Raw genomic sequence first — 60,948 nt, 5'->3', positions numbered from 1 at the left:
GACTGGCTTATTAAACTTAGCATAATGTCCTCAGGGTTTATCCATGTAGCATGTGTCAGAATTTCCTTCCTTTTTAAGGCTGAATAATATTGTACTGTATGCAAATATCACATTTTGTTTATCCATTCATCCACCAGTGAACATTTGGGTTGCTTCCACCTTTTGGCAATTATGCACAATGCTGCTGTGAATTTACATGAAGTTTTATACCCTACCTTTTTACTTTCCATTGTAATATCTAGGTATAAACATATGTAATTTTTTCCAGGTTGATATATAGCCTCCATAATAATCTTTTTTTCTCTGTTTTAACAGCAACATGGTAGTCCTTCAAACCCATATTCTTAAATCTTTTCTACAGTTGGACATTTGAGATGTTTCCAGTTTTTCCCTCACCGCTGATAAAAATTTTGTACCTGTGATATTCCCCCCATATTTTACTTTATATTCTTAGAGTAGATTCCTATGAAGTGAAATTACTAGGTTTAAAAGATATGGACATTTTATAACTTGAAAGACAAGAGATTGGGGAGGGAGATAAATAAGGAGTTTGGGATTAACATATACGCACTACTATATATAAAACAGGTAAACAACAAGGACCTACTGTATAGCACAATGTTTTGTAATAACCTATAATGAAAAATAATCTGAAAAATTATATATATATATAAGTACATATATACGTAGCTGTATCACTTTGCTCTTGAAACTAACACAACATTGTAAATTAACTATATGTTAATTAAAAAAAAAAAGAACTTCTTCCAAAGGGAAGAAAAAAAGAAAGACGAGATAGAAAGCCAAATTGCTTTCTAAAAGAATTGTTTCTATTTGCACACTAATAGTGTATATGAATTTACATTTCCCCATATTCACACCAGCTTTTTAAAAAATTTTCCTGGCTGCGCCGCACAGCATGTAGGATCTTAGTTCCCCAAGCAGGGATCGAACCCCCACCCCCGCCTAAGTGGAAGCATGGAGTTTTAACCATTGGACAGCCAGGGAAGTCCTTATTTATTTATTTATTTTTTAACATTAGAAAATTAAACAGGAGGAAGATAAGGGCTCATTTCTTTTTTCTTTTTTTTTAAAAAATATTTATTTATTTATTTGGCTGCACTGGGTCTTAGTCGTGGCACACGGGATCTTCATGGTGGCATGCGGAATCTTTAGTTGCAGCATGAGAACTCTTAGTTGCGGCATGCGGGATCTAGTTCCCTGACCAGGGATTGAACCTGGGCCCCCTGCATTGGGAACGCAGAGTCTCAGCCACCGGATCACCAGGGAAGTCCCAAGACCTCATTTCTGTTTGATAGACAACACTGTGATTATTAACAGTGATGGGCATTTATGAGAACACTCCAAACTTGGCTAGCCTGTGAATACTAGCATGGTTACAGTTAACTGAAATATATATAATGTATAATATATGCATATAGTAGAAACATGTCTGCTATGTAGTGGGGGGCTCAATAAATGATAGCTATTATTATTGGTGCTATGATTTCTATTAATGCCCAAAGTATGATGATTCTTAGCCAGTACATGGTCTCTCAGGCCCTCAGCTCCTCTAAACCAGGGGTCCCCAACCCCTGGGCCACGGACCAGTACCGGTCTGTGGCCTGTTAGGAACTGGGCTGCACAGCAGGAGGTGAGCAGGGGCAAGTGAGTGAAGCTTCATCTGTATTTACAGCCGCGCCCCATAGCTCGCATTACCACCTGAACTCTGCCTTCTGTCAGCATTATGGTGAGTTGTATAATTATTTCATTGTATATTACAATGTAATAATAATAGAAATAAAGTGTACAATAAATGTAATGTGCTTGAATCATCCCAACACCATCTCCCCTCCCCCGCCCGGCCCCGTCCGTGGAAAAATTGTCTTCCATGAAACCGGTCCCTGGTGCCAAAAAGGTTGGGGACCGCTGCTCTAAACCATGGTTTTCCAGCTCTATGGGGCATTTGCAGTTTGGTGGTCTCTCAAAACAGTTTATTCTTCCCTGTGGAGGTGCTCTACACAAGCTCTTTTCTGCTAATGCTCTCTACACACAGCTTTGCTTTGCTGGTGGCTGCCTTGAGACCTCAGAGTACCAAAGCTGTACTTAGGCTGGAGGGCATCATGGTAGAAGTGTCATCTGGGCTCCGGCATGACACTGCCTTATGCCCAGAATCTTGTAAATGTCTTTATTATTAATACGCTCCTCTATCTTTTGGCCCTAATGCCCTCTTTTCAGAGAGGCTCAGGCAACAGGAGTGTAAGGGAGCCCGTATGCCATGCTCCCTGCAGTAGGCAGAATAATGACCCTCCCTCCCCCCGAGATGTCCACACCATATTCTTGGAACCTGTGAATATGTTACCTTACATGGTAATGGGCCTTTGCAGATGTGATTAAGTTCAGGATCTTGAGATGGGGAGATTATCTTGGATTATCTGAATGAGCCAATGTCATCACATGAGTTCTTTTAAGTGAAGGAGGGAGACAAGAGGCTAAGAGAGAGAGTGATAGAAAGTTAAATGGAAGAGAGAGAGAGAGAGACAATTAATGCTGTGCTGCTGACTTTGAAGGTGGAAGGGAACCCTGAGCCAAGAAATGAAGGTGACCTCTAGAGGCTGGAAAAGGCAAGGTAACAGATTCTCTCCTAGAGTCTCCAGAAGAATTGCACCTCTGCCAACTCCTTGAGTTTTAGCCCAATAAGATCTATTTTGGAATTCTGACCTCCAGAACTCTAAGATAATACATTTGTGTTGTTATAAGCCTTTAAGTTTGTGGTAATTTGTTATATCAGCAATAGCAAACTCATACACTCCCCTCCTCCTATTTCTATTGCTTCCTTCCTATTTCTCTTTCCAGGGTTCCTTTAAATCGCTTTCCTTTTTTTTTTTTTTTTTTTTTTTTAAGCCTGAACTTGAAAGTTCCCAAGTTAATTAAGAAAATTAGGAGGGGCTACAAATTCCACAGTTAGGACATCTCCACTGCTACTCTGCTCAATAGTTCCATTTGCTCTTTTGTAAATTTTTTATGTTCTTTGCCCCACTGATGACTCTTAATGTCATAAGAGTATAGATCTATAGGGCCACTCGAAGATTCCACAATGAGCCATACTCTCTCATGTAACCATCCATCCAGTCATTCATACAAGAAATATTTACTGGAGACTTCCACGTGCCAGGCTTTGAGCTAGTATTGGGATATAAAGATGGAAGTGCGCAATCTGTGCTTCCACAGAGACCCATAGGTGTTGGGTTTTTATACTTGAGAACAATATGCATAGTTTTTTTCATTTGTTTGTTTTTTGTTTTTCTTTTGTTTTTGGTCCTGCAGGTGTTGTAAGATTTGTTTCTTTCCCGAAAGCAGTTGGGTAGTGGAGCCTCTTTGACTAAGTAACAAGAGAGAGGAACCGTACCCTTGTTCCCTTGTGTCTTCCAGTTTGTATTCAGACCCAGACAAACGTTAATGTGTTTGATGATAGATAAGCATGAATGAAAAACGGTGTAGCCCAGTTCATCTTTATTTAGGATAATTTCTCCCCTCTCTTTATCCTCTTCAGTGCTGCTTTCCTGCCTGTGATGCAGGGAGCTAAGGTTCCAATTAAATCTTTGTGGACAAAAGGCACACATGACATCCCCAGATAACAGGTGGCAATAAATCCATCAGCACATCCACTTTCAGAGACCTGTCCTGGCTGAACTGCTAACAGCTGCCAATACCTCACTGAGTACCTTGTACAAGGTGAGCTCTAAGGTAAGATGTTTTTCTCTCTGGACAGATTTAATCCTTCCTAGTAATTTGTTTCTCTCAAAACAGAATTATGACTTTAAAGTTTACTACTGATTTGTTGACAGATTCCTGGTTTCGTTTGGTTTGTTGTTTTGGTTTGGTTTTGTTTGCTTGAATATTTTTGGTCTGTCCTCAGAGAACTTATTTTATTCCATTTTACATCTTTTAGTTTTCCATTGCTTTTCTTTTAATCTCTTCTTATATTCTTATGTATGCATTTCTTATATATCCTAACTCAGTTTGTATTTAGATATAGCTTTTCCTTATATAGAGAGACATGAAGGGTCTTAAATGATTTGCATGCATTTTCTGGTTCAAACTGATCTGGAAATTTGGTTCCATGGGCACCCCTTGGTCACTTGGAACTGTAGTGTGGATGGTGTTCTTCTTCCAGCCCTTGCCGTAAAACAGAGTAGCTCAGTGCTGGGATACTTCCAACATTTGAGGCTGATATTGAACCCCAATAATAATCATTTAAAATTATTTAGTTCCCGTATTATGAAAGTAGTTAGTTATAGAATAATTATAGAATAACTCAAAATTACAGAAAAGGAAAAAGAAGATAATTTGTCATTGATTATAATAGCTGACATTGTGGGTGTACCTTTCTAGTCTAGTCTTTTAAAATGGTGCACATATATTTATTTTTTATATAATTGAGGTCAAGCTGTAGATACAATCTAATATCTTTTTTTTCTTAACATATTAAGAGTATTTTCTAAGTCATCAAAATTATTTGAAAATATTGTTTTTAAGGGCTACTTATATTCCACCATTAAAATGTATCGTTTTTATGATACATTTAAAATATATCACTAACATAAATAATTCAACAGTTATTAATTTTACACATAAATCTTTGGCTGCATTTCTGATTATTTCCTTAATATAGGTTCCAAATCAAAGGGTATACATTTTTTAGAGCCTGATATGTTTCATGACAGTAATCTATTTTAAAATTTATGAGATTGGAATTGTTGATACTACAACAGAAACAACATAAAAGAAAATGAAATTCTTCCCAGCAACTGTTATTACCTGAAGTTTAACAAAGTACTCTGGCTTAATGCTGACTAATGACATGAAATCCTAAGTAGAAAACGAATCATCAAAGTTAGTATTTTACTTACACAGAGTAGCACACCTTTCTGAGCAGGGGTTTATAGCTTAACCAAAAGAATAGGTGTGTTTCTAGTACCATAGAGCAAGGGAAGATGGGGGGGAACATTCCTGCAAGTTAAAAAAAAACTTGGGATTTTGTTCTAGTTTGACACTGATTGTGAGACCTGAGACACATCTCTTAGCTTCTTGGAGCTCAGATTTCTCATCTGTGAGATGAAAAGCTTGGTCTAGGTCAGTGTTTCTCAGTGGGCAGCACAGGTAACACTTGTGGCACATGGGCTATTTTGGGGTGGTACATAGACATAGACAGTTATTTTTTTGGCATAGCACATAAAGTTATCTTTTTAAACGATAGTATTTCAGTTTTTAAAAAGAGTGGATTTAGAGGAAAAGATTAAGTAAATAACAATACAGGTAGTCCTCAGATATGACATAAACTACTGAGGTGATGGGCAAATGTCTGATGTTTGAGAAATATAGAGCTAGGTGATCTCTATAGAACTTGCTTAATGTGTGAGGTAGAATTTCAGATATAAAAAGCCGGTCAGCAATGCTTCCTTGGAAGGCATTCTGAGAACGAGGTAGAGTTATTCGGATGTATAAGAAGTAACAGAGACACAGGCACGGAAAAGGTTCAGATACCATCCTATCACTGGGAGTTTGGGATTAGCAGATGCAAACTAGTATATATAGGATGGATAAACAACAAGGTCCTACTGTATAGCACAGGGAACTATATGCAATATCCTGTGATAAACCATAATGGAAAAGAGTATGAAAAGGAATATATATATGTGTACCTGAATCACTTTGCTGTACAGCAGAAATCAACAGAGCATTGTAAATCAACTATACTTCAATAAAATATAAAAAAACCAAACACAAACAAAAATACATTCCTATCACGTGCAACTCTTTGTACTTCTCATTTTAATAGTGCGTTTCACTTGTCTGGGCAGAATTTCTCCCAGATCCTCCCTAGAAACCTGGCAGAGAAGCCACCCCGGCACAGCCCTCAGCATGCCCAGGGCAGCTTTGGACGCTCCTCAGTGGTTGCTGAAGAAGGGGAGAGAGTCCCGGAAGCTGGTGTTGCTGGTGGTGTTTGTTGCTCTGCTTCTGGACAACATGCTGCTCACTGTGGTGGGTACGTGTGGGGGGCTTGGTGCTGGGGGTTAATTTGCTCCGGTTCCCAGAGGACAGCACATACCCTGTTAGAATTCAGCAGTGAACGGACTGGAGAATTTTTCTTTTTGTGCTTGAAAACACAAAGATTGCTGGGGATTGGAAGAAATGGCAGGAAATGGGAGTCTGAAGCTTGCCAACCTTTGCTGAAAGACCCCAGAGGTTCAAAGAGAAGGAGGTTCAGAGAGCATCTGACCAGATCTAAGGGGCTGACCCGGAGCCAGAACTGGCAATACTTTTCTTCCTCGCCATACTCTCTTCCTAAGGTGCTAATGACTCCAAGTGCCCTCTGGGTTAGTGAGCATCTTCCCACCGTGTTGCCTTTGTCTGCTCTGTCATAATAACACACTTTATATGGATATCCAACTTCTTATCCAAACCTACCTTTCCTGTGGTGCATTCCCTCCCAGTCCTTCTTTTTTAGTTGGTAGTCTGTTCATTTTTACATTCAGTCGTGCTGGTATATAAATGGGCGCCAACATGTTTCCCCTTCTGGGCAAAATATATGGTTTTAAACAAGAATCTTCCTGAAACAAATTATAAATCCAATACAGTCAGTTCTTATTATTCATGGTGTTATGCTCTATAAAGTTTCTGTGAACACTGGATTTAGTCCATACTAAATAATTTCTCCTCGGGGAAATACACACACGCCCCCCCCCCACCCCCCCATACATATGTGTGTGTGTGTGCGCGAACACACACTGTATAGATTATAATCTTAAATCTTAAAAACAACACATCCTGGTAGATTGTATTTTCTTTACAAAAGAGAAAACGAACTTCAGAGGTGTTAAGTGACTTGCCTGAGGCCACCACACTAACAGGTGCTGAGTTGGGATTCAGGCTGTGCCCAACTGGCCCCAGAGCTGGGGTTTCTTGCACCTCGCTGCCCTTCCCCACCCCATGCTCTGCATCTCTGTGTAAGAGTGAAACAAGAAGGCAGAGCCCACCTTGTTCAACCTCAGCTGCAAAAGTGAGCATCTGGTGACTCTGTTTTCCACACTCTCTGCGTGTATGTCTGAGAAAACCCGTGATGGCTTTGTGAGCATTGATTTTTGTGATTACAAACGTTAGCCAGTAGACAAATTAGCCAATATGGAATCCATGAATAATGAGGACCAATTGTATGACGGTTGGAATTCAGGTACTTGAGCTAATAGGGTAACTCGGGCAGGCGCAGTCTTTGAGTAGGCTTCAGATCATGTCACTTAGATGCCTTCCTGAGCATGAGTCTGGACCTCATGGTAATGTCCCTGAACTGACTAGCAGTCAGAAGACAGTCTGTCCTTAGCCCTCATTACTTGTTCTTCTTAACTTTCAGTGCCCATTGTGCCCACCTACCTATATGCCACAGAGTTCAAAGTCAACACTTCTCTGTACCCTGGGCCAACCACAGCTTCCCAGCCTGCCCTCACTTCTGCCTCTTCCACCATCTTCCCCTTCTTTGAAAACAACACCTTGGCTATCGAAGAAAGTGTGCCCAGTGGCATAGCATGGACAAGTGACACTTCCGGCACCATCCCCCCTCCGGTCACCGAAGCCATCCCAGCCCATGAAAACAACTGCTTTCAAGGCACAGAATTCTTGAAGGAAGAGAACATATGGGTTGGGCTTCTGTTTGCTTCCAAGGCTCTGATGCAACTCCTGGTCAACCCATTCGTGGGGCCCCTCACCAACAGGTATCTCAATGGGTACAGTGCCCCACAGGGTACTCAGGGGCTCAGAAACAAGCGAATGGGCTGAGGTATCATAAAGGTGGTTAGAAGGGATAAAGAAGGAAAACTCACTTGTCTGCACCCCAGGGTGGTCAACTGTTTGGGAAGGATAACATGATATTGATAAAATGACTTGGGCTTCAGATTTTCTTAGTGATGTAATGACTATTGAGTACCAAGAAGAGAACCAGGGAACAGAAGTATACTACTGGTATTATTTCAGTGCCCTGGAACATGGCTTGAATGGGGTAAGGGTAGAAATAGGACAGGCCTCTTGCAGGCTAGAGCACTGGCTTCTTAGTGCTTGTGTTTGGGATTATCCTCATGTTTCAGAAAGATATGCCTTCTGACTAGGTTATTTATCTTTTCTGGAAAAGAGGATTTGGGCCCTGGCCGACAGGCAAATTTGCATGTTTGTTTATATGCATTCACATGTCATATTCCATCTCTATACCTGCATTCGGAGACATGTTTTGCCATGAACTCAAATAACTGCGTTTTTGTCCCCAATTACATGAAAAAATATAGTGCAAGTATACGGATGCCTATTGGAATTGTATCTTTTTTTAAATTCCCTTTTAGGATTGGATATCACATTCCCATGTTTGCTGGCTTTGTTATCATGTTTATCTCCACAGTTAGTAAGTAATTTGCTACCTCTTTTCTTCACTTCATTGATTAACTTTGATTTTATCACATGCATTACCAGGAAGAGAGCAGGGTCAAGTTAGCTAATTAGTCATCTGACTAAGTGACCTATGACACAGATTTAAATACTTTACAGTTTTCGTTATGGGGACTAGAGCAGTAGAGGCAACTCAGTCTAGTTGGCCTTTGTATATCATGCTATAAAAGAACAGATACTTCACTTCCTTCAGCTCGGGAAAATTGTGAAGGCTGTTTTAATTTGTATGCTATAATTTGTATGTGTATCTATCAGTAATGCCTTGAATGAGTTTAGTACAAACCTCCCATCTTTTTTTAAAAAATAAATTTATTTATTTATTTATTTTTGGCTGCGTCGGGTCTTTGTTGCTGCGCGCGGGCTTCCTCTAGTTGCGGAGGGCGGGGACTACTCCTTGTTGTGCACAGGCTTCTCATTGCGGTGGCTTCTCTTGTTGTGGAGCATTGTCTCTAGGCACGGGGGCTTCAGTAGTTGCGGCACACGGGCTCAGTAGTTGTGGCTCGCGGGCTCTAGAGCGCAGGCTCAGTAGTTGTGGCGCACGGGCTTAGTTGCTCCGTGGCGTGTGGGGTCTTCCTGGACCAGGGCTGGAACCCGTGTCCCCCGTATTGGCAGGCAGATTCTTAACCACTGCGCCACCAGGGAAGCCCCAAACCTCCCATCTTTGAAAAGAGGTCATAGTATTTTGATATGTATAGGTAAAGGGCAACTAACAAAGAATCTGAATTGGGCAGTAGCAACTGGAAAATTCCATAAAAGTTTACTCCCTTCAAGGAAGGCCATTAAAGATTATAGCTTTGGAAAATACATTTGCTAAGGAAACAAGAAAGAGAAAGACAAATAGTCTACCCAGTATCAGATAACTGTTCCCAATAAAATAGAGATGGAATAAGAACAGTAAGTGAAATAAAATACATCTGGAAATTGACCCTGAGAAAATAAGAAAAAAATGAATGTGGAGTGGGGGGGGGGGAGTTTAATAAAGGGGAAGGCATCCTGCTGCCTCTGCTGCCTCTCTGCTCCAAATAACATATCTTCTCCCTCTTGTTTTTCTTATTACCTTTCTGTTACTTTTCTACTTTTTCTATTGCTCTTTCTCAAATTTTCTTCCCTTCCAGCATAGGACTTGACTCCTGTCAACCAATACTGAACAGTAATTTGTTGCATTCAGGGCTGGAAGGTGCAAAGTGCAGGAGCTCAATGTGTGAAGTTCTGTCTGAGAACTTCAGCTTACTTGTGACATTCTAGTTGAATCAAAGAAAATGAAGAAATTAAAGTTAGAAATCTTTATTGAACTTCTAGGAGCTCAACCTATGCCAAACAGTAAATTAAAAACTAGTAAGATGCTCTATTTCATCAAATGAGACATAGTTCATTTCACAGAACTTTATGGTACACACACATGATGCCTTGATGGTGATGGTGAAAAGTCACTGAGTTGAAAAGTCACTGAGGGAACATAAAGAGTGAAAAGACATGGCTCTGTCTACCCAGGAGTTCTTAATGCTTGCCTGGGAGCCATGACAAACACCCTGCAAAGTAAGGTAATGCAGTGTCCTAGTGGATCCCAAACTTTTTAGCATAAGGTCCTTTCCTGATTCTCTGTCAAGAACTGATTTTTTTTTAACATTATTTTTTTAAATTTATTTATTTATTTTTGGCTGCGTTGGGTCTTCATTGCTGTGCACAGGCTTTCTCTAGTTGCGGTGAGGGGGGCTACACTTTGTTGCGGTGCGTGGGCTTCTCATTGCGGTGGCTTCTCTTGTGGAGCACGGGCTCTAGGCACGCGGGCTTCAGTAGTTGTGGCACGTGGGCTCAGTAGTGTGGCTCGCGGGCTCTAGAGCACAGGCTCATTAGTTGTGGCACACGGGCTTAGTTGCTCTGTGGCATGTAGGATCTACCCGGACAAGGGATCGAACCCGTGTCCCTTGCATTAGCAGGCAGATTCTTAACCACTGTGCCACCAGGGAAGTCCAAGAACTCACGTTTTGAAAGCTTTTCTTATCTACCGAACTGTATGTATTAAATAATAATTATCGTTTCCATGCCATAACTAGTGTTGCTACACTGAGTTAGCCTAACTCTAGCAAACGTTTGATGTTTAGGGGATCCTATGTAGCATTCCTTCAGGGTTTTTAAATACTAAAATGAGGTTGCTGATGCCCATCACTCCCCCGAAGGGCCCCCAGCTGGGAAACATGCTTAATGTAATTAGGAGCTAAATGGTGGCCCATGTTGGGGCACAAAGTGAAAAAGAAATTACTCTGGTCTTCCTAAATAGGGGGATCAACCATCCTAGTTTGCCTGGGGTTGAGGGGCTTCCTGGGATGTGAGACTTTTGATTTTAAAACCACAAAGGTCCTGGGCCAACAGAGATGAGTTGGTCACACCATTCTCAAAGGACATAGGGGTAGCAGACCTTGAACAGAGTGGAAATCAGAAAGCCTAGGAGAAAGCATTGGAGGCCTGGCCAGGAGAGACCAATCATTTGCATGTTTGGGAGACGGTGTTCTCATGTCGGGAAGTAATGGGAGAAGATTATAAACACAACCAAAGACATCTAATGAATGGGCAAAAGGATTCAGATTATGCTGATTCAGACACTTTGGGAGGGAGCCTTCTCTCTTTCTGTGGTGTTGTCCTGGAATTGGAGGTGAGACATGTCTGGACCCACCAACCTTACTGCCAATGCCCTGTAATTTAGTTGTTGATAACATATTCCTGTTTGGTTCTCAGTTTCGTGTATGTTAGTCTCTAGTAGACTGAATCTCTTCAAGGGCTTGAACTGGATATTCTCTTTATTTCACATCTGCTACAGAGTCCAGCACAGCTGCATGGTCAGTATTACTTAATAAATACTCACTGATCTGATTTGGCTAAAAGATCCTCCAATATAAGGGGAAGGATCTGATTGGATTACAAGATATTATTTTCTACACAGTACCAATGGTCCTTCAAGTACACATAGCTTTGGTCCCACACTCCAGATGACCCAATGGGACCCAACAATGGCAAAGATCAAATCTGGGTGTTGCATATAGAGGATCCAGAAGTAGGGTCCAGGGACCAGTTCTCAGCCCAGGGCATTGGGTTTCATGCACAGCCCTGACTCCAGTGGACAGGATGTTGGGTTTTAAGCAGGAAATGTGGACACTCAGCCTTCCATCCACTGTGTGGTGAATCGGTTTATGCTTTGGTTTCTCTGTCTTCATGCCAATTAAAATGCAATCCTAATTAAGGGGGAAGGATTAGAAAGACAACTCCGAAAACAGGGAGCAGTGATCATGCTTTATTAAAACATACACATAATGGCTCATGTCTATGGTATCATAAGTCCATTTTCTGGTGGCCAGGGAATCAAAGGCATTTTTGCTAACTGGAACATTCTTGCTATTCTCTTTGCCCAGTGTTTGCTTTTTCTGGTACCTATACCCTGCTCTTTGTGGCCCGAACTCTTCAAGGCATTGGATCTTCATTTTCATCTGTTGCAGGTAATGCCGACATCTTGCACACACACACACACACACACACACATCTCTCACCATCTCTTACTACCATCAGACCCTATAAGATTTATATGAAGAAATTAAGGAAAATATCATCATAGTTGTGATTGTTGCATAAATTGTGATATGTATCTCTGCATAGTTGCGGAAATTGTGATTTAAAAACAAGATAATTGTAGAGTTGCTGGTAGTGCCTATAAATCCCTAAGCGTGACATAATTTTCTTTGATAATATTTAGATGCTGCTAGCTCAGGTCAGACCAAGCCCAAGGTAAAACTGTGAAGTATGCCAGGTTTTTATTTAATGGCACTCTATGGTCTTTTCTCTGTCCCCCTCTTACCATTTTATAGAAATAGTAAAGTTAATACTATTGGTAATACCATCACAGTTTGCAAAGTACTATCAAATACAATATTTAATGTAATCCTATGAAGCAGAGATTTTATGACATTTTACACATGAGTAAATGGGCATAAGAGCCCAGCCCACACTCTCTCCCAAGTGCTTTCGTACTCTTCCTTGGGCATCCCCATCGAATAGAGCAGTGCTCTGTGTCCATAGGTTTTCCCTTCCTTGACCTACTCCATATCCATGGATTCAGGGAAATGTACTAGGAAATGATAAAATAATATGAAATGCAGGATCACTGGACAATGGTATTCTGCATTACCCTTCCCAGAGACTTTTGCACTTCCAATGATATTCTGAACAGAAGGAGTGAGCAAGGTGGGCATTTGGGGGACTTGTGGGAGGCAGTATTTGCAAAATACTATGGGTTAGGTTCTATAAAACCCCAAAAACTGAAACTCTAGCTAAGACGACCCCTGAAGATATAATAGGGGCAAGACCAAGGACTCAGTGAGAGAGGCAGAGACTATGCTAACTCTACCTGCCTCTCTCCTTTCAGGTCTTGGGATGCTGGCAAGTGTCTACACTGATGACTGTGAGAGAGGGCAGGCCATGGGAATTGCCTTGGGGGGCCTGGCCTTGGGAGTGCTAGGTAAGTGGCACTGGCCCCAGGTCTGGGTTCAGGAGGGTGAGGTACAGCAGACTCTCTGGAGACAGCCCCAGGAGGCAGGTGTTTCTAAGGTCATGGAAGACAGCATTTTTCTTCCTTCTCTGTCCAACCATGTTTTGAGGCCTTCTGAACAGGAAAAGCAGAATCTCTTTCCCCTTGGGAAGCTGAACAGCCCATAAGGGCCTGGGAATGGTCCAGAAACCTACTCTATTCAAGGGAGTGAATATCTGCATGTTAGTAGCCACCGCCTTACCTCTGCTTCCGTACGTGGCCAGCGCTTTCAACATGAGAACGTGCTCTTTGTCAGGTTCTGTGCTAAATGTATACATAATCTCTTTTATTCCTCACTACCACACGGTAAAGGAGGAATGATCGTCCCCATTACACAGATGAGGATAAGAAACGTTCATAGCCATCCAAGGTCACATGGCCAGGAAATGCCAGAGCAAGGATACAGACTCAGATTTTCTGGGATTGAATCCCAAGCTCCAAACCATAAGCTTATACTTTCTTTGAGTTTCATCCAAAGTCTGGTTTAATTGACTAGTCCAACAAGCCACACACTTTTACTGAGTACGTATTGTGTGCCAAGCACAATGCTGGCACACAGGGGATACAGGTCAGAAGCCTCAGACATGGTTCCTGCCCTCTAGGAATTTTCTAGCTGACTGAGAAGAAAACACCAAAAATCTCTTCCCTGGCCCATACCCTGCTCTCTACCACCATGGTGAGGAGAGGGAACCAAAGCCCTCTCTTTGTTAGTATCCACCTCCCCAAACACCCAAGCTAAAACTTTGGTGCATCCTTGTCTCCTTTATCACCTCTCACTCCCAAATGAATAAGCCTATTATACCCTCCTAAGCCACTTACTCAAGGCCAGCTCCTCATCACGTCTCAGTTGGAACAAGGCACCAGCCTCCTGCCCGATCTGCACGTTGCCTCCTTCCTCCAAGGTGCCGCCAGAAGAAGCTTCCTATGCCCAGAGCTGGTGGTGTTTCTCCCCTGCCACAAAGCACTCATGTTTCTCCCTAGCCCACAAGGCCAAGTACATGCCTTATACTTGTACTTATCTGGATATACAGGGCCCTTGGCTATTTGGTCTCAACCTTCCCCACCTCTCCTCATCTCCCAAATACTCCTATTCTAGTAACAGGGACTTTCTTCTATTTCTGCTCTATCCACACTCTCTTTTCTGACACCTCTGTGTTCTTCACACATGCTTCTCCCCCACCAGTATTACCCAGTTGACAAAGCCCCTGTGGCCACCTGAACTCACTCTACTGTGATTACATAACATTTTGTGGATGGAACATTTACTTTTCACCATGTTATAATTATTTGGGTTCCCCCACGCCCACACACACATTTCTTCCACTAGAAAGTGAGCCCCTTGGAAGTAGGTCTTCTTCTTCTCTGAATCCTCAAAACCTCATGCCCTCATGTGGAGCTCAGCCCCTAGCAGGCCCTCAAGAAATGCTCACTGGGTATAGGAGGACAAGTCATGCTGGCTGGGAATCAGCCCCCCATCTCTGGAATCCATGCCTGTTTTGCTTTTCTAGTGGGAGCTCCCTTTGGAAGTGTGACATATGTATTTTTGGGGAAGATTGTACCCTTCCTCGTCTTGGCCTTCCTGGCACTACTGGATGGAGGTAAGTCACCATAAGAGGACACCAGGCAGGCGAGAGCCCAGGTCAGGTTGGGAATGCATCATGCTGTGGTGTCCGTGGTGACATATTTGGGTGGATCAAGGACTGCCCCATCATAAGAGAGAGGGAGGAAGCTCAGGGAATTAGATCTGCAAGGGGTAGGGTGCCTACAATGTGGCTGTTATTGGATCCTCCAACTAATAAGTGGACACACTGAACTATTTCTCACTCCCTCTTCCTTTCTTAGCACTCCAGCTTTGCATCCTACAGCCTTCCAAAGTCTCTCCTGAGGTAAGTGGATACCAAGCTCCATTGCCAAGAGAGTGATAGAATGGATAAGTGCAGTGACCCAGGCCTGCCTAGACCATCCCTGTCAAACCATAAGAAGAAAGGGGAGTGGAGTTGGAGAAAGCAAGAACTGTACTGGATTCCCAATAGGGTCATGTTTAGGATAGCATGAGGGATGGAGAAGGAGTCTGGCTTGATGTTGGACCAAGATGGAGGAAGGGCCTTATAAAGAATCAAAGAAACCTTACTGAGTTATACATAATAACTCAGAACCAGGATGACAATGACATTGGGACCTGAGTATTTATAGTTATAATATCTCAGAGCTAAAGAAGACCTTGGAGGCCATCCAAACAATCTCTCCCCCCAAAGCATCCTTACAGACTGTCATTCTGTAGCAGTTAAATATCAGAGTTGGTATTTGTCTGACTCTAAGACAGAGATGGCTCTGGGAAATCTATACCAAGTCATGAAGAAAGATAAGAGAGTACAGACAATAGGGGAAAGTTTGATCTAAGGACCTTGATTTTGTAGCCAAGTCAGATGGTAGTGTTGGTATCCTAGGGGCGCACTACTTGTGATTGGTGTCTGAAGTGGGGGGCAATCTTGTGGGGTCTGTGCTAGCTCCAGGTAATTAGTGTCAGAATTGAATTAAACTTTAGGGACACCCAGTTGGTTCACAGAGAATTGGAGAATTGCTTGGTGTGAAAAAAGCCCACCCATTTGGTATCAGAAGTGTTGTAAGTAGAGGAATGATTTTCCTTTAGTACCTTTTTGAATAATTTTGATTTTTAGATGGCAATGTTCTATGTATTCAAAAAAGTATTTTTTTTTTCTGGCTGGCATACCAGTACTATATTTTATTCATTCTTCTATATTTGGGCATTTAGGTAGTTTCCAGTATTTTGCAGCTACAAATAATGCTGTAATGAATAACCTTGTGTATAGGCATTGTTATAGAGTTGGAGGTAATCTTTAGAGTAAATTTCTAAAAGTGAAATTGTCAGGAATTCCCTGGCGGTCCAGTGGTTAGGACTCCACACTTTCACTGCCGAGGGCCCGGGTTCAATCCCTGGTCAGAGAACTAAGATTCCACAAGCCTCATGGTGCAGGCAAAAACAAAAACAAATAAAAGTGAAATTGTTGGGTCAAAGCGTTTATTGGACTTCTTTATGTACATTTTATGATTTAGATCTGTCTCTTTACTTGAATTATATATGGGAGAGGGCATAATCTTTTTAGTTTTAGTGTCTCTGAATATTGCAATCCACCCTGTGTGGATGCAGAGAGGGTTATCATATCAAAACTATTAAATCCATTACAAGATAGAATGTGGTAAACACCAGAGATTAGGACACAGTACTCAGGAAATTTGAAAGAGAGAGAAGTTCCAGCTACTGAGTCAGGGAACACTGGATAAGAAGGAGCCATTTAAGCTTGACCTTGACAAATAGGTGAGGTTTGGACCTATGCAAAGGAGAAGGAAGGGAGTTTAGGAAAAGATAACCATGACAACTGAGGGCCTGCTTGTATGCATGGAAGGAAGGTAGATGCTAAGTTTATCTGGAATGAAGTTTTTTGAGGGGTGCGGGATGTTATAATTGGACATTTAGGCTGGCATTTTAATCTAGATGTTCAGGCACCTTCGGCCACACCAGTCCAGTATGGCTCCACATGGTCAGAACAAAGCATTCAGAAAGCTTGAGCAGCTTTCTGAGTCGTTACCTCTAGGCTCACCTTTGGGGTTCAGCACTCTGCCTGTGGTCCTTCCTGGATGAATGTTGGTGCTGGCGAGATCTAGTGGAGAGGCCCGAGGCCAGGAGTCCAGACACCTGTTGTCCAACGTTGGCCTTGCTGACAATCCACTCTGATCTGGTTGATGGTCATTCAAAGGCAGGAATCATGTCTGGAATATGTTGTCCTACTCTTTGTGACTGCCTTGCACACGGGGGCTATGCGGCCACCAGCTCACTCTGTGACATTGGGCAAGTCACCTCCTCTTCTATGACGTGGGTGTCTGGTCTCTCCAGTAAGGGAGCTGACGTAGACGGTCTCTGAGGTCCTGCCTGTGCGCTCTCAGATTCTGTGAAAACAGGAGAGATGTATACACTGTACAGATGGAAGTTTTTTGTTGTCCATGTTCTCAGAGTGCCAAGGGGACTCCGCTCCTCACACTTCTCAGAGACCCTTTTATCCTGGTGGCTGCAGGTAAGCTGGCATTGCCTCCCTTTGGGCTGGGAGAGTCTGAGCTTCTGGGCAGCCTTGGGGGCTCACTGAACCATCTCCCCAGGCTCCCTCTGCTTTGCCAACATGGGGGTGGCCATGCTGGAGCCCACGCTGCCCATCTGGATGATGCAGACCATGTGTGCCCCTGAGTGGCAGCTAGGTAGGTGACCTTGGTCCCTAACTCGGGCTTGGGCAGAGCTGCGTGCCATGGGCCCTTTCTCGGGTAATCGGCAAGCATCATCAGGGCCAGGTCTTCAGGGTCACGGAAGGACAGTGTGCTTCCTTCATAGAATGACCTTCCCCGTCCATACCTGTGAATCAAGCCTGATTTGGTGGGCAGTCCCTTCAAGAAGCAGGCCAAGGAGCTGTTCCCTCAGGGTTACTTGAGATGCTGCCTCCTGGGCTTGAAGTCCTAAAAATTTCTGTCCAATAAAACATAACTCTCAACTTAAAAAAAAAAAAAGGAGAAGAAGAAGAAAAAAAGAAGCAGGCTGAGAAGGGCAGGGTTGGGGGGCGTTGACGGGTGTTGGAGGGGCAACATACCTAGCTGGGTGGATGAATAACTTCTGGTCGAAAGCCCTTGGGTTTTTATTTCTGCTCCCTTGATTTGCTGTGCACACTTGTGAAAATCACAGCTTTCTGAGCACCACTTTTCTCATCTCTAAAATGGACATCAGAATACTATCTAGTTCAGAGGGTAAATCTGAGGAATAAATGACATAATCTGTGGCAAAGCTTTGCACCCGTAGAATATTAACAAGGCACCACCATTACCATTGCTGATACGTTCTTCTTTCCCACTCTGTCCCCCAGATTACCTTTTGCTATCTTTTTACCTCTAAAAAGGTGCTAATGGAGTATATTGTTCTGTGAGGGAGGCCTCTAGCCTCCTCTGCTCCATGGAGAGATGTCCTCATGACTCATCTGAGCTTAGAGAGGAGGCTCTGGACCTTTCCAGGAAGTCTGAGGAAAGGGGACAGAGAAGGTTACGTGCAAATGGCTCAGTCACTGCAGGGAGGAGAGGCTTAAGTGGCCAGAGGGGAAACTGACAAGAACCTGATACAGCTTAATATACAATGAAAAGCACTAAATCTAATTTTTTAGGGGACCAGGCTAATTTTTTAGGGGACCAGCTGCACTCGTAGCCCCAAATTGAATTTTTCTGGGCTGCAGCTGCCTCTGACCATGACAGTTAATTGAGTTAGTTGGTGCTTGGTGCAAATAAACATCCCCTGCCTCCAGGCTCTAGCCGCTCAGGCTCTTGGGGCAGAGGGGCAACCAACCTTGGCTCAGAATGGCCTCTCTGCAGCCCTTCTTCACCCCACAGAAATATTAAAAGCAAACCAGCCGTCAGCCAGTAACTGGTGAATTGCTGACTTTGGGTTTAATTGTAAACATACTGACCGTTTCTGTTAGGCAGCACTGTTTCCTGTCAGGGTACAGAGAAGCAGAGAGAGGCTGGTGAGACGCAAGGAAACTCACAGGCCTGATGCCACCCCGTGCCTTGTGCAGGCCAGGCTGCAGTAGAAAGCCCTCAGGAGAGTAAGTGAGAGACCGAGAAGGCCTTGCCCTCCACCATCCCTTACAACTTTCCTCAGTGCCCTCTGCGTCTGTAAGTCTAATTTCAAATGTGCTCACCTGGAGAGTGTGTTAAAATTCAGATTGCGAGGCCCCATCCAGCAATTCAGCAGAAAGAAGTTTGCATTCCTGGTGAGTTTCCCAGTGATGCTGATATGGTGTTAGCGACCACACTGAAAAATATTGCTTTCAATGCAGAACCCTCTCCAAGTTGATGAGAGGAACAATTTATGGTCTGTGACTGAACATTCTCCAAGTGGCCCGTTGTGTGCCCGCTACTCTCACCCAGTGGAGGAAAGAGCTCAGGCTTTGGAAACAAGCCCACCTGGGTTGAAATCCTGACCCAGCCACTTACTGGTTGTGTCCTTGGATAAGTTACTTAACGTCTTCAAACTCCACTTTTTTTCATTTGTAAAAATGGAGGCATGTTTCTGGTTGTTTTCAGGGTTAAATAGATCTTTGTATTCTAAAGGCATTAGCACAGTGCCTGGAATAGAGGATATAGTCAGGAAATAAAAATCATGACTGTTTTCATCATTGTTTTTGTTGAAATCACTTTGACAGTCACAGCTCTGTGTAATTCCCCACCCCTTGAAGATATGCTGTGAAATATATATGTGTCTGTAGACATATAGTCTGGAACACCTCTTTTGCACAAAATGCTACTGAATTGCAAGCTATACTCAGATCCTAAAGAACAAGCCACACTGACTGAGGAAAATCTCATTCAGGAAATCCCACATCACTTAAAATGTCAAGGAGATGTATCTAGGAGGCCTGTGGGCTTCCTACAGGTGCCCATTTCCAGATACCAGGTAGACAATTGAGTAGCTACACTATTAAATTTTTTTAAAGCAATTAAACAGAAACACATGGTTACAGTTTGAAACAGATTGCCACCTGTACAGATAGACTAGACAAACACACTAAGGTGTGTTTCACCTCCAGCCCACAGAAGAGAATATTAAAAGCAAACAAGACCTCAGCCAGTAACTGGTGAATTGTTGACTTTGGGTTTAATTGTAATCATCATGACAGTTTCTATTAGGCAGCACTGTTTCCTCTCTATACAGAGAGGCAGAGAGAGGCTGGTGAGACCCAAGGAAACTCACACCACTCATTCCATGCAGTTCTTTATGCCAGAGCCATCTGTGCTGCCACACTGCTGGTGGGGTGGTGGAAACACCTGGAGTTGGAGGGAGAAGATCTGGGTTCAGGTCTTGACCCTGTTACTCACTGGTTATGATGATAATAGTTAAGGCCGATGCTCAGAGAGCACTTATTCTGTGCCAGGCGCCTTGGTTGCTTTGCATTATCTCAATTAAGCCTTATAACCAGCCTATCTGGTAGGAATTATTATTATTCCCATATTTTAGAGATTTCTTAATCTGACCCAGTTTCCCGTTGCCCTCCCAAATCCTGGGTCTTGTGGAAGTCCCTGCCATCAGCAAGTGTCCCTACGCCCTCAGCCTCTTTTCTCTGAACACTTCTTTCATCTTCTTGCCCTGAGACCTGAATGTTTTCTGAGAACACCATTTTCCCACAGCCTTCTTGATGGAAGTTCATGTTCCTTTAGGCTTTGCTTTCTTTTGCTGCTTCTGAATCATTTCTTCTTCATTCTCCTTCAAAGGCCCTGACTCCCTTGAAAATCATGTCGTTAGATTATACCACCCCACCCTTCTTTATTGCAGTTATCTACTGACCCCTGAGTTATCCCTTCTCATTCATTAAATCCACCAACACCTGGCTCATATTCATTTCACCTTTATTCCTCTCACCACTTTTGGTGACTTCCATATCCAGGTGGATAACCTTACCAACATCTTGGCCTATTCCTTAATCTACTCTCTTGCAATGATCTTCTTCTCCTCTCCACCTTAACCAATCAAACCTTTATATAATATTGACCTTGACCTCACCATTAATCATAGCTTCTCTGAAATTTCACTTCCAAGCAGTGCAGTTATCACCTTACATATTCCCTGCTCAGGTATTCTAATACCCCTATATTAACACATTTTGGCTACACTGGGATTACCAGTCCTTTCAGTTCTTTCTCTGTTTCCCTCACTACTCATGTCCTCTCTTCTTTCTTTACCCAGCTTGGAGTCCCTCATGATGAATCCATGTCCATCATTAATGTCACTCTTTTGAAAGCATTGTTAATTTCTTTGCCCCACCCACTCCCTCTGGGGTTGTCACATGGCAACAACTTAACTGTGGTTAAGCCTATCTGGTTGCCTACTCCTTGCGTGCACCTGAGCAGTGAAATGGGGCTGTAGGAAAACACACACTAGGTAGGCTGTTGGTCTCGCCTTATATTTATGGCCACAAATCTAAAGTGGGTTTTCACACTGTCCAACAATCTTTCTTTAAATCCCTAGTTATGTTCTTCCTACTTTCCAAAAGGACTGGTTTACACTTCTCCATTCAAACCTCCTACACACCCTCATCCCTTCACCTTCATCATCCTCAACTCCCAGTCGTTGAGAAAATAGAAGCAACAAGAAGGGACCTTGCATGTTCTCATCACTACATATACTTACTTCCCTGTACCTGTGCCTACATCCACTGCCTTCTCTTTATGGTTGAAACATCCCAGCTCCTTCAGAGGTCGAACTTCTTTTTTCTTTTCTTCTTCTTTTTCCTTCTGGATTCCATCTCCTCCTACTTCATTGGCTACTCCTTATCACCTTTGCTATCTCCTCCTCGTCTGTTAACTTTTAAAGGTAGGAGTCCCAGAAGGCTCAGTCCATGGATATCTATTCTTCTATCTCTGATCTTTCATGGGTGATCCCAGCCATTCCCATGGCTTTAAGAACTAATTGGTAAACCAATTAGTCGAACCCTTATGTCTGTGCGTAGGATCTCTCCGCGGAACTCTAGACTTGTCTACTCAATGGGCTTTCCTATTTGCATTAAGTGTTTTTGTATGTTTGTTTGTTTTTCTTGCTAAAAACCTTCTGTTTTGGTTATTCAGTTCTCAGCTTAAATGTTACCTCCTCAAAGAAGCCTTCCCTGATCCCCGAAATCTAAGTTAGCCCTTATTCCTGGTCACTCTTCCATATTGCCACATTAAACTTTCTTCACAGAACTTATCACTTGTCAAAATTATCTTTTTCATTTATTTGTTTACTTGTTTATTGTCTATCTCCCTCCCTTGGAATGTAAGCTCCCTGGAAGCCAGGATTTTGTCTATTTTATTCACCCTTCTAATCCTGGTCCGTAGAATACCTGGTACATAGTAAAAGCTCATTAAAAATGCTATATGAATGAATAAATGAAAGAACAAATCAATGAGACTCAGAGAGGGTAAATTCCCCATGGTCACAGAGCTAACAAGTGGTCAAGCCACAGTTTGAACTCAGCACCAAAGCCCATGTTCCAGGGTACCTGACTCTACTGTCACAAAAAAACAATGTGATAAGGGCTTCAGTTTACAAAATCCTTTTACATACATTTATCTAATTTGCTCCTTAGTGTAATTTGGTATGATAGAATCACAGCTTTGTTTTTCCTAGATGTGGAAGCCAAAGCTCAGAAAGGTTTAGTAACTTATCCAGAATCACTGTCAGAGGGAATTCCATGGTGGTCTAGTAGTTAGGACTCTGCGCCTCCACTGCAGGGGGCATGGGTTCGATCCCTGGTCAGGGAACTAAGATCCCGCAAGCCTTGAGGTGTGGCCAAAAAAAAAAAAAAGTCACTGTCAGAGCAATAGAAGGGCAGGTAAATAGCAAGGCAGGAATTTTACTTCCTAGGAGGTATGTAAGTCTTTCTCTAAAGCTCATGCTCTTATGCTGATAATCACGGGTATTTTATACGTGAGAATGGCTCATCAAAGCCATTCATCAGGAAGTCCAAGAGGGGAGCTAAAAGCACGTTAAATGTGTTGAAGCTAAACATAGCCCTGCTCTTGAGGAAAGCAGAGTGTGGAGCCCTATGTCATCTGCTCTGGGTTTGCAGAAGGATCTCCAACCCACAAAACAAAGTGGTTTGGGATCCTTGAAGGTAACAGGGGGACTTCACTGTCCTGTAAGAAACAAGGTGTTTTAGAGTAGCTGGGTACATTCTAAGGTAAGGGCCTGTGTCTTTCTACAGGTCTAGCTTTCTTGCCTGCCAGTGTGTCCTACCTCATTGGCACCAACCTCTTTGGCGTGTTGGCCAACAAGATGGGTCGGTATGTAGCCTGGAGATCTGGGAAAAGTCAGGTGGGAGAGTCTTCTGAGGGGTTCCCTGCACCTGGGATGATGAATAATAGCTTCTCTGAGGTTGAAAATTTAGAACAAGTGCACACAGATAAAAACTGCCCACTGGGAGGATGGGGATGGGTGGGTGGTAAGGGCAATGTAGAGAAAGGATGGTCCTGAGCTGGCTGCTATAGAAGAGGCAGTGAATATATGAGAGACAACCTTTACTATCCAGATGTTTGTTGTGCAGTTGAAGAGATAAAATAATTCCACAGAGAACAGGTATGAAGAAAGCAGTACCTTGGGGCAGTGGTTGTCAAACTATATTCCATGGACCCCCAGGGAGCTCTACAGGTGTGCCTCAGAGGCCACCAAGTGAAAAGGGTTGGGGGCTAAGAGGTATGAGTCTGGATTCTGTTCCTCCACTACAGTGGGAACACCTTTAATTTTACCTTTGGAGTTCAGCACAAAGATTTTAAAAATAAGTTTAAAAACCATTGCCATAGGAAATCAGAGAAGGAAAGAAGTTTGGTATATTTTGTGGGTTTTGAGATGGACCCTGAAGACCAGATAAAATATGAATAGGTGAGAGGTAGGCTGAATCGGGAAACAGCAGAAATTAAGTTTGAGGATGATCCCCAAGGGGCAAGTACCTTCTGAGTCAGCTGCTTCCTCTTCTAAGGGAAGGAAGAATATGTCCCATTGCTCCTCATCTGCTTCTACTGGAAAGAGGTGTGGAGTCAGGGAAGAGATGAGGGGCCAGGAAGGGATAGGGCAAGGGCTCACCTGGGCATAAACTGGTCATGTAGAGATGTGTTTATCTTCTCATATCCTAAGGGGTTCCTGGAAGTAGGGGTGGTAGGACTGGCCAGTGTGTTGGTGATGGGGTGGCAGGTGGAAGTGATCTCTCCCCTTTGCACTGTTTAATGATGGCTGTTTTCTTCCAGGTGGCTGTGCTCCCTGATTGGGATGGTGGTAGTAGGTACCAGCTTGCTTTGTGTAAGTATAATAAGGTCTTGTTGAGAGAGAGAGATAGAGAAACCCAGACATTTAAAGACCACTTTCCTTTGAAATGAGCAGAGGGTTGACTTGGCAAGGATTGTCAGAAAGACTGTTTCTGTGTAGGTACGAATTTAGCACTGGAGGAGATGCCACCAGTCATCCCATTGAAAGGAGGTGGGGAAGGAGAGGTAAAGAGCAGTGGGGCAGCTGGAGACAGAGGTCTGAGGCGTTATGGATGGGCACATGAAGCAATACATGTGGTATCTATTTCTGGGGTCTGTAAAATGGTGTGTTTTATGCCTTCATTTACTCATCTCACCCTGACAGGACCCCATAAGCCACCAGGGGAACCATTATCTGTGCTTCCATCTCTAGCACCAGAATGTTTGGTAGAGGAAGAAAGAAAGAAGGGCTCTTCCATTTCCAGGAGTCCCCTTCAAGCTCTCTAAGCCTTCATTTTCTCCTCTCCACCATAAGGATCAGAAGCACACTTGCCTCGTAGGCTTGAAGGAGAATGAGATGGCTGTAAAGCACTGAATACAGTGCTCAAGAAAGGCTGGAGGTCCTCATCGGGAGCTCAAGCTCCGGGTTCAGTCCCAGCTTTGTCACTTGCTCCTCGTGTGACTTTGAGCTCGTTACGTCACCTCCCTTTATTCAGTATCCTCATCTGTGTAAAGAGGATTCTGATAGCACCTCACAGGGTTACCCACACCAACTGCAGCCGTGTCTGGCATGTAGTGAGCCCACAGAGAGTTTTAACCAGTACTAGTGATAAAATAGAAATAGCCCTTGAGGATTCACCCCTAAAATCGTTTATAGCCACTAACATCTAAATGGTATGTGAAACCTCTAAGGGGTGAGTGTGCTGGTATAGCAGGTTTGGGTGACAGATGCCCAGGGAGGGAGGTAAGGAACCAGCAAAAGAGGAAAAGAAGGCTTCCATGGGGGATGGATGGGGAGGGCAAGAGAATGAGTTTCACAAGCTTGCTGAAGCGGCAATGCAAAGCACGCCACCTGCCCTGCTGGCTTATAGGTAATTGGTTGTTGGCATTTCTTTTTTGTCTTCTTGCTCCACTGGCTCCCAATTAGGGTTTAAGTAAAACCTCTGGATGATGTTGCAAATAGAAAGGAGAGGAAACTCCACTCAGTGAAGAGTGAGGATGGAAGTATGTGTCTGGGTGGAGGGGGTAGAGGAAGGGGAGGAAGAGTCCATGCAGCAGAAAAGGGCCATTGTTATGGTTTCATAGAGTCAAATCTGAGGTTCACACTTGATCTTACCACTTATGTTCTGTAATTCTCGATAGGACATTTAACCCAAATGGCACCAATCTAGTTTTCATATCTTTAAAAGGAAGTAAAGATTCTTTTTCATCAGGAGGTATAAGAATGCACGGAGATGATGTCTGTGGCACGTGGCGCCTGGCTGATAACGCATTTTGTAGGAAAACTCTTTGTTTTTGTGCTGCCCCCATCTGACCCAGCTGGACTCCTGATGAACTCTTCCTCCTTTCCTGCTGCAGGTTCCTCTGGCTCATAATATTTTTGGTCTCATTGGCCCCAATGCAGGGCTTGGCTTTTCCATAGGTAAGAAGTGCCCTTAAAGGAAACAAGAAACCCTTGAATGTTGGCTTTGGGTCAGATCAGAGGGAAAGGCAGAAGAAGCAGGAGAGCGGCTGGCAGGGGTATGGAGAGATGGGCTCACAACTCCTGGTAGGAATGGGTGTCAGTTCTGAGGGGAGGACAGACAGCAGGTAAAGGCAGTGGACTAAAGGGGGGAGGAGGAGGGGGGATGCCACAGACAGGGAGGGGGACTGTGGGTAGAGCTGACAGCGATGTCCTGCTTGCTCTGACCACAGGCATGGTGGATTCCTCTATGATGCCCATCATGGGACACCTGGTGGACCTGCGCCATGCCCCGGTGTATGGGAGTGTCTATGCCATCGCTGACGTGGCTTTTTGCATGGGCTTTGCTATAGGTATGTTGGTGGAGGGTTAGGGGAGCACCAGGACCTGGTACCCCACTCTCCCTTTATCTACTGTTTACCAGGTAGAAGAGGCTGATTCTCCTGGGGTTCTGGAGATATTTGACCCTGGGACGTCCCCTGGGTCACCTGCTGCCTCTAGCATGGTGTCCTCCGTGTGATCAAGACTCAATAAATACTTGTAGATTTGCTTTATTCTTCGCAGGCCCATCCACTGGGGGTGCCATTGTGCAAGCCATTGGCTTCCCCTGGCTCATGGTCATCATCGGGGTCATCAACATCATCTACGCTCCTCTCTGCTACTACCTGAGGAGCCCCCCAGCCAAGGAGGAGAAGCTTGTAAGGGGCTCTGACTACTGCTGAAAAAATAATAATCTTCTGTTTCTTTCCATGTCTCTCATCCCTTTTTATCCCGTGCTCTTATTTCCTCCCTCTTTGATAGGCTCTCTGCTTTGCCATGTTTTCTGATGCCCCTTTCGTCTCTCTCTTTCCTTTGTGCCCTTCCTTATTTTCCCTTCTCTACACAACCACTTTCTCTCTTTCACTGGTCAGTTAGGAAGGGTCCTAAGTACAGAAGGAAAATGGGAAGCTTGTAAAGTGTTGGGGTCAGGGATCATCAAAGGCATCCTATATTTGCTGTAGTTACTAGCAAAGTGTGAATTACCAAATCATGCCCACAAAATGGACAGCATTCCAGTGGGCACATTCATTCATTCACTCCCATCTGTCTTTGTCCTTACCAGGTCATTTCTTAAAGTACAAACACCCCAGGGGAGAGAACCACAGCATATGATTTTAGTTAATAAGATACTTTCCTCTTACCGCAGCACGAGCATCCTGAGGGTCTGGGTGGGTTAGGGATGGATGTGGAGGCTGCTTAAGGGAGCAAAAGAAGACGTGAAAGTCTGGTGGGAGGTGGTGCCGATTTCAGCTGGCTCCCTGCTATAGCCTGTACTACTGCTGAAAGGATTCAATTAAAAGCATATCAGATGATTGTCTTGACTAGGGTGACTACACCTTGGTCCCTTGGGTGGCCTATGCACATACATGAAGCAGAACAAGGGTCCCTTGCTGGTTTCTTGAGTCTTTTCTGTGCAGCACTAGACTTGGATGAGCTAGTTGGGGAAGAGGATGGGGAAGCTGGTGAAGGATGTGCAGTGATTTCTCTTCCTGCCTCTTGCTGCAGGCAGTTCTGAGCCAGGACTGCCCCATGGAGACCCGGATGCACGCAGCCGAGAAGCACATGAGGGAATTTCCTCTGGGGGAGGACAGCGATGGGGAGCCTGGCTATGAGGCGTAGCAGCAGAAGCTGGTCCCTGGACCTTGTCACGTGAGGCTCAGACTTCAGTGACTACCTCGTTCCCTGGACGCAGATCACCACGGGCTGTTCTTCACTTCTCTCTCCCCTGGTGTCTCCTTTCCTCCCCTCCCATGCATGCTGTTCCCTGCTTCTCTCCTTGCCTGTGTCACCTATAGCTCTCCCTCTAAGCTTTGATGCCTCAGCTAGCCCACCTTTGGTGGGAGGACAGAGTGACGCTTCCTCCTCGGTTTTTGTAAGGCGGTGTGGGTTCTGTGAGGGGTGACTCATTTCACGGAGGCGGCAGTGAGCAGTGTTCCCTGAAACCAGTGGGGTGGCTGACAAAACTCATTTCATCTGTTATCTGATTTTCTTTGGCACCTTCCCAACAGACTATAAGAGTTTTGTCCTCTGTTCCTCGACATGGTCCTCCCTGACTTTTCCCAGATGAGTCGAGAAAGCGTCCTCAACCTTGTATTCCTGCCACATTGCCAGTTTGGGAAATTTTTGCCTGGTTTTTATAAGCTGAGTGTTTTCTCTGTGGCCAGACCTACAGCTGCTGAAGTGAGTCTGCTCTCAGTGAAAGGAGGTCTCCTGTTTTCCTCATTACTAAATGGAAAGGAAAAGAGCCTGCTTCTCTCTTATGCTTGAGTTACTGACTTTCTCATGATTTCCCCTGTGGGTTTTGTCTACCTTTCCTTAAATTTCTTAGATTCTTGGAAATAAATGTAGGAGGACAGAAAACACAGTCTGTGAACTCTAAGATTTCATGGGAACAAGGGTAAAGCAACTGTCCTGGAATCCCTTCCAACTTGGGTTTCCTAACCCAAAGATTCTAATGAGGCATTGTCCACATTTGCTAATGAATAAGTTGTTCCCTGATTCAGACATGGCAAACTAGATGCTCTTTTACAGCAAAAGAGATTGTGTGGGCAAATACAGTAGGTACTATAAATATTTTGACATTTTTCTACCTTTTTGAAATAATTACTAAGAGATGGGTTTTCCAAGATATGGGAGACACGGCACCTACCCTTAAGTAGTTTTCCATCTATCTGGGCAAACTGGATATACACTGAATAAAAACGATCAATACTGCAAGTTTGTATATACTCTTGTGTTCAAGTGTAAAGAGGCAAGGTTGCTCATGGTCTGGGTGGGGAATGATGGTGGAGATGGAGGCAGAGGCAGGAATGGAAAGACCCACAGGCACAGACTTCGGGTTCCTGGATATTAGATCGGGGTGTTCAGACTTTACTCTGGAATGGCACCTGGCTCTGATTAGTGCACTCCTCTGCAAGAGTTTGGTGGGTTCAGTGCAAGTCCTGAATCATCAGAACACATTCAAGCTTAGCCTCAATGAATTCTTACCACTTGGACAATGAGTATCTGATTTATGGGTGTGTTTTTAGGGGGTTGGCATTAACTAGACTTACCTGATTTGCAAAACTCGATGTATTTGTATCATTTAGTCAGGATGGTATTGTCTCAGATTTCGAAGGAGCTCAAAGATAAAATTGGGAAATAATTTGTCAAAATGTGTAAGCTGTGACTACACATTTTACATTGAATGCATGTCCACTGTGACTCCTGTACAAGGTAGGAGTGGGATACAGTAGGGTGTGGAGGGGTCAGGGGCACCAAAAACAGTGCTCTTCTGATTCTCACATCCACATGGAGGACAATTTATAATTAAAGGATGGGCTTGTTACAGAAATTGTTCACACATTAAAAAAAAGTAGGAAGAATTTTTAAAGGAGTAATTCATCTTTAACTTGTTAGTAAACATTGAGCAATTTAAAACATATGTTTAAGGAGAAACAATGGATATAATTTATTCAGCCTTTCAAAATACTGTTGATAAGAGTCAACACCAAACACTACAAAGTAAGTCAGGACCCATTTTTTTATGATAGGTCAGAAATAGGTCATAAACGTAGCCTATATATAGAAGATTATTAAAAAAAGAATATCATAAAAATAGAAAATGAATTAGTCTTTATTAATGGTTTTACAAAAGATAAAGAATTCATGGTAAACTTCACACATTCACAGGTGACCCTAAGGTCTTCTAAAAATGAAAATACCAGCCCAGCAAAAATGAGCCACAAGTGTTTTCTTTGTTTTTGTTTTTGTTTGTTTTTTGGGGATTTTTGTGTTTTGTTTTTGGTTTTTGGGATTTTTTGAAAAAGTGGCAGAAAGTATCAGATGGCCTCTACTGTGGAATGGCTGAAAATGTGTATTTTCCCCTTATGAAAGGGAGGAGCTGCAGAGACTATAAACATTTATAGGGTGAGAGGCCCCTAACTACCAATGAGATGCAACAAAGGAGACAGTGGAACTCATGAACTATTGTGCTCAATAGGCCAGAAAAATACTGGGAATTCTCAGAGTGCCGGAAACAAACCAGAAGACATTTTATTTCCAAAGTACAAAACCTGGGGTGGAAGGCAGAGTACCACAGATTAAAGCAGTAACTGTGGAGTTGGAGAAAATGCAGAGGGAGCACATGAGATGATAAATGGCTGGCAGGGAGAGTGGTGTGGAGAGAGACAGGACAATTCTTATAGGGAGGGACCCAAACCCAAGGGGATGTGGGGAAAGTAGCTAAAACCTTTAAGAAAGGCCCCGTCTTGGTGTCAGCACCGAATCTCAGAACACTTCCACAAAGGGCTACTCCAAAAGCACTACAGAGCTAAGGCAAGAGTCGATATTAGGGAATATTATCTCCCACTGTGTTGTCTTACTTATGGAGCATTATTACTCCAAGATATAGCCCAAACTGAAATAAAATAAGTTTTCTAAGAATATTTGACCCTATACCTGGAGGCAGCTCTGTAATGCTTGTGTAAGTCTGTCCTCTGAGGTTGACATGAAGAAAGGGCAATGTAGTCCTTCCACACAGCATCCCTGGGTGGCCCTGGATGTGATGCGGCTGAGTCTATCTTTGTCACCTCTAATACCTGTTTGTCCTCTACCTGTAGACTGAGCTTCATGGGTGATGCACCACGGTTGCTGTGTCACACAACTTAGTCCTGCTGAGTGCACCCCTACAATCCTGTCTAAGGCAGAAAAACTTTCTCTGGAGCAAGGGAGGATTGGAACAAGGTGGCTTTGGCACACAGCACTCTCCCCCCTTGCTGTGAGGGAGGAATGCTGAGGTCATAAGGTGATAGAAGGAGGACCAAATCAAGAGTAAACAGACCTAATCCTAGTCTAGCTCTGCCACTGACCAGCTGTGTGTCCTGGGGCAGGTCATTTCACACCTCTGGGCTTTAGCATCACCCCTTGTAGATCAGATCTGGCTTTCTGTGGTTCCATCCTGCCACTGGCTTATTTTGGGGCCACCTTCAGTGAGTACCAGGGGCAGGGCCTGTGTGAAGAGCCTAAGTCAAAGATGAGACATACAGCCAGTGCTCCAGCGCACCTCAGAAATACAAATGTGACTTGAGGCTTGATTGCCTGTATTCAGGAAGTTATTGAAAATAAAATATGCACCTTCCTCTGCCTCCTTCTCCTTTTTTTCCTCCTTGTCCTCCTCCCCCACCTGCTCCTCCTCCCCTACCCCCTTTTTCCTCTTTGGTCTTCTTCTTCTGGAGGGTGAAGAGTACAGTGTAAGCAGAGACAAGAGGCTTGATCAAGGTCTGTTTGCATTTGTCCTCCAAACTGAGTCAGCATACAGTCTCCTGAAGTCACAGGGGAGGAAACTGAGGTTGTTGGGCCGAATCTTGCTTGTTTTGGTTACTCAGACTCTTAGCCCAGGCCAGTAACTGACAGCTATTCATAAAGGGAGAATTGCAGGGTCCTGGGTGTGCTGAGGGGCAGCCAGACAGGGTGGACGCCACAACTGGTTGTTGAGCAAATCTTCATAGGAAAGCAAGAAGCTCTGTGTGTACAGGTGTAGTGCAATATAGTAACATGACAATGTGCAGGTGGCCTGGTGCTCACCCTAGTTCTACCATGGAATCACGGGGTGTCAGGGATCTGGGGACAGGGCAGCAGTATTATAGAGCAAAGCAGGTGGCAGAACTCCTCTACATATGAGCAATGTGGCAATGAAAACGTCCTTATTTGTAAAGTGGAAAAAATAGCAATACTTTAGTAACAGGGCTGTGATGAAGATGAAATGAGATAATAATAAACGAAATAAGAATACACTTTATAAATCATAAAGTCCTATCCAAGTGCTACTTTCTGTTATCAGTTAGTCCAACTCTCTTATCTCACAGAAGAGGAAACTGAGGTCCAACAAAGGAAAGTGAGCTTCCTAAGGTCATACACTAGAATGGAGCACAGTCTACATACAAATTCCTTATCAAATATATGATTTGCAAATATTTTATCCCATTCTGTGGGTTGCCTTTTCACTCTCTTGATGGTATCCTTTGGAGCACAAATGCTTGTAATTTTGAAATCCATGTATCTATTTTTAATTTGTTGCTTGCGCTTTGTCATCATAGCTAAGAAACCATTGTCTACGCCATGGTCATGAAGATTTATACCTATGTTTTCTTCTAATAGTTTTTAGGTTTAGCTCTTATATTTAGATCTTTGATCTATTTTGAGTTAATTTCTGTATGTGGTGTGAGGTAGGGGTCCCACTTCATTGTTTTATATGTGGATATTCAGTTGTCTGAGCACAATTTATTGAAAAGACTATCATTTTCCCATTTAATTTTCCTAGCACTGTTTTGGAAAGCCAGCTGACTATAAATGTAAGGATTTATTTCTGAGCTCCCAATTCTATTCCATTAATTTATTTGTCAGTCCTTATGCCAGAATGTCACTGTCTTGATTTATGTAACTGTGTAGTAAGTTATAAAATCAGATAGTTTAAAAAAACAAATAATTCCTCTGGTGCATGAGAAAAAAGCAGCAGTCTTTTGCTTCATCCTTCACCCCTGAATCCTATCCCCCACTTTCAAATTTTTATCTATTTTATCTATCTATCTATCTATCTATCTATCTATCTATCTATCTATCTATTTTTATGTCTAAGAAACCTACTTACTCACCTCTTTCTTGATTTAATCTTTTGACGTCATCTACTGTCTTCTTTTAATGGTAGATGGGGATTTGGTATTTTTACCAAAAAATACTCCTTCCTTGCCCTCTAACCTCACAATTTATTAAATTAATAAGAAGTGTTTGCATTTTATGATCAAATTAGCATTACTCGCTGCTGAACCAAGGATGGTATTCTGATTTCATTCCTTTTTTCTACAACGTTTTGTTTTTCCTACAGTTGATAATGCCTACTTTGCTTGCTTAGTTTTACAGATTGCTCTCATTCTTCTCAAGTCCTCCAACAGATAGATAAAGCCTCTCTGACTACTAATATCTGAGCATAGCATGTCATCACAACCCCAATCCTGGGCCTATATCTGGAGAAAACCATAATTCGAAAAGATACTAGGATATGGCCTATCTTTTTTTAATGTTTCATGAGTTTGAGCTATAGCCAGCAAAAGCATCAGGTAGACTAAACAAGAAAAAAATAAAGGACTCAAATAAACAATTTGTTTCCTGAAGACATCCCTCCAGTTCTATGTCCTCTGGGCTTGTTCTCTAAGCCATCCGAGCTATTGCTCTTCTGGGGCTTCCCTGGGCTGCTCTCTTGAACTGGATCCCATTTTCCTGGATCCAGTTTCTTCCCTTTTCTTGGTACATTCCCATTTTTTTGGTGGAGTACATCCTCCAACAACTACCTCAGATATGTGCAAGGGAGGTAAGTAATTTGAGATATCAGATGTCTAAAAATGTCATGCTCAGTTGATAGCTGTCTGGGTGCAGAATTCTGGGCTAAATATAATTTTTCCTCAGATTTTGAATACATGCTCCTTTGTCTTCTGGTTTCAGCATTGCTCTTGGGAAGGCCAGTGCCACTTGGACTCTCGATCCTTTAAATGGGATCTGCTGTTGCTTTTGGATTTTACACTTATTTTAGGTCTGAAATTTCATGATAGTCTTTGTGGAGGTCTTTTTGTTGTTGCTGTTGTTATTGAAAGAATTGTTAAATTCATTTTATTTTATATGTATATATGTATATATATGTTTCAAATGTACAGCATAATTCAACATCTGTATACACTACAAAGTGATCACCATCACAAGACTACTTATCCATCACCATACAGTTGACTTCCTTCACCATTTAACCCATCCCCAAACCCCCTTCCCCTCTGGTAACCACTAATTTGATCTCCATATCTATGAGCTTGTTTTTGTTTTGTTTGTTCATTTATTTTGTTTTTCTAGATTTCACAGTTGAGTGATATAATATGGTATTTATCTTTCTTCACCTGACTTATTTCACTTAGCACAATACCTTCAAGGCCCATCTATATTTTCACAAATGACAGAGTTTTATTCTTTTTTATGGCTGAGTAGTATTTCATTGTACATATACAGCACATTTTCTTATCCATTCATCCATCAATGTACATTTAGGTTTGTGGCAGTCTTCTTTTAATTCATTGTGATACAAATCCAATGGACCATTTCAATCTAGAAAATCATATTCTTTTGTTCTAGTAATTTTATTGTGCTATCTCTTTGATAATTGTTTCATTGTTTGCCTTTTGCTTTCTTTCTGGAAATCCTGTGAGTTGGCTCTGTGCTTCCTGGATTGATTAATTTTTTTTCTATTTCCTCTTATTCATTTTTTTAAAACTATGCTACATACTTTATTCAGATTTTGCTGGTTTTTAAATAATGTTCTTTTTCTGTTCCAGGATCCCATATTGCATTTAGTTGTCATGTCACCTTAGTCTGCTCTAAACTGTGACAGTTTCTCAGTCCTTCCTTATCTTTCATGATCTTGACACTTTTGAAGAGATTTGGTCAGATATTTTTTAGAATGTCCTTTAATTTGTGTTCTTCTGATGTCTTCTTATGATTTGATTGAGGTTTTGCATTTTTGAGAAATATACTACAGAGATAATGTGCTCTTCCCAATGCATCACATCAGGGAATACATGATATCTCTTATTATTGGTAATTTTAACCTTGATCACTTGGGTAAAGTGGTATCTGCCAGCATTAACTGAATTTTTTTTAAAAATTGAGGTACAGTTGATTTACAGTATTATATTAGTTTCAGGTGTACAACATAGTGATTCAAAATTTTTATAGATTGCACTCCACTTATAATTATTATAGAATATTGGCTGTATTCCCTGTGTTGTACACAGCTTAGCTTATTTGTTTTATACATAGTAGTTTGTACCTCTTAATCCCCTTCCCCTATTTTGACCCTCCTCCCTTCCCTCTCCCCACTGGTAACCACTAGTTTGTTCTCTATATCTGTGAGTCTGTCTCTTTTTTGTTATATTCACTAATTTGTTTTATTTTTTAGAGTTCACATATAAGTGATAACATACAGTATTTGTCTTTCTCTGTCTGACTTACTTCACTTAGCATAATACCCTCCAGGTCTATCCATGTTATTGCAAATGGCAAAATTTCTTTTTTTTTTTTTTTTTTTTGTGGCTGAGGAGTATTCCATTGTATATTTATACTACATCTTCTTTAGCCATTCATCTGTTTATGGGCACTTAGGCTGCTTTCATATCTTGGCTATTGTAAATAATGCTGCTATGAACATTGAGGTGCATGTATTTTTTCAAATTAGGGTTTTCATTTCCTTTAGATATATACCTAGGAGTGGAATTGCTGGATCACATTGTAGTTCTATTTTTAGTTTTTTAAGGAACTTCTATACTGTTTTCCATAGTGGCTATACCAATTTACATTCCCACCAAGAGTGTAGGAGGGTTCCTTTTTCTCCACATCTTTGCCAACACTTGTGGTCTTTTGATGTTAGCCATTATGACAGGTGTGAGGTGATATCTCATGATTTTGATTTGCATTTCTCTGATGATTAGTGATGTTGAGCATCTTTTCATGTGCCTTTTTGCCATCTGTATTTATCCAACATTTTCATCCTAACAGTTTCCAAAAAATTCTTGCTATCTCATGTAGTATCAACTACTTTTCCCAGATCTTTCCTTCTGAATCCTTTCATAGGGTAGCTATAGGAGCTTATACGAGTTAAAATCTTTCCAGCTCATTTAAAGAAAGATAGGGGGGAAAATTACTCATAGTTTAAATTTGCTTATAAAGACATTGAAAAGAGCCAGAGTTGAGACAGGTTTGGAACAGAGTTTGGTCTGCGTGCCTGCATTTATTTTTCATATTTGCTGGAGTAGTCTGAAATTAAGTCCTTTATTTCTGTAATTGGCCTGACTCTTCCTGTTAGCAATTATCTGAGGCAGAACCATGGCTGAACTTGTTTTTGGCATGCATAATATGCCTGGCATGCAAGGCTGTGGGTGAATGACGTGGGGGGATCACCACTCTGTGTTCACCCCTGCATCCAGAGCACTTGCCAGAAATTATAGTAGCAGCAAATCTTACACATCCAACTCTACTCTGGCTGCCCCTTGGTCCATCTTGGCCTCCAGCCACTGACACTCTGAGCCAAGGGGTTTCTTATGGAAATCACTTACATCCACCACCACCCCCCCCAGGCTTTCCTTTCACCTGGTTGAATCACAGGTTAATCTACCTCTGCTCTATCTCCTTACGTCAGTACCAGCAAAAATTCCTTGTAGTCTCTGCATGTGGATGTCTCTTCCCATAGGTTCTGGGTCTGATACAGGCCATTTAATGGGCCCTTAGGAGGGGTCGGGTGGGGCAGAGTTAAAAATGCTCAGATCACTATCTTGAGTGGAGTTCTGATTTCCCCCACCCACCACTGCAGTTTTCTTAGTCATTTTTTCCTTTTCCTTTCCATTCTTTTTTTCTCTTTTCTTCTCCTTCTCCTACTTCTCCTCCCCCACTTCTTTTTCCTCCCCCCTCCTCCCTCCTTTTTAAAAATTATGTATGTTACATATAAAGTAAAGTGTACTGTTGGGCTGCACCCTGCAGGCCTACAAGGCCCGCTCTTGCCCAGCTTTAGGACCAAAGAAAGGGCCCGGAGTCAGCAACAGAGATGGTTTAATGGATGGTTTACATGTCTGAAGCAAGGTCCTGGAGCAACACCCCACCGTGTGCAGGGGACGGCGGGTAGGATATGACGACAGTCTTCACCACCAGAGGGAGAGGGAGATTACCAGTTATAGGGGGGAATTGATGTCAGGTTGGCTCATCAGTTACCGGGGAAACCAGCAGAGGGGCAGGGCCCTCACCCCCCCTTTGATAAGAACAATCACTAACTGGGGCCTGGAACAAGTATGTAGGAAGTTCAATTATGTTAGTAGGGTATGGGTGAAGCAGGCACTGGTCGAGCAGGGGGTGTATAGAGAGCAAGAGAACAGCTGTCTTGAGTGGCCTGGCCATACATGTACTAATAAGGGCACGCTGGATAAATTTATTTATTTTTATTTATTCTCAGAGCTTTTCATTTTATTTATTTGTTTTTTAAATTGATTTTTTACTGAAGTATAAGAGTTGATTTACAATGTTGTTTTAGTTTCTGGTGTACAGCAAAGTGATTCAGTTATACATATATATACACATATTCTTTTCCACTATGGTTTATTACAGGATAATGGATATAGTCCCCTGTGCTATACAGTAGGACCTTGTTGTCCATCCATTCTGTATATAATAGTTTGTATCTGCTAATTCCAAACTCACAATCCATCTCTCCCCGACCTCTCCTCCCTCTTGGGAACCACAAGTCTGTTCTCTATGCCTGTGAATTTGTTTCTGTTTTGTAGATAAGTTCATTTGTGTCATATTTTAGATACCACATATAAGTAATATCATATGGTATTTGTCTTTCTCTGTCTGACTTACTTCACTTAGTATGATAACCTCTAGGTCCATCCATGCTGCTGCAAATGGCATTATTTCATTCTTATGGCTGAGTAATATTCCATTGTGTGTGTATATATATATATATATATATATATATATATATATACACACCACATCTTCTTTATCCATTCATCTGTTGATGGATATTTAGGTTGCTTCCATGTCTTAGCTGTTGTAAATAGTGCTGCTATGAACATTGGGGTGCGTGTATCTTTTTGAATTATACTTTTGTCCAGATATATGCCCAGGAGTGGGATTGCAGGATCATATGTTTACTCCATTTTTAGTTTTTTGAGGAAGCTCCATACTGTTTTCCATAGTGGTTGTACCAATTTACATTCCCACCAACAGTGTAAGAGGGTTCCGTTTTTTCCACACCCTCTCCTATGCTGGATAAGTTTATGTATGTGTGTGTAACTACCACTCAGATAAAAATATAAAACACCTCCATCACCCCAGAAGGCTGTCCCTCTTCAACCCATACCCACCCCCCATCCAAAGGTAAATACTATCCTGACTTCTATTCCCATCAATTGTTTTTGTCTGTTCTTGAACTTCATATATATTTCTCCATTTACTTAGATTTCTCTTTATTTTTCTCATTCTGATTTTATAATTTTCTTCAAATAAATTTCCTTTTGTTTCTTTTCTTAATTGAAGTATAATTGATTTACAATATTATATTAGTTTTAGGTGTACAACATGGTGATTCAATATTTTTATAGATTATACTCCATTTAAGGTTATTACAAAACAGTAACTATATTTCCCTGTGCTGTACAATATATCCTTGTTGCTTATTTATTTTATACATAGTAGTTTGTATCTCTTAATCTTTTACCCCTATCTTGCCCCTCCCCCTTCAAGTAAATTTCTTAAAGGGAAATCTATGACATATTGGACCTTTTAAATATGGCATCTCACTTCATCTTCCTGGGTTAGGCATTACTGTCCCCATTTTACAGTGGAAAAAACCGAGGCTGAGAGCTTATATAATCAGCTTGAGCTCACATAGTCACTTTCTCACAGAACAAGCAGCAGAGTCCAGATTTAAATTCATGTTGGTCTGCTTCCAAAGTCTGAGCTCTTTCCTCTAGAAACTTATATCTCAACAAACACCTTCTGCTCATGAACAAAACTTAATATAGGGCCCTTTTTCACATCAGTGAATTATTACTAAAGTTGGAATGGGCCGTAGAAACTTTTCTGCATATTTTGAGAAATATGGTACATCACCTTTATTTGCTCCCACCCTGCTTCTCCTCCCTCCTGAGACACCTACCAAATTCTGTCTCAGTTTCCACAGTGAAACTGGCCTCAGGTTTCCAGTATTTTTGACCGACTTATATCATCAAGAGTAATGGTCGGGACTTCCCTGGTGGCGCAGTGGTTAAGAATCCGCCTGCCAATGCAGGGGACACGGGTTCGATCCCTGGTCCGGGAAGATCGCACGTGCCACGGAGCAACTAAGCCCGTACGCCACAACTACTGAGCCTGCACTCTAGGGCCCACGAGCCACAACTACCGAGCCCGCGTGCCACAGCTACTGAAGCCCTCGCTCCTAGAGCCCATGCTCCGCAGCAAAAGAAGCCACTGCAATGAGAAGCCCGCATGCCACAAGGAATAGTAGCCCCCGCTCGCAGCAACTAGAGAAAGCCCGTGTGCAGCGACGAAGACCCAATGCAGCCAATAAATAAATAAATTTATTAAAAAAAAAAAAAAAAGAGTAATGGTCAATTTCCCATTCTTTCCAGAAGGGGGCAGTAGAGTCCACACTAAATTGCTTAGACCCTGAACTGCCTAAAGCCAAATTCCAAGGAGACCTGAGGCGGGTGACTCACTGAGCAGTTACTGTTTACTAATTATTGTGGACCTTATGCACACACAACGTTACATAAAGTTTACGCACAATGTTAAGTGAAGTTTAATTTCTACATTCTGTTCTCCCTTTTCCCTTTGAACTAGTCCACACCCTTATCTTCTCTTATTGAAACCTCTCACTTACCTCCTCTCAGCTCCGAAGTAAGTGAGTGAGTAGTCCGTTTTCTCGGGCCTCTGTTTTCTTCCAAAGGCAGTCCTAGAAAGTCGTTTGCCAGTTTGTGTTCATGACTTCCCTCAAAGTGACTGCTAATGGCTGACTCCAGTGCAAGAAGCGTGGCCTAATATCTGGTTAGTATTGCGCAAATCTATAAGAGAATTAAAAAAAAAAAAAAAAATTTAAAAACTACAAAAAAAATAGCTGACATTTACTGTGCCTTTACTAAGTGCCAGGCACTTTTTAAGCCCAGGTGCCCACAGAGACACTGAAGACGCCTATGCAGCTGTGCGCATATGAGTGAGTTCCACAATTGTGGCACAGAGTCTGCAGGAGCTAGAGACCTCAGAGGACCAGCACAGCTGCTGAAGAGGCTAATGTCTGCAACTTAAGAGCTTACTTTGGTGCTGAACTTGCCGTATATCTGGGGTCGGTGGGTGTAGAGCCTTTCCTTGCCCTACTCAAACCTCTGCAAGGGTGACTGACCCTTTCTACCTCTGATGTCCTGTGGGCCTCATGGCTGCATCACTTACCTGGATTGTTGTCTACACTGTCTTGTGTTCATCTTTACTATTCTGAGTGTATGAATGGTATCTCCCCAAGCCAGACTGTGGGCTCCTCAAGGATCCTTCCATGCTGCACACTTTTTGACCCTCTTGTAAATTTCCATGGTACATAAGCTTAGAAAATCTTGATTGATTGGAACTTGGAGTGGGAGTCCCATTGCTAGTGTGAAATAAAAGTCATATTTTTATGACAAAACATTTAAACAAAAAATCTTCTCTGCCCTTTGGCCTCCTCTCTCCCCCACACTGTGCACTGTGTATCCGCATTATGCATCAACTAAACCTCCCCCATGGGCAGGGCCGGAATACCTACTCAACCTCTCGTAGCACCGACAAGACAACTCCTTAAAAATAACATTCCTTCTTGATCTTGTAAGGGGTCACGTGACCCACCATGAGGGCGCTTAGATCTGGATTACGTAAACTGTCAGTAATATGTCATTTGATATACAGCTCTCTGTCTCAAAAAACTTATATAAATTGTGTCTTGATTTCTAATGGTCAGAACAGTTCTCAGAGCTTCCTGAGACGCTCTTCCTGGGTTATAATCCTCAAACTTGGTACAAATAAAATTTTCCTTTTCTTTCTTAGATTGACTGATTAAGTTTTTGTCAACACTAGCACTTACTAGCTGGCATTTCCCCACTGTGGGTCCCAGCGTCCTCATCTGTGAAACAGGGAGGTTGGTCCTTACCAACCCTGCCATTCTGGAATTCTTTGTATCCTGCTTTGTCTTTTTTAGGGTCTGCGTAGAGAAATGCTGAGCGACTGAAAGCAGCCAGTGACTTGGTGGGTGGGGGTAAGAGGTGCGTGTCAGTGTCAATCTCAGCAGTCAAAGGGGGACATGGAGTTTTGGTTGGAGAGATCCCTGGGAGGTTTTACCACATTGGATGAAAGTTCTGAGTTTGCTTTGGCCTCAGCCTCTCTCTTCAGAAACAACAGAAGCATTACAGCTAGCATCACGTACAAGCTGCAGAGAAATGGAGAATAAGGCTCCCTAAAATGGCCATGAGAACCAGTCAGCAGCAGAGCTTTCTTCGGCATAAGACTGAGTTGAAGAAAAATCTGCATTCAAACAAATGGCTCGCTGAGTAGCTTTGTTTATGAAATACAATGTTGTCCTGTGAATCTAATATGGGATGTTATCTTACAGTTGATGACATTGCTTCACATAATTTTTGTTCCATTAAAAAACTTTAATTCTTCACTGTTGGTCAGACTTGAAATGGTGTTCAATGCCATGGGCAAAGGAGATTATTAAAAGCTGTGAGGGTCAGAGATTATTCATTAAGAGTAATGGACACACTTTGTGGGTATTAAAACCCTCAAAACTGATTAGTTCTGGCATGTTCATTTTCTAAAACAACTGCAAAATAGTGGGACCAGGCTGGGCTTCAAAATCAAGGCTTGGTCTGGATCCCCTAGGGACCAGGAGAGGTGATGGCTTCACCTCTCTAGATCCCATTCCCTTGAGTGTAAGACTCATGTCTTATGTGTCAGGCTGGCTTGGGGGACAGTGAGTGAGCAGGTCAGCTTGGAGGGGGGCGGGGGGACCTACAATGCAGGGAGGAGGGGACAGCAAGTCTGGAAAGGTGGTGAGAGGTCAGATGACAGAAGATGGTGGCCATCAGGTCAGGGTCTAGAATCTGTCTTTTGCAGACACCAGAAATCAAAGAAAGAATTACAAGGTCAAAAAGCATGTGGGAAAGGTGGGCCTGGCTGTGTCACACAGGATGAAGAGGCAGGAAGATGGAGTTGGACGCTAACCGTCATCCAGGCATGTTACTTCCCCTTGGAGAGCATTTGATGTTACACTTTCAGTCCAGTATGAGGTGCTGTCTGTTTGGGTGGTTTTTATAGGCTCATCTCCATTTTTTATTTCTGTTTCCTAGTCACCTTGCCGGGGGGCCGCACGTACTCCTATAGCTTCCCTGTGGCCTCTGTTCCCCTGACAGCCTTGCCTGGGGTGGCCCCATGTCCGTGGCTCGGCTCTGCTGGCATCAGGTCAAGGATGGTGACATCAGGTCAGGACCCCTTAGAGCCAGGTCACGCCCACGTGATAGGACACAGCCCACACTGAACTGTACTCTCAACACTTACAATTCTGACAATCTACCATCTGGGGTCCAGCACCCTAGTGTGGCCAAAGTGAACTCTAAAGTTTGGTTTTGGTCCCTGTGATCTGCTATCATCTACCCAGTGCATCCTAGCGGGGTCTGCTTGCCCTGGAGTTTCCTCATCCCGCAACTCGTGTCTCTGGATCCCAGCCCCTAAGTGCTCTGCTCACCCTTTTCCAAAGGGACAGCCAAGTCTTGCTCAACAGACCATCTGGCATGTGTGGAAAAGGCTCCAAGCTTCAGGGTCTGGGTTTTCTGTCTGGATGCTGGGGTTGTGACTAACACCTGAGCCAGAGCCATGGGGCCAAATAGGGTCACGTGTGGGAAGTCACACTGAGTGCTCCAAAGTGTGCCCAAGTGGTAATGAACCTGCTCACGGACATGTCTTGGGCCCCGAGAACTTTGGAAAACTCCTCTCCTTTCCAGAACATGTTGGTGAGTTTAGCTGGGTCTTGTGGGTGCTGGATTTTAACCCAGAGGAGGGATGACTGTGGGAAGGAGAGGGAGAAGGGCCAGCACATTGATTCTCAGCACCGGCTGGCATTAACAGAGGAGCAGGCATCTGAGCATCTGAATCTTGCTTTAGGATGCAAGGACCGGGAAGGAGGAAAACGGACGTGTTTGAAGGCTGAGCCAGTCACCGTGAAGCCCTTGACTGGTCACAGTAAGTACAGCTCGGCAGAGGGAAAGCCGGCTCAGCCTGACCCATCTGATCAGCCAGTGCTGGTACAAAGCAAGGAACATGATGAACATAAACATGTGAAATATTTCTAGCAGTGACCTTCTGTCTGCAGTTGTGAAGTCAGGACCCAACTCACAGCGCCCTGCTTGGTGTCTGCACAAACACTTCATGCTTGTGTTTGTTCAGGGTCCTGCCTAGCAGGGCTGAAGCAGATCCTGTGAGTCACATGCATGTGTCATCCAGCTGGCGTCCAGTGCTAGTGTCCTTACCAAAGATGGCAAAGAGAGTGCAAAGATAAGAGCCAGCCTCTGCTCTCAGATATCTTAAAATCCAGTTGAGGAGACCAGACCTGTGTGACCTGGGACAAATCACACAACCTCTCTGGGCCTGTTTTTCCAATCCCCACAGTAGAGAAGGAACTTCCACTTTCGTTAAAGAATCACAGACCCTTAGTTGTGGCAGAGACCTCCTCCTCCTCCCACCTCTCTTCCACCACAGCCTAGACAAGGGGTCACTTTTGTTCCATACCTCCTCTCATGGGGACCTCACTACCACCTGTGCAGTCATTCTGATGTGGGACAGCTCTAATAGTTAACAAGCTGTCTATTATCTTCGGGAGAAGATTTAACACCCAAGGAGATCAAGGGAAGCTGGGCGCTGGTCCAGGGAACTGGGATGCCCTTGAGCTGGCATTCCTGTCTGTGCTGATGGCTTCTGCCAAGGGGAGGAGAGAGAATGGCAGCCTCTCCTGTCCTCCCTGGCTCTGTAATCCTCCTGGGCCAGCTGCCCTCATCCTTACCCTCCACACTTAGCCTGCACTGTTCTTTCAGACGGGAATGAGTGTCCCCTTACACCAGATAGAGAACTTGTTTTCATGCTTCAAGATCTAGCTCAAATGTCTCTTGTAGGGGCATAAAAGTTTTCCCTTCCCTGCTTCTCATTTCTTTGGCTAACTTAATAATGAAATTGACCTAAGACTGATTAACAGGAGAAAAAGAAATTTGATTTTGTATGCATGGGAGTCCAGAAAAATATGAGACTCAAAAAAAAAAAAAAAAATGAGACTCAAAGAAGTGACCAAAGCAGGCAGCTTTTACACCTTTTTGACAAAGAAACAATAAATTTGTGAAGAATTGACAAGACAAAGAAGTTTGGTCTTGGGGTAGTAAATTAGTGAGGGCGTGACAATGTTTATTTACACAGTCTTCTCAGCCCTAAGTTCTCTGTCTCTGGTGATACAAGTACCTTCTATTTTCCTGGTACAGGGAGGGTGGCTTTCATATGGGAGGCTTATCTCCTGCTTTCAGGGGGACAAAGGAGGGTCAGAGTGTCCTTTTGACACCAGCTGTTTCTCAAGTAACTTTAATTCAGAATAATCAAGGACTTCCCTGGCGGTTCAGTGGTTAAGACTTCACTTTCCAGTGCAGGGGGTGCGGGTTCGATCCCTGGTCGGGGAGCTAAGATCCCACATGCCTCGCAGCCAAAAAAACAAGACATAAAACAGGAGCAATGTTGTAACAAATTCACTAAAGACTTTAAAAATGGTCCACATTAAAAAAAAAAATCTTAAAAAAAAAGAGCAATATGCCAAGTGGCATATTTTGGGGTGGCATATTCTGCTCCTCTACCCTCTTCTTTCATGAAGTCTTCTCTGATTTCTCCGGGCCGAGCCACTCCTCTCTCCACATTCCCTCAACACTGAGCACTTGCCTCAGTTACAGCAGGAGTATGTAGTGTAGCTGCTGTATTTTTACAAACCTTCTCCCTCACTAGACTCCAAGCTCCTCCAGGCTGATTGCTGGCTCTTCTATCCAGGTTTGCATCTTTAGTATCTGTTATAGATCCCAACATATAGTGTGTACTCAGTTAATATTTGTTGCTGTGACCCATCTACATATAGACATAGATAAATATACACATATACTTCTTTATTTTTATTTCTTCTTCCCCTCCTTCCTCCCTCCCTCCCATCCCTTTCGGCTACAAGCTCTTTCCTGTGGAGGACAGAGGCAGATGCCCTCAGAATGAACTAGAGTTGTAAGAGGAGGGTCGTCATCTACTGGCAGTTCAGAATTTCTCATAAAGCTCTTTAAAAATTATATATATATTTTTAGTGCATTCAAACATAGCAGTTAGTAATAGCAACTTACAAAGCAACAGCAAGTTAAAAACTTAATCGTTTACAAAGAATAGGTGGATTTCTAAGTAAAAGAAGTAAAGCTGGTATTTAAATAGCCCCTTCCTTACTTTCACTCCCCGCCCCAGCCAATAAATCGTTTTGTTTTATAGCTCTTAAGTTAATTTCCATTACGAATAAGAGATGGGTGCACCAAACCGTGTTATACCCAGAGGTCTCTTCCAAGGTTGATTCCTGATGTGCACTAGAAAAGGCCTGCGTTTAGAAACACTTCACCCACGATGAAGAGTGGCCCCCGCTTGCCACAACTAGAGAAAGCCCTCGCACGGAAACGAAGACCCAACACAGCCAAAAATAAAATAAAATAAAAATTAACAGTTCTTATAAAAAAAAAAAAAAAAAGAAAAGAAACACTTCACCCACGGCCCCTCCTTTGTCCCACAGCTGTGTGTGGCCCGCTCTGTGAGGAATATTGTAATCCACGCACTTTGCAATGAACCAAGAGTGAAAGAGTCCTTCCTGACAGTTTGTTGGAATTAATTTCCAGACTTAGCTTGAAGCTTTGGGGCTGCAAACAGCACGCACTTCATCGCTTCCAGCTCCTTTCTTGTTTGGGGGAAACCCAAAGTGCTCTGTGGCAGCCCAGCCCAGCCAGCAGGGGGCGGCCCAACTTCCCCACAGCTCCGAAGAGGCTGTGGGTCCAAGGAAGCTCTTGGCTCCCTCAGAATCAGAGGGGAGCACTCCTCTTCCTCCTAACAAGGCCTACATCCTGCCTTCACCCTTCTGGGGAGTGGAAGATCTTGAACTTCTCTGTAGCTCCAAGTAGGGGAATTTCACTGATCTCCACCAGTGGGAATCTGATGGGCTAGCTTGTTAACAAGGTCATCTGGAATTAAGCTCTCTGCATCTTTTCTTTTCAGTATAGTTACATAAGGCGTAACACATTCCTCTGGTCCAGCCCTCGAATGTGCCCCAAGCTTTAACGCGAAGAATAATTATGGTACCATCCATAGGAGCAGAGGTCACTCTCCGGGCTTTGGCTATGGTCTCTGTTTGGTCTAAAGCAGAGATTTGCACCTGTGCCTCCCGAAGCTCTAGGCAATCCATGCAGATGGGTGGGCAAAGTTGGGGGTTTCCCCAAAACGTTCCACAAAATCTTGTTTCAACAAAAGATTATGCTGCTTAAAGACCAAAGACTTAAGGTTGGGAACCACTGCCCTAGATGGTCTCCACTGTGAGCCTCTTATTCTCCCCACAGGGATGGTTGATGAAGCAGTAGAGATGGGCATTGCCCAGATCAGGTTGCCTGTCCAGGCAGAGATGTGGCTCATTTTACCAGTGAGGGGATGTCTGACAGCAGAGTGGCTGCCCTGGAGCACAGCAGGGTCTAGATTCTAGCAAAGGCTGAAGCTGAAAGCCTCTCCAGAGGGTCTCAGGGAACAGTCCGTAGGGAGGAGGGATCTCTGATAAATATTCACACTGAGACTATTTACAATAGCCAAGACATGGAAACAACCTAAATGTCCATTAACAGATGAATGGATAAAGAAGAGGTGGTGTATATACACAGTGGAATATTGGTCAGCCATAAAAAAGAATGAAGTAATGCCATTTGCAGCAACATGGATGGACCTAGAGATTATCATACTAAGTGAAGCAAGTCAGAAAGAGAAAGACAAATGCCATATGATATCACTTATATATGGAATCTAAAATATGACACAAATGAACTTATCTACGAAACAGAAACAGACTCACAGACGTAGAGAACAGACTTGTGGTTGCCAAGGGGGAGGGAGGTGGGGGAGGAATGGACTGTGAGTTTGGGACTAGCAGATGCAAACTTATATGTAGAATGGATAAACAGCAAGGTCCTACTGTATAGCACAGGGAACTATATTCAATATCCTGTGATGAACCATAATGGAAAAGAATATGAAAAAGAATATATATATATAAAGCTGAACCACTTTGCTGTACACCAGAAACTAACACAACATTGTAAATGAACTATACTTCAATAAAATAAATTAAAAAAAAATTCACGCTGAGATGCAAGGGACTGAATACATCTTTGGGCCCTCCCTCTTCTGGGCCCTCTTGCATTATAATAACAGAAATTTAGATTCCTTTTGAATGTTTTTTGCAAATTGGCAGGAGAATTTTGGGAGGACAAGGGGTCCTAAGCCTGCCGTGGGAAGCAGTGGGGAACAGGCCTTCCTTCCACAGACACCTGTGAGCGTCTGTAGGTGCTTGGCACTGTGCTAGGGGCTGGTGTTACAGAGAGAGATTGATCTGGTCCTTGAGGGGCTCTTAGCCTGGTTGGGGAGGGCTGGGTACACCCACAGGTGGGGACATTACCTTAGATTAGTAAATTGTGTTCGTATGGCCTGAGGGTGCTGTGGGAGTCTGATGCCAGACCCAGCTTCCAGGCCCACCTGCTCTTTATTTTTATTTATTTATTTATTTAATTGAAGTGTAGTTGATTTACAATGCTGTGTTAGGTTCAGGTATACAGCAAAGTGATTCAGTTTTATATATATATATATATTCTTTAACTTGCTCGATGACTGCTAGGTTTCGGGGGGGGGGGATGGAAAAGTTGAAAACAATCCAGATATAAATCATTAGTAGAACAGATAAATAAATAGCGGCCTTCTTACACAGGAAATATTATGCAGCATTCGGCATAAATGAACTACTCTTATCCCCAACAACATAGATGAATCTCAAAACATAACGTTGAAAGAAAAAAAAAAAAGCCAGATGGAAAAGAATACATTCTGTAAGAGTCCATTTATATAAAGTTCAAAACGAAGCAAAGCTAATTTATGGGGTTAGAAGTCAGTGGTTGTCCCCGGGGGGAAGGGGTGACGGCACCGGGGCAGGGACATGGCTGGGGGGTAGTGTGTGTTATGCTCTGTTTCTTGATTTCAATAGTGGATTCGTGGGCGTGTTCGTTTAGGGTGTGTTCACTATTCTATATGTATATGGTGTTTTATTTAGAAGTTTACTTAAGAAGGAATGGAGAGATTGGACTGTGTTCTCCCTTCTAGACTTTATCATATCAAAGAACTTGGATCTGCACTTAATGTGGACACATTTCTTACCCTGCACAGGGTACCTTCTCAAAAGTTTATGTTTCAAAACAGGCTGGTGGACTTCAAACCGCGTTCCAGGCTAAAGGGTTCCACAGTGTTGTCCGGGGGGCCAAAGCAGGGTTTTTATGCAGTCATTTTACATATGTATACACATGGGGAGCCACCCTCTAGATCAAGATATAAAGAAATTGCAGCACCCCAAAAGGCTCCCTCTTGCCCCACCCAGTCATTTAAGCCAAGGGTGACCGTTATTTAGGGAAGCTCTATTTTCAGTTGTTTTGCTTATCCAGGTAAAATTTCATCTGAATAAAGTTTTCTAAGGATAAACATCATTTAAGAAAATTGAAACCTACATTTCCCATAGCTCCTGTACCTCCTAGGAATGACACTTTTCTGTGGACATTTAAGCATCCCCTGCTCTTTTAATACCATTCCCTCTTCTCTGGAAAGCAAATAGGAAAACGGTCTCTATACAGTGGATAGGGACTTCCCTGGCAGTCCAGTGGTTAAAACCTCGCATTTCCAGTGCAGGGGATGCGAGTTCGATCCCTGGTTGGGGAACTAAGATCCTGTACGGCCAAAAACAAACAAACAAACAAAACCAACAGTGGATAGAGTAGGCTCTAATCCTGGATAAGGCATTCAGTAAATGCTACTCCTAATTCATCTCAGCTGAAATACCATCCTATCTGGGAAATTGTCTCTAATGGCTTTGGCAGAGCTGAAGCTCCCTCCTCAGTGCTCCCATAGTGACTGGTGCATCTGAAAGGTACCGCGATGCCATGTGTTTACAGGGTTGCTTTGCTCGGTAGACTGTGAGCTCCATGAGGTAAGGAGTATCTTACTCATTCTTTAGCACAAGGAATATGACAGACGATGCCAGGATGGAGGTGTGGGTAGAATAAGGGCTGATCATATGTGTCCAATCCTAACTCCTGGAACCTGTGAATATGTTACCTTCCATGACAAAAGAGACCTTACAGATATGATGAAGGATAAGAATCTTGAGATAGGAAGGTTATCCTGGATTATTCGGGTAGGCCCTACCAAATCAAACAAATCCTTAAAAGAGGAGAACTTTTTCCAGCTGGCGTCAGAGTCAGACAGAAACAAGACAACAGAAGGGTCATAAGGATTCGACATTGCTGGCTTTGGAGATGGAGGAAGGGGCCACGAGCCAAGGAATGCAGAGGCCTCTAGAAAGTAGAAAAGTCAGGGAAAGGGATTCCCCAGAGAGCCTTCAGACTCCAGAAGGAATGCAGCCCGTTCAACTCCTTGATTTTAGCTTAATGAGCCTCATTTTGAATTTCTAACCTGTAGGACTATAAGATAGTGCTGTTTTAAGCCTTTACTTTTGTCATAGTTTGTTACACATCAATATAAAACTAATACAGATACAAAAATTGATGGAGAGAGAGGAAGTTGAATAAATGGGTAAGAGGGAGAGCATTAGGAAAGATTCTCTGTTCATTTTATATAGGTCCACTAGGAGGCGCCCTGACCACACTATTGAAACAGCTCCTGTCCTCGGAAGCGCCCAGTTTTTTCAATTTCAGGGAGTTTCCTTTAGGCATAGAAAGCTGTTACTCCACAAAAAGGCTCAAGGGAAAATTGTGAAGTGGCAATTTTGATCACTTTTCTACCCCTTGTCAGTTCAGAATGCACAGGCCTTCCAGGGGCCGGGTATAGTCCCTCCCTACGTCCAGGCTGGGATCTGCTCACTGCTGCTTCTTACCTGGCCTGGGGTTCCCCAGGCAGCTCCCCAGTGCTAAACTGCTGGCCAGAATCTGCCAAATAAAACCTACTTGGCCCTTTCACTTAAATACAGATAATGTACAAATGAACTTATGTACAAAACAGAAATAGACCCACAGACATAGAAAACAAACTTATGGTTAGCAAAGGGGAAGCGGGGGAGGATAAATTAGGAGTTTGGGTTAACATATGCACACTACTATATATAAAACAGATAAATAACAAGGACTACTGTATAGCACAGGGAACTCTACTCAACATTTTGTAATAACCTATAAGGGAAAAGAATCTGAAAAAGAATAGATACATGTATATGTGTAACTGAATCACTTTGCTGTACACCTGAATCTAACACATCATTGTAAATCAACTATACTTCAATAAAAAATAAATACAGCTGGTGATCCAATAAGCTAATTTATGCCACCTTGTTCATTGCCTCTGCTTCCACTTCTGTCTACACCCATCTCTCTCCTTCCCTGTTTCCTGAAAGTCCTTGAAAGAACAATTGAAACACAATAGTTTATTCATTCGTTCATATATTTTCACGGTCATCATTATCATTTATTAAGTTCCTTTGAGGAATTGGTTACTGTTCTAGGAAAACAAGTTAGATAAAACCTCGTTGCTAGGGCTTCCCTGGTGGTGCAGTGGTTGAGAATCTGCCTGCCAATGCAGGGGACACGGGTTCGAGCCCTGGTCTGGGAAGATCCCACATGCCGTGGAGCAACTAGGCCCGTGAGCCACAACTACTGAGCCTGCGCGTCTGGAGCCTGTGCTCCGCAACAAGAGAGGCCGCGATAGTGAGAGGCCCGCGCACCGCGATGAAGAGTGGCCCCAGCTTGCCACAACTAGAGAAAGCCCTCGCACAGAAACGAAGACCCAACACAGCCAAAAATAAATATAAAAATAAATAAATAAATTAACTTTAAAAAAAAAAAAAAAAACCTCGTTGCTAGAGTGAAGTAAGTCAGAAAGAGAAGAACAAATACCATATGCTAACACATATATATGGAATCTAAGAAAAAAAAAAAAAAAGGCCATGAAGAACCTAGGGGCAGGACGGGAATAAAGACACAGACCTACTAGAGAATGGACTTGAGGATATGGGGAGGGGGAAGGGTAAGCTGGGACAAAGTGAGAGAGTGGCATGGACATATATACACTACCAAACATAAAATGATAGCTAGTGGGAAGCAGCCACATAGCACAGGGAGATCAGCTCGGTGCTTTGTGACCACCTAGAGCGGTGGGATAGGGAGGGTGGGAGGGAGGGAGATGCAAGAGGGAAGAGATATGGGGACATATGTATATGTATAACTGATTCACTTTGTTGTAAAGCAGAAACTAACGCACCATTGTAAAGCAATTATACTCCAATAAAGATGTTAAAAAAAAATCAATATGATGATATGTTCATACCATTGAAAACCATGCAGCAATAAGAGAGAGAGCACAAACCATGGATACGTGCAACAAAATGGATGAATCTAGCTCTGTGTATTTGTAGTATTTACTTCCATCAAAATTATTCTATTGACAATAAAATCAACACCATGAAAAAAACAAACAAAAAAACAAAAAACCTGGCTTCTACCTGTCCAGCGACTCAAAGTTAAAGAGGGGTTTGGAGTGGGGCTCTATTAGCAGAAGGATGAAAGTGCTGTAGGACCACAAAGGGCACCTAAGTTCAACCTTTCTTGGGGGAGGAGAGAGACTCGGCCAGAGGAGGTGATATTTGGGCTGGCCCTGGAAGGAGGGTTAAGAGTGTGCTTCCCATAAAGGGGCCGTGAGCAGCAGAGACGGGGGGCGCGGCTTTTGGGGAGTGTCAGGCTCTTCTGAGGGCCTGGAGGGCCGGGTAAACGGTGGGGAGGCTGGAGGCCAGCCAGCAAAGCACAGCGGGCTTCCTTTGCCGAGAGCCTAAAAGGCCAGACCAGGGAGTTCAGACAGTAAGTCATGGTCAGTCGGGATTATTTAGGGGTTTTATTGGTGTCCTGACACGGCCATGTTTGTACTTTTCAAAGATCTCTCTGACAGCCATGTGGAGTTTCCTTGAGGTGGGGAGACATTCTGAGCAGGAATACCTGTTAGGAGTCTCTTCTTCACACTTGAGAAAAGAGAAGGACTGGAAAAGCGGGCAGAGATAATGGAGGAGACAGGATGAGTGAGAGAAAGTAGAATGATGGGACTTTGTAAAGATGAACATTGAGAGTGTGGAATAGAAGGAGGTGTCCAAACATATGGCTTCATGCCTTCAGGTTGGGAGATGGCAATGCCTTTGGCCAAGAGTGGGAATAAAAAAGAGAAGAAATGGGCAGAGGGACTTTAAATCAGAGGCCAGTCGGACGTGCAGGCAAAGAAGAGGGAGAAATAGAGCAATATAAGTGAACCCTGAAAAACCGGAGTTTGCCTGAAGCTGAGAAAGAAGACAGTTCAAGGAAGTGGTGGTCAGGGGCATTGAATGCCGTGGAAAGGCCAGGCAGGAAGAAGACCCAAAAGATACTATTATAGAGACAACTGGGAGTCTAAGGACACTTACACAGGCTTGGTTTAGCGGACGTGGGAACAGGCCATAGGAGGATGAAGAAACGCATCAGCACCATGGAGCTTCTCTTCCATCCAGGGTTGGACCATCGAAGAGAAGGTGTGTAGAAGTGTGTAAAGATTTTTAAAAATTTTAGATTGGGGAGAGTTAAATGCCTTGTGGCAGCTGAGGGGAAGAAGCCAGCTAAAAGGAAGAGAGTGAATACAGGTAAATCTACTTACAGTTCAAACAACCAGAGGGACAATTTTGGTATGAGTTCCAGGCACAGCTGGCAAGCTATTGAGGGGAGCTTTTCAGTCGGCCGCAGCCCCCGAAATCCTACTCCATGGGTCTCTGTCTCCCCCGGCCTGAAGGGACAGCCCTGGCTCTTGCGTGTCTCAGAGAAGGGTATTGTGTTAGGGCTTTGATTTCTGGGAAAAGCCTGAGAGGAGGAATCAGACGGAATTGTGCACCCATCCCTGTCCTGCCATTAGTCACACTAGGCAAGCGAGATGACCTCTGCACCTCAGTTTTCTCCTGAGGAAAAGAGGGGTAACATCTGCCTTCCGGGGCTGTGCTGAGGTGTAAGGGTATCACACATGCGAAAACACCCAAAATGTTGCCGCAGAAGTCACAAGTGAACTCTAGGTCTTTTACTTGCAGTTTTTCCTAATAAAGGGTTCCCGACACTGAGCGTTCTTCCTTCTCGGGGTTGCTGGCACTCCCCGTGTTTGATCGTTTGTGAGTTTATATTACCTGTGGATCTTCTCTGTACACATCGATGTCTGGGCTCTTCCCAACCAGGAAATGGGGCTTCTAACTACTGCTTGGTATCTAGTTTAGAGCTAGACAGCCTGAGAGCTCAAAAACCCAGCCACAGAGCTCCTTCATCCAGGAGGCTCAGGAGAAGGAGCTGGGGAAGTCAGGCCTGGGAAAAACAGCATGTGTCCTACTGGAAAATTCCTGACCCCTCCATCTTTCTTAGAAAGCTCACCCCCGTGAGTCAGTACCTTGGCCCGTATTGACCTCCCACGAGAGCTGAGAAGCCAATTCCCAGGCACAGGCCCTACAGATAATTTCTCTGCCTGCACACAGTTCCGGACCCCCGGCAGCATTTATCTAACCTGAACTTTTATTTTCCTAATTAGAACACCAGTCTGCTGGTTTTAGGAATCCTGCTTTTACCCTTCTTATAAGGATAAGGTCTCTAAAACTTTTCCTATTGAAGACTTAAACTTAATTCATCCAGGGAATTGTGGCTAGGGGTGGAGGCAATGGGAGATTTGAACTTGAAGGGTGCTGGCCGTGAGGGGGGCTGCCAGGGAGGAGAGAGTGGCAGCTGACAGGGCTCTCTGGTGCTCTGGGGGGTCATCCCTGAGCTCCTCACTGCACCTGGCCAGTGCTTTGCACAAAGAAGATGCTCAAAACGTGTTTGATGAGGAAATGACACAAAAGAGTATAAATGAATGGATTTGGCTCATTTACTCAACAGGCTGAAATGAACGTGGAGTAGCCATGGAAATGGGCTTTTCTGGAAAGAGGTAAACTGATAGATCACAGTGCTGAGGACAGGGCAGGATGAGCACGTGGGCCAGCATGTATGTTTCAGTGTGCCCTTAAAGCCTGTCAGCCCTGGAAGCTGGCATGCATGACCTCATAGAATTCCAAATGCCTGTGTCACTTTCATTCCACACCCCTTAATACAATGCAGGAAAAGTGGATTTTAGACTACTGGGAAAATCATTTCCTAGAGAGAATTCTTGCAGGGCCTGTCTCTGGCTTGAAGAGGCCAATAGGGAATTATTCTAGCGAAGCCATCCATCAGGCTCACTTAGCTGGGATACGTAAACCCAGCATGAGAATGAAAGCTTCCTGGTGACGTTCTCTGGGAGTTTGCAGAATTGACTGTTGCAAAGGTTGAATAGAGCAAGTATGGTGTTAACTCATATTAAAAGCTACTGTAACCTGTTTATGGGGTTGTGGTTTGTTTCCCTTGAGACATTTCCAGGCTCAGCTCAGTGGGCTGGGTTGCGTGTTTTGTGGTTGGGTCAGTGGAGGCCACCAGGAAGCTGTGTCACGCAGTCATGTCCATGGTGGGTGTCTGCTGCAAACAGGTCACAAAGTTTAGAAGGAGACTCCAAATAACTAGTGGGCTTCTTGGGCTCCCTGGAGAATCAGGCCAGTCAGGGTCCCTGATTTCAGGGAATTCATCCTCAATTTTATTCTTCTGTGGCCTTGACCAATTAAGATTTTTCAGAAGTAGCTGCAAAACCTTATACCCTAGAAAGAACAGGGCCCACTTCCCCTTCCTTTCTTCCCCAGAGTCTAGGAATATTTTACATTCAAGGAGGTAGAGTGGTCCCTGAGGTCTCTTGGCTTTGACTTTCTCAGCTGCTAATTTATTCTCTTGGTTTAGAAATTTGTTTTCACTTTTACGAATTGCTTTAATTCTTACACATAGCAGCTTCATTTGAGCTTGTATCAATAAAAGTATGCCATTAAATACATGGATAAATGTCTTCAAATTACTGAGGGAAAATGTCAGTAGACCCAAGTCCAATTATTGGGAATGGTTGGGTTTTGGGGACCCTGGGTTCTCCCTTCCAGAGCCCTTTCAGCAGCAGAGTGAATTCCAGGCAGAAGCTCAATGAGCCTCAGTAAGAAAAACGAGGAACTCCTTTTTCCCCAGCGATCTGCGGAGACAGTGGCCTAACCCACAAGAGAGGTATTACCTGGAAAGAGAGAGATTGATGGGAAGAGTCGGGCATAAGTGTTAATATGAGAAGCACTGGAAGCATTGAACCCCACGCCTGTCCTATATCAAGGAGAGTTAGGAATTTGTGGGGGAAGCACTCACTGATCTAACAGGGGAAATGGGAAGAGGCTCATTTGAAAGAGACATTGAAGGAGAAGATCAGGAGGCCGCCGTGAGGCCTTTCAGTGCTGTACGTCTACACTCCACCCGCCATATAATGGGGTTACTTTTTAACTAGTACCCTCAGAACTTCAGGAACCAAATTCCCCTCAGCTGCAATAGAAGAACTTATACTAAATTCTATTTTACAACAAATAACATCTGAGTGAGATTCCAGGGCAGGGGCTTAGAACTGTTAACCAGTCAAGCCAAGACTAATTGAACCAATAACTCATTGCACAGTTGTGGACTTAGAACACTGTGCTAAGCACAGCAGGGAACACAGAGACGAAAGAGGTGTGAACCTCGTTCCCCAGGAGCCCTCAGCTGGTAAGAGAGCAAGACTCATACATCAATAATCTGGTAAAGATCAGAGTAGTTGAGACCAAGGTCCAGGCCCAAGCAGCATGCTGTGGATGTAGAAGAGATGGAGAGTTGGACCTAATTAGGAAGATCTGCTAAGGCTTAGAGGAAATAGCATATAAACAGGACTCTAAACGCCCTGTTTTGCCAGATTCAGGGTGGGGGTAAGGGTGAGGCAAGAGACGTTTTTGACTAAGGTGCAAAATGTAAAGAAGTGCAAAAAACCCTCAGTAATCAAGACATTAATATTAATGTAATAATTAATATATTAATATGATCAACACACTAATATTAATCATATTAATATATAAATATTAATTAATATGTTAATGAAATAGCTTTAAAAATAAAAATAAACTTTAAAAAGCCTATGATGAACAGAACATAGAATTTCAATAAAGGCAAGATGTTCGTTTTGTGACCCTGCATTCTTGTACAATGGGAACAGTTGTTTTCAATCAGCTCTCGGTTCCTAGTGTCCTATCAGGAGAGTTTACGAGGGTTGACAGTGAGTGAGCACAGACTGGGCAACAAAGAGTTTTATAGATAGTCATGTTTCTTGATTGGAGAGCTCTTATTAACTTTTACAAGTGATTCCAAATATGAGAGTATATTTTGATAAGCGTACATGGGAGCATGTGTTTTTCCTTTAGCCTCAACTCCAATATGGCTGACACAGCACAGCACTGGCCAGGTTGGAAAGGAGAGGAGAACATATGGGGAAGGAGGGGAAGAGCTTGAGCAAAGGTAGAAGGCACCAGAGTATGTTCAGACCCATGGGAGGTTATGAATGTAATGCATGAGAAGTGGTAATAAAAGAGAGAGCTGAAAAGTTTAGAAAGAGGAGAAGTTGTGGAGGGCTTTCGATACTATTCTGAAGATGTTTGGAATTAATGTTGTCGGCACTTAAGGGACGATGGAATGTTTCTCAACAGGGATTCTGAGCACCGTCCTTTGGGGCCAATTACTCCAGGGACAGGAGGAAGTACTAGTCAGAGAAGATGAATCAGGAAACAGAATCACCGGAGAGCAGACACTGCAACAGAGCCAGAAAAATGAGCGAGCACTCCTAACCTAGCTGAGGTCCTTGGGGTTAATAGACTGTGTATTAATAATACACTTTCTATGGATAACATCTGACAAAAGTAACATCCAGCTGAGGACAGGAAATGCAGTGTGATCCTTTTTTCCCGATGAGGATACAGCAACCCCCCTGAATATGTCACTTGTCTACTACGTTCACACACCTCTCTTCATCAGCTGTGATCTCTGGGCCACCAAGCCTTCCTATATTTCTAGGTGGAGGTGGAGTGAGGTCCCAGAAGTTAGTCCCTCCTTACTGCTCTTCTTAGAACTGTTCAGGACACATTTCAGAGAAAAAGTCAGAGCCCTATCTCAGATGTAGGGGAGGAGTGGGGAATCAATCCTCAGAACCATTTTTTGCTTTTTTTTTCTTCCCCACATAGTAGTGGGTGTGCTAAGAAAAGATAAAGCCTTTGCAAAATGTGGACTGATTGGGGGAGAGAACTTATTTTATAAAATGCATATATTGTTAAACCTCACCAGTTCTGATTTGGCTTCCTGGAAAATCAAAGTGGTTCATGGTGAAGGATGGGCTGACATTTACCTTTGTGATTATAAAGAGAGTTACAAAGAAAGGGCTCTTGCTTTGTGAAGAAATCATGTCAACAAGATGACAAGTTGGGGGTTCAAACTATGTCAGAAGGATGAAAAGCTAATTTTAAGTTTTGTTAAGAGTAAGGAATACCTGTTTATCCCATTAGTAAGGGAATCAACAAAAATTTTCTATATATACAGTGAAGTCTCAAAAGGAGTTCTCTTGAACAATATTTTTAGGAATATTTTTATTTTAGTTAGAATATGATCTTGAAGATATAAAAACTGGACCTCTTGAATTATTTTCAAAAGACATACTTCCATAAATGTCCACAAATCTTTCTTCAAGTGACCTGATCAGCTACATTGAATTCAGATGAGACTCATTCATATTTTGAATACCAAGCTCTGTGGGGGATGCTGAGGTATTTAAGACCTTAATCTCCAGGAAAGTGAGCTATCCTGTTGGGAAGGTAGAAAGTAACACAAGAAAGAAAAATTACCCAGCAGAAGACTTGAAATATTATCTGTCTTAGTCAACTCAAGCTGCCATAACAAAATACTATAAACTAGGTGGCTTAAACAGCAGACATTTATTTTCTCACAGTTCTGGAGACTGGAAGTCTGAGATCAGGGTGCCAGCATGGTTGGGTTCTGATGAGAGTCCTCCCCTTGGCTTTCCAATGGTCACCATCTCTCCTTGTTCTCACATGGCCTTTCCTCAGTGCCTGCCTGTGTGCAGGGAGAGAGAGAGAGAGACAGACAGACAGAGGGAGAGAGAGAGGGAAAGAGAGAGAGCGCACGCTAATGCTCTTATTTTATAAGGGCACTAATCTCATCAGACCAGGGCCCCTGCCTTCATGAACCCATCTAACCCTAATTATTTTTCCCAAGGCTCCATCTCCAAATACCATCACAATGAGGGTTACATCTTCATCATATGAAATTTTGGAGGGACACAAACATTCAGTCCATAACATTATTGGAGGTCACCATTGTGGGAGATTAATTGATTAAAATGAAAAATACAGAAAATTCCTGAAGCAGTTCAAGGGATGGAGAGACCACTTTGTGTGAGGGAAGGTGGCGGCAGCTGTAAAGTTTGCCCTGTACTCCCAAGAAGGAGCTGATGGCCAGCTGGGCAAAGAAGCTCAGAAACAGACACCTTGAGAAAAGCACAGTCACTGTGGGACAGGAAGGTCGTTTCTTGTTAAGCAGAAATAGGAGCTAAGAAAGAGAGGCGCGCTGGGCCCGGGTTATGAGAAACCTCAAAGCCCGGGTTCGGGGAGCCAGCTTTCATCTTCCTGGTAGTAGAGAAGGGAGCTCAGTGCAAATGATGATCCAGGAAGAAGACTTTGGCCGGGCTGTGCAGGATTGATGGGGTGGAGGTGCAGCAGGTGACAGGCAGGCTGGTGAGGAGGCTGCAAGAGTGCCCTAAACCTGAGAGATCCAGAGTCTGAACCAGGGTCTCGGGCCTTGCATTCCTCTTGCCATGTTGCTGTTGGCAATTCCTGGCTCTCTTGGAGTTAGAAGCTTGCACAATCTGGTGGAGTGTACAGAAGCTCAAGGGACTCTTTCAAAATCTTTGTCTTATTTGGACTAAGGAAATGAGAGAGCACCAGGAGGGTGCCAAGAAGAATCCTCCAGCCCAGAGACACCGTGAGCAAATACCTCAAGATGTTAGAGACATGCCATCCTGATGAGATATATCGAGTTAGAGGGATTACCATGGGATCTCACATCAAAGCACTCACAGGTAAAAATCTATTTTCTCCTGTCTATTAGGAAACACAAAGACACACAGTATTCCTGTGCCTTCTCTCCTATCCACAGGGGAAGTGAACTAGAGAAAGCACAGGCAATAGGCCTGATTTTGCAAGACCCACTTTTCCGCTAAAAATAACAATGCAAAAACCCAACAACAACAACAGAAATTCACTTTCTATCCAAACAGGATATCACTGGATAGTTCACTGGAAATCATTTCACAGCTCACATTGTTGGGCCAAATCCTCCTAAAGTATATGACCATTCCTCCCCTGAGAGCCCTGGTAAAGGAATTTCATTGTATTTGTCAAAAGGAAGCTAGAGACATATCCTTTTAGGTGAAAGAGGAGTTGATAAAACTGTATCAGCCAGACTCTCCACACAGTTCCATAAGCCCAAATCAAGAAAAAATCCAAACCAACAGCAAGCAGTATCTGCCTGGATTGATCCCACAAATCTGTTATTTCAGTGCCCTAGGTATGGTCAAGATACTGTCATTCCTGCCACTAATCCCAGTGGTCCCTGGAGAGCGTGGTCCATGATCAAATCAGCCTTGCTCTGCAGAGCCCTGGGACAGGAAGTCAGCTGACAAGCCACCTGGCCTGAAACTGGGTCTGTAAGAGCAATAACATTATAATATCATGTCCTATCATGTGTCCAGTTGTGTCCAGACCAATTAGCAGATTCTGTTTCTGGCCATCTCTGCTGAAGTGTCTTGATCCACACAGCACATTCAGTCTTGGGGAGGGGAGAAATAGCACATTCTGGCAACCACCTACCTCCTCATGGGTCTGAGACAAACTTAAAACCACAGAAAGGGTCTCCTCTGGTCTTGGGAGAGATGAAAATTTAGTATGGGATATATAGGTGAAAGCCCCTAATGGTAAATAATGATAATAATAATATCATCTTAAATTTATGTGGCATCTTACAAAGTAGAGAAATCCCCTCACTTGATCCTATATGAACAGGGAAGGTATTATTCACTCCACTTTGTAGGTGGAGAGACAGACATTCCGTGAGGTTCAATGTCGTGCTCAGGTCACTTAACTAGTGGATGGCAGAGTCAGAATGCAAATCCAGGTCTCCTGGAAGGTCCACAGGACCTTCTAAATAGTAACAAAAAGGCTCTATAAAATGAACCTATTTTGTTTTCTGAGTAGATGATCTTAACAATGGTGGTTATAACAGTCATTTATAATAACTGTTTTATCTGATTTTTATCTGGTTGACAATCATCATTTATGACTAAAGCCAAAAAACACCAGATTTTCTGTGCCTTCCAATGCAGTCAGGAGAAGGAAAGGAGAGCAGCTCTGAGATGTAGCCAAGCTCTTTCATTACTTTACTGTTCTACTTTCTATCATAATTATCCTTCAACTCCCACATATTTACCCCAAATGTTCAAATCATACCTGGAACCGTTCCTAAATCATTTACCTAAATAAAGCTGACTCCCATGTCCCCTCAAGTATCCAGAGTCTGGAGGAAGAAGGGGCTGGCGGGCAGAATGTGTAGCCATGCTTTTTATTTCTCTTACCAAGTTCACAAGATTAGTTTCTCTTACCAGTTCTCTGCAGAGAGACTCTACTCCATCTCCAGCCTGGAAATACAGTTCTAGCTACACATTCTTTAGGATGAACTTCTAACAAGCAAACCATAGATATTCTAGATTGTCACATAACACTTTATTTTTGGGTGGTGGTGTCTATTTTATTTTTAGAATCTACAATGGGAAGAACCTCATAAAATCTTCTGGTCATTTCCACCTCTTACCAGATTCTATCTTGAATCATGTAACCCTCCTTTCTGAGTTATTTTAGCATAGATACATACATATGTGCATGTACATACATGTATAAATACAATTTTAGAAAACCTAACAAACATTTCTGAGCATTGTTGGGAATGTGGGTCAATATGCAAATGAAATTCTAGCTGGTGCTAAGTAAATGGAATTAGAATCAGTGACCAGCAGAGCTGGATAAGAGCTTGCAGATCAGCTATTCCAGTGTTACACAGTGTTTTCTGTCCAGATCCTTCTTCACAAACATAAAGACCTCATAGCCTGCGTCTATGTTAGTTGAAATTTAAGAAGTGTTGTCATTGAAAACATACTGAAAAACCAAAACCAAAAACAAAGCAATAGGTCAAAGTTCTGCTTTGTTTTCAAATCTCATATCATCATCTCTCCACCAATTTTGATATGCCTCTCAGAATAACAAAATTCCTAACCCAGCCACAGCTTTGTATAATAGAGGAAACCAGCCAAGAGAAAGAAACTGAGTTGGTGTGCCGTATGAGCTAAGAGAGACCTCAACTGGAGA

The 60,948-nt window shown here is 43.2% G+C and overlaps 1 protein-coding gene across 1 annotated transcript; it reads left to right on the top strand.

The window, feature by feature from the left end:
- The first annotated feature begins 5,925 nt into the window (after positions 1-5,925).
- Positions 5,926-27,221, top strand: SLC18A1 (solute carrier family 18 member A1). The gene is made up of 15 exons (XM_061199242.1): positions 5,926-6,049; positions 7,412-7,769; positions 8,388-8,446; positions 11,895-11,978; positions 12,902-12,994; positions 14,572-14,661; positions 14,906-14,949; positions 17,094-17,154; positions 17,237-17,332; positions 22,849-22,927; positions 23,885-23,936; positions 25,460-25,523; positions 25,796-25,915; positions 26,127-26,260; positions 27,108-27,221. The coding sequence occupies exons 1-15, from the start codon at positions 5,926-5,928 to the stop codon at positions 27,219-27,221; spliced, it is 1,572 nt and encodes a 523-aa protein (XP_061055225.1).
- Positions 27,222-60,948: the final 33,727 nt, after the last annotated feature.

The sequence above is a fragment of the Eubalaena glacialis genome, chromosome 9 (genome assembly GCF_028564815.1).
Source record: "Eubalaena glacialis isolate mEubGla1 chromosome 9, mEubGla1.1.hap2.+ XY, whole genome shotgun sequence".
Classification (NCBI taxonomy): domain Eukaryota; kingdom Metazoa; phylum Chordata; class Mammalia; order Artiodactyla; family Balaenidae; genus Eubalaena; species Eubalaena glacialis.
The sequence above is the reverse complement of the archived record's forward strand: the minus strand, read 5'-3'. Positions and strand labels throughout refer to the sequence as shown.

What these genes read in the sequence shown, in the direction of transcription:
- SLC18A1 (XM_061199242.1), top strand. Translation starts at nt 5,926, where the DNA reads ATGCCCAGGGCAGCTTTGGACGCTCCTCAGTGGTTGCTGAAGAAGGGG. An exon ending in CTTCCAAAGTCTCTCCTGAG is followed by an intron (nt 14,950 to 17,093) that starts GTAAGTGGATAC and finishes CCATGTTCTCAG; the next exon opens with AGTGCCAAGGGGACTCCGCT. An exon ending in TTGCATGGGCTTTGCTATAG is followed by an intron (nt 25,916 to 26,126) that starts GTATGTTGGTGG and finishes TATTCTTCGCAG; the next exon opens with GCCCATCCACTGGGGGTGCC.